Source organism: Equus caballus, chromosome 5, assembly GCF_041296265.1.
Source record: "Equus caballus isolate H_3958 breed thoroughbred chromosome 5, TB-T2T, whole genome shotgun sequence".
In the NCBI taxonomy this organism is placed as follows: domain Eukaryota; kingdom Metazoa; phylum Chordata; class Mammalia; order Perissodactyla; family Equidae; genus Equus; species Equus caballus.
In genome coordinates this window covers 89,949,324-90,021,412 of record NC_091688.1, presented here as the reverse complement: position 1 = coordinate 90,021,412, position 72,089 = coordinate 89,949,324, and the positions used below count along the sequence as shown (strand labels likewise).

Sequence of the window (72,089 nt, the reverse complement as noted above, 5' to 3'; positions counted from 1 at the left end):
GAGTTAAGACTTAACCTGCTGCCTTATAGTACCTGTGGGCTGGTCAGTTTGCTCTCTTGGATTCACTGGAAGACAAAAATCCTGATGGCTGCTGACTGGATTGACAGTGACTGAGCCCCTATTTGGTCTCATTTCATAGCTTAATTCCAGTGGTGCGTTGACAGCCTTGCCGTTAGGTGTTGACTGCACCTTAACAAATCTTAAAGCTCAGCAGGAAACAGTCTAATTAAGACAAAGGGGATAAATTTCTTTTCCTTCTATTTGTCTTACCTAAAAAGACTACAATTAAGGAATTATAAAATAGGTTCTTTGGAAGTAAGCTGATCGCCTAAACTGAACTGCTGAACAATTCAGCGTAGTAAGAAAATCCAACTGAGTTGTCATTATAAATGTCCCATTTGTTCTCAGGATGGAGGTTTGATTCTTAGTTTTCTCTTTTTTTTTTTTTTAAAAACAACTCTGATTTTTTTATTTCATTTTTTTTGCAGTAACATTGGATTATATAACATTATATAACCTTCAGGTGTCCATTGTAATATATTTCGAATTCTGTGTAGATTATATCATGTTCACCACCCAAAGACGAATTACACTCTATGATTGTTAGTTTTCAACTTAAGAGTATCATTAAAATTTTGCTCATCATGAGCACAAGCTAACTCCTATTACTGTTATATGGGCTATTGGTGTTACCCGGTACAGGGTCCTGCCAGTGGGGGATAAAATTCTTTTAGTTCCTGTCATCCATCTGGTATCAGGTGTATTTGATTAGACCAATAATAGCTCGTATCTCCTTGTGTTATGAGGAACTGCTTTCTTGTTTGTCTTTCCCATTTGATTGGCAGATCTTTGAGGGAAAGATCGACATCTTCGGCATTTTCCAGTTAATTTCAAATTGAACTTGAAATGCTTCATTGCAGCTGGGACTCTGTTGCTGGGTAACAGTGATGCCATGGGTCTGGGGACTGACCTATTTAGAGACACGGGGCTGCTCTGAGAGCAGTCTTTTCCCCGGCCCGTGTGCCCTAGCCTCAGGCCGTTGACACCATGGCTCTTGGACTTCTCTCAGAAGTGTTGGGGGTATCTTGACCTGCAGTGTCTTCATTTTCGTGATCTTTGTAACAGAAATAATTTGATGGAAGAAGGATGGAGGACCAGGAAGTCCCAAACTAGGGGTCCTTCCTTAGGATGGCAGGCTGGAATGGGCTGCTGGTGGGGTCTCTGGGTGACCAGGGACCAGTCCAAGGCTCCTGAGCACTGGGGAAGTACAGGTTATTATTGAAAGAAGGAGAACTAGACGGGAAAGGAGGGGGGTTGCCAAAGACCAGGCCCCGGCTGTAAGGTTTTGCATAGGGAGCCCTGTGTATCCTGCCCAGAGCAAAGCTTGTGTCTAATGAGATCATGAGTGGTGTGAAAATGAACTCACTAAATTCAGGGTCACTTGGTGGCTTATGAGAGTTCCAACTGCCTAACTCACTCCTGTCTTAGGAGTGCTTATAAAGCAGGATCAAGGTCATTTTGGAAATAATGAATTAAACAAAAAAATAAAACAGAAAATACCCCCAATAGCTAATTGTTAGCTCCCCAGGCACTCATGAACTAAAAGCTTGTCTGCTTTCCTGATTGTGGAGCAGAACTGATAAATAATAGTAAGAGCTTGCACATAGCACTTCGTGGTTTATGAAGCACCTTCATTTACATCTTTTCAGTACTCCAATAAAGCAGGTATTCAGTTGTTATCCCCCATTTATAGATAAGGACACTGATGCCTGGAGAAGTTACTTGACTTGCACATGTTTACGTGGCTGGTAAGAGGTGGAGGTCAAGATCAGACCGCAGGCCCTCCTGGCTTGAGATCCATGGGCTCTTCTGGGTTAACCTGCCTTGCACATTTCCCAGGAGAGCAGATCAGGCTTAATCGTTCAGGGCTTTCTCTTGCATGGCCATCCTAACCTAAACATTTCAGGATTACTTCCTGCATTCGCTTTTGACCTTGGTAAAGTTAGTTGTTTAAAGGTGGTGAAGGTTTGGGCTGATAGGGAGTCAGTAAATTATGGCTTCTATTTCTGGAATCTGGTGTTTATTAAGATTTTCCTGGCTGTCGCTGGGGTTCTGCTGTTTGCACAGTGTTTTAGTGCGGGGGCAGAAGCAGATTATAGTGCTGAGAGGTATTTATGCAGCTTGCAGAAATTTGAAGCCCTATTGTTGTCTTGACCAGGTTGTGCTTCTTGGGTCCCTGTGTTCTTAGAAAGAGAAGCTGCTCATGGAAGTATGTGGCACCCTTAGGTTGAAACTTGACTGTTTCCAACAGGTTCTCTAGGGTACTCCACAGATCATGGGGGTGGCCTTCACCACCGCTTCGGTATAGGGTCGGCTTGGCTTACTTCAAGTAATCATTACCATTATTAATTATTAACAATGGGTGCCACTTACTGAGCTCCATTCTGTGCCAGGCACAGTGCTACACACCATATATACATTATCTCCATTTCTGAAAACCAGCACATAAAAAAGGCATTGCTCCATTTTACTGGTAATGGGATCAGAGAGGTTAAATAACTTACACAGGTCCTAAAATTGTCACTTAAAACTCGGTTAGTTTCACTCTTGTATCTGAAATATTAGTAATGAATGTTCTATAAAAAGTTAAAAATGTGCAGAATTTTATGAGTTCTTCTTATGCACCGTGGTCAGTAAAGACCTTTCCTAGAGAACGTGCCTAAGTCTGGGACCTTTCTGAGCATGTTGCTATTCCTCAGGCCTTCTGCTCCAGGGGTGGCAGGTATGGGTGTGGCTATCCCTGAGATCCTTTCTTTGCTGGATGCTGACTGTGATGGGGGCAGGCAGAACAGTCCCGTGCAATTCTGACCTTATATAAGTCTCTTTGACCACGCCATTTTGATCGATTGAACTTATCATTTCCTACATCACTTCTGGATCAGTGAATTGAAAGTTTTCATAATTCTCCTAAAAGGTAGATTTTGACCCAAGGGATTTATTCACCTTCTAGAATGCCCTTCAGGGAGGCAGACTGGCTCTTTAAATTAGCATCTTAGAGTTTTTGCAATAACTGCTGCTCTGCTTTCCTATATGAGTAATTTCTCTCAGGAAGTGACTTGAGTCTTTGGGAACGTCTGGCTCAATACTCCATCGGCCCAGCTGGCTTAGGAAAAGTGGTGTTGGTGAGGCAGCTGTGGTGGAGTGGACTTGACCTGGAGGTAGAAGACTGGGCTTCAGCCCTAGCTTTACCAGGCAACCGGCTATATGGCTTTGGTAAGTTCACCTATCTTATTAGTGCCTCAATATCCTTAATCTAAATTCTCATATGTGACCCAAGTTTCAGCTGCTTGGATGATGGACCACAAATCCTCTAGCGCTCTGGAATGACCCTTAAAAAGCATCTACATCAAATATCTTGATTTCCTAACACATACAATGTGAGCATGTTGTTGCCAGTATTTTTATTTGAGTAATTTTCTTTTTTTGATCGAAAGAATGGGAGAGCTTAAGTTTCTCCTGATGCAGGTTACAATGAAGCCTGCTTCTCTCTTGCCCCTATTTCAGAATTTCCTAAAAACTACACCAACACAGAATGGTTGTGTGTAGCAGGTACATTTCATGAATGTTTGGGGGTAGTGAAGAGGGTTTGTGGGGTTGTTCCATCCCAACATAGAGAAGTAAACAACTTAAAGTTGAATCTTAGACATCATCATCTTAAATTCTCTGGCCGCCTCCACCCACTGGTGTCTCCTCAGGGCCCTGCCAGCAGCTCCGCTGCTCAGCCCACTTCTGTCTCCCAGCATTTTCCTCCTGTAGTCCACATCAGAGTAGCCCAAATCTGTGCCTACCCCTTCTTGCAGGGAAATACTGGAAATTTCTGTCCATGTATTATAAAGGCCAGTTTAACTCTTCTGTGTTTGAATTTCTACCTTCTAGGATCTGCTCAAGGTGAGAGTGGCGGCGCTTACTTTTAATAACCAGACAAGTTCATTAAGGTGTTTCTCAAACGAGAAAGAGTCTAGTGTGTGGAAGAAGTTTTTTTTTTTGTCCGTTTGTTTTGATAGCAATCGGTTTATTCTGTGAATATATTCATCTTCTCTCCCTACAGTCCACGCTCCACACAGCAGGCAGTGATTATTCCAAACACAGGTCAGACTGTCTCCTTTCCTTAAAACTTTTCACAGTTCAGAGTAAATTCAAAGTTCCTAACGTGTCCTTCAGGGCCCAAAGTGCTGCTACTCTGGGTTCCCTTTCTGACCTCTGACCTGCCGTGACCCTTCTCTCACTGTGCTCCAGCCACAAGGGCTTCTTGGGACCAGCCAAGCTCCTTAAAGCTCAAGGCCTCTGCAGTTTCCTCAGAGAGTCAGCCTGCCGCTCCCCTCACTCCTTTCAGTTCTCTGATCAAATGTCTGGGAGTCAGGGAGACCTTCTGCGACTGCTCTGTAAAATTGCACCCCTCCGCCCCTCCTTTACCCTAACATATTATTATTTAGTCCTTTGTATAATTACATGTTTCTCTTGTGTTTCCATGCACTAGGGGGAAAGCCCTAAGAGTAGAGTTTTGTTACTTTTTTCTGGCTTAGCTCTCTTTCCGCATCTCCTGCAACAGTGCCTTCACACAGTCGGCCCTGGATACATATATACAGAATGAATGAATGAATGAATGAATGAATGAATGAATTTGTTCAGCCAACAGATGTTTCTCGAGCACCTGCACGTGCCAGAGCCTGTGGTATCTATCTTTGCCGATTACGTTGTGAGAATTAGTTATGCAAGGATGTTTCCTTAAATGCAGTGTTCCTCAGATGGAAAGCCTTGTTACTTCGCGTTCCCCACCCCGCTTCCTTTTTCTCCTCACTTCTAGGTACCCAAGAGGCCTGTTGTTCTATGTTAGGAATTGGTCAGCTTTTTCTGTGGAGGGACGGATGGTAAATATTTTAGGTTTTGTGAGCCATACTATCTCTGTCTCGACTACCCGACTTGGCTATTGCAGCTCAAAAGTAGCCATAAGAGATAGGTATGGACGAATGTAACTGTGTCCCAACAACACTTTGGCCTGTAGTTAGCTAAAGTTATACTTTCCTACTGGAAAGATTAAAGCTCTTTCACAAGTCAACCCAAAATTCGTTAGAGCAGAGTGTGATACCTTTCCTACGGTAATTGACATTTTATCTGATCCTGGGGGAGAAGGCTTCATTTGACACGGACCAGTGGCTAGTAGCGGAATTTGAAGAATCAGCAAAATGTCAGTGGGAAGATCATTTTGGGGGAGAAGAAACTTTCCCAGCCAACTTCCAACGGTATTGCTTATGCCTGAGCAAGGCCCACCCTGTTCCTCAAGAAGAGAGAAGTCAATCTAAAGAGATTTCAATCAGAAAACAAATGGGACACTAACCAAATCATTCTAACTTCCGCTAAGTTCAAAGTGGTATGAAAAGTAAATGTTCTTTCATGATCGGATTTTAATACACTTACTAGTGATGATATGTGCCGTCTGACGGTTGCACAGGCCTTCATTTGCCAGGAGTCTTATATATCTCGTGGGAAGTGTGTCTCTCACTATCAGGCTGGATTACCACCCTGGTACTGGGCAGCTATATCTCAGGGTCAAGTTCCAAATTGTTTGTCTTATGGTTTATTTTTCATGGCTTTATTTGCTAGCAAAAGCAGTCTTTGTTGAGTGTTCTTGATAACACTCCTAAGTTTCTGGATCTGTAGACTGGCTCAAACTTTGTGGCCATAGGAGAAATTGTATTAATTTAATTGTTGGTTACAGGCAAGTCAATGGGTACCATATGTTCACTGTCTTATGCCAACTCTGGTAATTTGAAACATACCAATATTTGGCAGCACCAGAACAAACTTTTGGCTACTCAATATGTATGCGTATATGTGTAGTGTTTCTTTTACAAAAAACTAAGGGGAAAAAGAGGTGATGAGTCAAAGTATTTCATAAAACTGAGTTTCCACATATAGATTACAGAGAAAATGTGCCTCATTAGTAAGATGCTATTGTATTCTGGTAACCAAAATTGAAAACATATTTAGGAAATGTTCCACCACTTTTTTCAGGATTCCAAGTTCAGTCTGGACTGTGTGTTACTACTTTTTTTTAAGTTCTAGTGTTCATTCTTCTTGAGTGATAATCAGCTTTTAAGATTATGTTTCCCGATGGAACTTTGAACAGTAATATAATGCCACTGTAGAGATTTGGTTTCTTTGGTTTGATACAGAATGGATTTTCTTATCATGAGGCTGAGTGAAAACACATTCAGAAGCACACATTTGGTAAGAAGCAGAGAGACTAGAAAGGCTGTGCCAGAAAGGAAAATTTATTTTGGAACATTGTCCTGTCCAGTCAGAGGGAAAAACAGTGAAAGGTGGAGAGGGCAATTTATGGAGGAAAGTTCCTTTCTTAGCTTAAATAATCTTAGTAATAAGTTATTCCAGGGAGTTATAAGGTTATCTGTTGGTCTGGGCTTTTTCCTTTGGCCTGTCACATTAGTTTTTTATCAAGTGAAAAATATTTTCAATTGTATTGCCTGGGAAAGAAATTTCTATGTATGTCCAATAAGATTACAAATATATGCACTTTAAACAGGCGTTTATCCATCAGACGGAATACTCACCACATCTCAATTTTTAAAAATTTCTTCTTCCTCCTCTCTTTTTCCTTCTTCCTTTTCCCTTTTTCCTCTCTTTCTTCTCCTTCTATTTCCTTGAGTCTGTTATTAAAAATAGTAACATTGGACAGATATTTAGTTTTAAAATGAGATTTTATATAACTAGACCATTCACATAGTGTGGACATTAAGTGCAAAGCCAAATAGTTCAGTTAACATGAACATATGCCCTTCCTATTTCTAGAACAAGATGTATTACGTAAAACCCTGATTGTTTTTCCCCTTGACATCCAAGTTAGCTCTATTATGTTAGTATCAGCAGATGGGTTTAATCTGAGTAATTTTTCACTTTGGACCACCTCATGCTTTTTGCTGGGAGCCAAAAATGAGAGTCATCTCATAGAAAGGATTGCATAAATGGTACTCATTAGGGTTGTTTAAGAACTTGAGTGGATATGCCCAGTTGATAGTAAAATTAGAAAATAGGCAATAATTAAACATTATCAAAATCTCTACCAAAATGATTCCATGCCTCTGGATAGTATGATAAGAGCTAAATCAGATATTTAACTAATACGTTATTTGGAATTTAAATTTAGGGCAGTTTTCCTAGCCAAGTCTAACCGTTTAAATTATGCATATTTTACATAATATATTACTTTTCATTTTGATTTAGAGATTTGACAGCATTTTCGTCTTTATGATATAACTTGCTTGTCGTGTTAACTTTGTGAGATGGGCATATTGTCCCTGGTTTACTGGAATAGCAGCCCCCAAAGGTCAATCCAATCACTGGTTAGTGGGAGTGGAATTAGACCCGGGAACTAGACAGGAGTTGACACTCAAGTGTGACTCCTAGATTGTGACTTTTGGCATATGCTGTGTGAATTTGTGTATTTTATTTCAGAATGAACGTGAGTGGTGGCTTCTCCAATCTTGATTTAATCTAATGAAAACATTAGAAATAGCTAAAATGCTACATTCCTCTCATGGATGCTTACCTAACATAACATACTACAAAAAGTTACAATTAAAAAACCTGATGTATCATCTTCCTTACTTTAACAAAGAAAATTAGTTTCTGTTAAACTTTCCACATTGAAAACTATTTGTGGAATCATGTTGTTGGTATTAAGTTTTGATTTAGAGCTTTAGAGTCTCAAATTCTCTGTCCCTGTGAAGCTAGGTATGACCACTCGACCTGCTGCTGCCAAGGAAACGTGAAGAGGGGCCGTCGGGGTGGAGACATTGATGAGGCGGGCGTGCTGCTCCATGCTCTCGTCCTTTCGCTTTGGCAGTCATGGAGGCACATATTGGGATGCAGATGTCATTACACTGAGGCAGCCAGGAATGCCCAGCCAACACATGGAGGACAGCTGCCCTGGAGAGCATCCCGGACAGGCGAGGGACTCTGTCTGAACAAGGAGTGAACCTTTGTTGTTTTAAGTCACTGAAATTTTGGTTACTGCAGCAACCTAGTCTGTCCTGATCAATTAAAAGTGAAACTGAACGAACATAGCTTTTTTAATTTCCAAAAGGTTCCCACTGGGCCAGGAAGTGCTATTACCCCTTTTCAATACGCTCTTTTCCTCCCACAGCACCCCCAAAATCTGTGTTTTTGAGTAACAAGTGACCATAATATCACAGTTATGGAATAATAAATTTGTGGAGAGTCTAGAATCATGAGGGACAAGTTCAAAATCTCTTTTAAATTATTTTTTCAATGAGGTCAAGCCAATTAGTTTAGTTTTTGAGAACTGAAAAAATATCAAACCAACCCGTCAATCACATTTTATCCTTAGTTACCAATAACATCTTTTTTTTTTTTTATAGATTTTATTTTTTTCCTTTTTCTTCCCAAAGCCCCCCTGGTACATAGTTGTATATTCTTTGTTGTGGGTCCTTCTGGTTGTGGCATGTGGGACGCGGCCTCAGCGTGGCTCGATGAGTGGTGCCATGTCCGTGCCCAGGATTCCAACCAACGAAACACTGGGCTGCCTGCAGCAGAGCACTCGAACTTAACCACTCGGCCACGGGGCTGGCCCCCCAGCAACATCTCTTTTAAGGTCAAATATATATGTCAACGAACCAGCTCAAAGCTTATTGGCTATATATATATTTATCTATATTATATATAAAATTGTATATATTAACATTTATGTATATATACATACACATATATATTTAAATATTAAAAGTTATGGTGAATATTTTATAACTTTCTTTGTAAGTTATAAAAGAGTGCTATAGAAACAAATGACCATTCCAGGGGTTTGCTGCCTTTCAGAGGAGAGAGAGCCAACTAGATCCTAAGCTCCATGCTGGCAGTGACCAGACATATATATTTTTTCAGCTCTGTATCCCTGAAGTCTATAGTGCCAGGCAGGGACTTCATAAACATTTGTAGAATAAACAAGCCAGTGTCGAGAATTTGGGTAGTCATGCTCCCACAGAAAGTGAAAGGTGCAGTGCGGACGCCTTTAGGCGACTCTCGCCTTTCTAAAGGCTACTGGGAAGTGAGATGGCAGCTGAGACCCACCTGTGGGTGGATATAGGTTTGCGGAGAACTGAGATAACTCCGTGGAGCAAGGGGGGCGGGCAACGGGGACTTGGGGGACGGGGGTAGGAAAAGCATTGTGTTTGGAGTCAGAGGATCTGGGTTTGCATTTCCTTTTTTTTCTTTTTCTTTATTTATTGAGGTAACAATGGTTTATAACATCATATAAATGTCAGGTGTATGTCGTTATATTTCTATTTCTGTGTAGACTACCTCATATTCACCGCTCAAAGACCAATTACTATCCATCACCGTACACGTGTGCCCTTCCACTCTGCCTCTTTCCCCTCTGGTAACCACCAATCTAATCTCTGTATCTATTTTTTTGTTTGTTTGTTGTTGGTGTTATTTTTATATTTTACTTAAGTGAGATCATATGGTATTTGACTTTCTCCATCTGATTTATTTTGCCCGGCATAATACCTTCAAGGTCTATCCACGCTGTCGCAAATGGCAAGATTTCATTTTTTTTGTATAGCTGAGTAGTATTCCATTGTGTATATATACCACATCTTCTTTATCCATTCACCCACTGAAGGCACTTAGTTGCTTCCAAGTCTTGGCTATTGTGAATAATGCCCCAGTGAACATGGGGGTGCATATATGTTTATGCTTTCATGTTTTTGTGTTCTTTGGATAAATACCCAGAAGTGGAATAGCTGGATCATATGGTAGTTCTAGTCTTAATTTTTTGAGAAATCTCTGTATTATTTTCCAGTGTCTGCACCAGTTTACGTTCCCACCAGCAGTGCATGAGAGTTCCCTTTTCTCCACATCCTCTCCAACACTTGTTATTTCTTCTCTTGTTAATTATAGCTATTCTGACGGGCGTGAGGTGATATCTCATTGTAGTTTTGATTTGCCTTTTCCTAATCATTAGTGACGTTGAACATCTTTTCTTGCACCTGTTGGTCATCTGTGTATCTTCTTTGGAAATATGTCTGTTCAGATCCTTTGCCCATTTTTCAACTGGGTTGTTCGTTTCTTTGTTGTTGAATTATATGAGTTCTTATATATTTTGGATATCAGATATATGGTGCGCAAATATCTTCTCCTAATTGTTAGGTTGTCTTTTTGTTTTGTTGATGGTTTCCTTTGCTGCACAGAAGTTTTTAGTTTGATGTAGTCCCATTTGTTTATTTTTTCTTTTGTTTCCCTTGCCTGGTGAGACATGGTATTCGAAAAGATGCTGCTAAGACCCACATCAAAGGGCATACTGCTTATCTTTTCCTCTAGGATTTTTATGGTTTCAGGTCTTACATTCAACTTTTTAATCCATTTTGAGTTAATTTTTGTGTTTGGTATTAGATAATGGTCTAATTTCATTCTTTTGCGTGTGGCTGTCCCGTTTTCCCAGCACCATTTGTTGAAGAGACTTTCCTTTCTCCATTGTATGTCCTTGGCTCCCTTGTTGAAAATTAGCTGTCCATAGATGTGTGCATTTATTTTGGGCTCTCGATTCTGTTCCATTGTCTGTTTTAGAACCAGTGCCATCTGTGTGTCTCTTTTCATTACTATAGCTTTGTAGCATATTTTGAAATCAGAGAGTGTGATATCTCCAGCTTTGTTCTTTTTCCTCAGGATTACTTTGGCTATTTGTGGTCTTTTGTTGTTCCATATAAATTTTAGGATTCTTTGTTCTATTTCTGTGAAAAGTGTCATTAGGACTTTGACAGGGATTGCATTGAATCTGTAGATTACTTTAGGAAGTATGGATATTTTAACGATGTTAATTCTTCCAAACCATGAGCACAGAATATCTTTCCATGTCTTTTTGCCTTCTTTGATTTCTTTCAACATTGTTTTATGGTTTTCAATGTATAGGTCTTTTACCTCTTGGTTAAATTTATTCCTAGGTATTTTATTCTTTTTGTTGTGATTGTAAATGGGATTTTATTCTTAATTTCTCTTTCTGTTATTTTGTTGTTAGTGTATAGAAACACAATTGATTTTTGTATGGTGATTTTGTATCTTGAAACTTTACTGTATTCATTTATTGTTTCTAAAAGTTTTTTAGTGGACTCTTAGGGTTTTCTAGATATAAAATCATGTCGTCTGCAAAGAGTGACAGTTTCACTTCTTCTTTTCCAATGTGGATCCCTTTTATTTCTTTTTCTTGCCTGATTTCTCTGGCTAGGACTTCCAATACTACGTTAAATAAGAGTGGTGACAGTGGGCATCCTTGTCTGGTTCCTGTTCTTAGAGGGATAGCTTTCAGTTTTTCTCCATTGAGAATGATATTTGCTGTGGGTTTGTCATATATGGCCTTTATTATGTTGAGGCATTTTCCTCCTATACCCATTTTATTTAGAGTTTTTATCATAAATGGATGCTGTATCTTGTCAAATGTTTTCTCTGCATCTATTGAGATGATCATGTGATTTTTATTCTTCATTTTGTTAATGTGATGTATCATATTGATTTATTTTGCAGATGTTGAACCGTCACTGCATCCCTGGAATAAATCCCACTTGATCATGGTGTATGATTTTTTTTTTAAATGTATTGTTGTATTTGATTTGCTAGTATTTTGTTGAAGATTTTTGCATCGAAGTTCATCAGTGATATTGGCCTGTGATTTTCTTTTTTTGTGCTATCCTTGTCTGGTTTTGGTATCAGGGCAATATTGGCCTGGTAGAATGAGTTAGGAAGTGTACCCTCCTCTTCAATTTTTTGGAACATTTTGACAAGGATAGGTATTCTATCTTCTTTGAATGTTTGGTAGAATTCACTGGGGAAACCATCTGGTCCTGGACTTTTGTTTTTTGAGAGGTTTTTGATTACTGCTTTGATCTCCTTACTGGTGATTGGTCTATCAAATTCTCTGTCTCTTCTTGATTCAGTTTTGGGACATTGTATGATTCTAAGAATTTATCCATTTCATCTAGATTATCCAATTTGTTGTCACATAGCTTTTTGTAGTATTCTCTTATAATCTTTTGTATTTCTGTGGGGTCCATTGTAATTTCTCCTCTTTCATTTTTATTTTATTTGTTTGAGGCTTCTCTCTGTTTTTCTTGGTGAGTCTAGCCAAAGGTTCATCAATTTTATTTATCTTTTCAAAGAACCAGCTCTTGGTTTCATTAATTTTTTTTCTATATTTTTAGTCTATTCCATTTATTCCTGCTCTGATTTTTATTATTTCCTTCTTTCTACTGATTTTGGGCTTTCTTTGTTCTTGTTTTTCACTTCCCTTAGGTTCTCTGTTAGATTGTTTATTTGGGGTTTTTCTTGTCTGTTGAGGTAGGCCTGTATTGCTATAAACTTCCCTCTTAGAACTGCTTTTGCTGTATCCCATAAATTTTGGTTGTCATATTTTCATTTTCATTTGTCTCCAGGTATGTTTGTGTTTCTCTTTTGATTTCCTCATTGACCCAATCGTTGTTCAGTAACATTTTGTTTAATCTCCACATATTTGTGGCTTTTCCAGTTTTCTTCTTGTAGTTGATTTTGAGTTTCATACCATTGTGGTTGGAAAAGAGGCTTGGTATTATTTCAGTCCTCTTAAATTTATTGAGACTTGTTTTGTGGCCTAATATGTGATCTATTCTGGAGAATGTTCCATGTGCATTCAAAAATATTGTGTATTCTGTGGTTTTTGGATGGAATGTTCTGCACATATCGACTAGGTTTATCTGGTCTAATGTGTCAATTAAGGCCAATGTTTCCTTATTGATCTTCTGTGTGAAGAAATCCAATGGCATCTGCCAGCGTCTGTGGCAGTATGCCTGTAGTAGGTCACAGTAATGGCTCCTGCCAGTGTCTCAGTCTCTTGGGAGGTGGGCCTACCCACCTCCTGCATTTCTGAGATGCACTCAGAGCCTATGAAGTGAGTCACTTTTAACAAAGGCTATGCACTTTTCTTTCTGGTGATTTTATATTGGTTTCTGGAATTGTCAAATCTGTATGTGGGCCCTTTAAGAGCAGGCTTTTCTTTCTCTTATGTTCAATAGTTTTTTTTAGGGGCATTCCTCACTGATTTTAAAAGCTAGCACAGCCAGGTATAATGGCAGTCATCGTGATTATGCTCAATTCAAAGGCTACTTTTTGTGGCATGGGTCTTCCACTCAGATCCCTTGCTCTTCCAGGAAAAGCTTTGCATCTTAAGATTCCTCCAGGCTGTGAAGCACCATGGCTGGAATGTGTTTTCTTCCGCAGCAAAGGAGTGTTTCTGCCTCTTCCACTCCTGTCAGTGTTGTCCCTTGTTTTGGGGCTTCTTTTTATTCAGTATCTCAGAGGTGATTGTTTCACGCACACAAATGTCAAGTCTCTGGAGGGAGATGAGTTCTGAGTCCTCCTATACTGCCATCTTCCCAGAAATCTGGGTTCACATTTTTGTTAATCAATTCGCCACTTTGAGAAAATTAGTTGACTCCTTTGAGACTCAGTTTTCTCATATAAGAAGAGATCTAGTAAACTATCTCACAGGATTTTAAACTTGGAGTCTATCTGAATTCATTGGAATTATATGCAATTTTTAGGTGTGCATATGTATATATGCACTTTTCCAGGATTGAGAGTCAATAGCTGGCCTCATTCTCAGAGGAGATAATGAACCAAAAAGGTTAACAGTAACTAGTATAAGCCTGATATTATCAAGCTTCTAAACCCCAGAGTAGAGAGGTTGGGAGTGACGAGGTACTTTTATCTCCAAATGTCCATCTGTCTTATTTTGTATTCTTAATGGTAGTCCCAAGGACTAGTTGTAAATGTGGAACAGGAAAGTCAGCATAAATCACCAGTGCTTTGTAGCACACATGAGGTTTTCCAAGTCTTTGCCCATATCTTATTGTGGAGACAAGCAGTATAATTAGCCCCTTGAGTTGCTTTAGAGATCCGTTCAGAGCTGTGTGACCTGAATTAGCTGAACCAGGAGCTCACCCTTCCCTCAGTGACAGTGGCTGTTTCCGGCTTCAACTTCCCTCAGGACCAGACCCCCCAAGGTTTCCAGGTTGTGGGCAGCTCTTGTTTCCAAGCTGACATCTGTGCTTACACTGCTTGGTGCCTGAACCCAGGTGTTCATTTCCTCTATCAAGGATGTACTCATGCTTGTCCCTTGAAAAGGGAGAAGTGGGTAGGGTCCCACACCAGTAGCACAGCTCCAGGGCACACTCAGTTCTGCTCCAGCCCATGCGTGTCACAGGAGGCTGCAAAAAAGGGGAACCTGATGACCCCACTGACCCTATGACCAATGACTACCGGTCTGCTCCAAAGTGACATTTGCTGATGTTTGCCTTAGCCCATTGCCTAATACTTGTCTTATCTCAATTAAAAATGTAACCCTAGAAACCAGGCTATGAGGTGGATAACCTTCTCTCTTCTCCAGGAAAAGTGGATGAGGGCACTTAAATGACTTGTCACAGGTTGTAACTGCAGAGCCAGAAATCAAATGCCAGCTCTCCAACTCAAGTCTGGGGTTCTCTGCCCTGAAGCCTGGCTCCTTCCTCATTTAATAGTTTTGAACCTTTTTCTTCACGTGTAAAATAGTAATGATAATGTCCATATCACAAAGTGTTGTCAGGATTAAGTGTTATGCATATGAAAATGCTTTGTGAAAGGGAAGTTCCATAACTACATAAGGGATTAACCTGCTGTCTGTCCATATAATAGTTGGAGTTTATTCCAACAGCCATCTAGGAACAAGAATGGGAACCTGGAGGAATATGAACACTTGTGACAGAAATACAGATATTAGAAGGAAGGAAAAAGATGCTTTTAGGGGAGGGAGGGAAAGGTCTCCAACCTTTACCTAATTAACAATCTTACCCAGGCTTAGCACTGATAAGAAACAGGAAGAACCAGTTAATCGCTACTTTGAACTCCAGGCTAACTCTTCCTGCCCTGTGGGTATGGGCCTAAGCTCCACTGAAGCAGGAGGACCATGAGAACTCCTGACTTGGGTCTGCAAACATCACCTACATGCGGGGCTAATGTCAGGGATAGTGGACAGAGCTGATTTCTCCCAAAGCAGGCTTTTTAGTCCCTCCTGTTCCCATTGAGCAGGTATTTCTGCCACCCTCATTTGGGCCTAACCACACCTGCTCTTCCACTGGGGGTTAAATTTTCTAAAGATCCCAAACAATTTTTTCACTAATGTTTTTGCCTAGATCTTTGAGCAAAGCTAAGCCCACAGAGTGCCAACTGGACTTCAAAAGCGAACAGTAAGCCTCACTTGACCTCAAAAACACTCACTGTTTCCACTTGGATCTGTTTTGTAGCTGATGGATTTGTGCCCTACAAAGACAAAAATCCTTTTTCCTTTTTTTAAAGATTGGCACCTGAGCTAACATCTGTTACCAATCTTCTTTTTTTTTCTTCTTCTTCTCCCCAAAGCCCCCCAGTACATAGTTGTATATTTTAGTTGTAGATCCTTCTGGTTGTGCTATGTGGGATGCTGCCTCAGCACGCTTGATGAGTGGTGCTAGGTCCGTGCCCAGGATCCAAACTGGCGAAACTCTGGGCCACCGAAGTGGAGTGTGTGAACTTAACCACTTGGCCCCAAGACAGAAATTTGAATACATTTTGTTTTGATTGTATAGGTATGATTATGCATGCTGCCTTATTAAACAGATATTTGATGGAAGAGAATTAGGTGTTGCTGAGAACTGAATCCCCCATTTATAATTTTACTCAACTGACGATTACAAGTATTTTCCATAAAACTGCTTCTGGCTCTGTATGTTTCAAACCTTATTTTCCCTTCATCCCCCCGTACTTCTGGGGCTGGCAGTTATAGGACGTGTTCACATCACAATGTGACCTCAGGTCCTGTACTTTAGTGTCATGATGCTGGCACAGTGGGCAGTAGGAGGGTTTCTGCACTGCAATGATGAGCAATAACTTGTGATACATGAAAGTGATTTTGAACCACATATACACATCCCTTTAAAAATGTTCCCTGGATTCTAAAATGTGGGGAATGTATCTTATTTTTATAAGTTTTATAAAGATGGCTCTGAGAACGCATTGCTAGGGGCCTTGAAGTTTAAGTTTTCTTAGCTTAAATCATTTCCCTGGGCATCAGCAAAGGAGACTGAAAGGGAGTGGTTAGAAAAGAAGGGGACATAGCAGGAGAAATTGTGGTGAGAAATCAATGACGGAGAGAGTTTCAAGGAAGAAACAGCAATCAGTGGCCTATTCCACAGAGAATCTAAGCATATCTTGCTTAGATACGGACTGGAAAGAATCCTGGTAGATACAAGGTCATTGCTGACCTCATTGTATGTGGGCAATAGACTATTTGGTCTATTTGTTTCTCCTCTCTTGTTCCTCTAGAATGGCTCCTAAAACCTACAGGAATAAGAAAGGTGATGCCATAAGCTGGCAATATGATTAGATATCTTAAGACGAAAGAAGCTTCATGAATTCTAAGAATGTGTCCTAAGAAAGCGTGAGAAAGAATTCTATTACAAAGAAGATCATTGTGGTTTGATTAGAGAGCTGTGATAGCAGCTGTTTACCTAACAGCCCCACTGGTTAATGTGTGATGCTAGTGTTTTTGTGGATTTTGCCCCACAACAAATTTCCTTCAACATGCAGACATTTTTTTACCCTCAAGTCTTGTACTTTGCATCTCTGGAAGTCTCATTAGGGTCTTTAAAAAAAACTCTCATTTTTCTCCTCCTCGTGTTCATGTTTTCCTCTCTGTCTTAAACATAAGGATCATAGGATAACACTAATTTTAATGTCCTTTTCTGTTAATTCCATCATCTCTATAATTTCTGGATCTGTTTCTACTGTTTGATTTTTCTTCTGATTGTGGGTCAGATATTACGGTATTTTTTGATTGGCCATGACCTTGGGAATTTTGTGTTATTGGGTGCTAGATTTGGTCATATTCCTTTCAATGGCGTCAGACTTTGTTCTGGTATTGCAGTTAAGTTATGTAAAATCAATTTGATCCTTGTGATGTTTGTTTTTCAACTTTATTAGGGCAGATCCAGAGCAGTATTTAGTCTAGGGCTCATTTAGTCTCACTACTGAGGTGATACCCTTCTGAAGACTCTATCCAATACCTTAGGTATTAGGACATCTTTCCATGCTAGCTGGTGGGAACACAAAATATTCCCAGCCCTGTGTGAGTTCAGGGAATTTGGTCTGTTGGTTCTTTGCCTGGCCTGGGGCAGTTTCCTCTCATGCACGCCAAGATAGTCACACGGTAACTGTCAAGATTGAATGGGGCCCCCTCCTCTCTTTCTGTGCAGCTCTCTCTTTGTTATTCTTTCCCACATACTCTAGCTTCTTTGGCTTCCCCGCATTCTGATCTCTGTCTCCTCAACCCAGTGATACCATTGATCTCTGTTTGGGTCACCCATGCTCTGTGCTGCAGCCTGAAAATTCTCCTAGGCAATAAGTGGAACTCGTCTCCTCTGTTTCTATCCTCCCAGGGATCAAGTCTCTCGCTGTCAGTTGTCCAATGTCTGAAAATCACTTTTTTTCACATATTTTGTTTGGTTTTCTAGTTGTTCAAGGTGGAAGGGTAAACCGGTCCCTGTTACTCCATCTTGGCTGGAAGTGAAAGTTCTTGATGTGTTGATCTCTGATTGATGGCTAAGAGTAATGTGTTTCTCCACAAATATTCTTAGAATTTACTGTTGCTTAAACATATAAACAAAGGCCTGCCATGAAAATAACTTGTTTTCTACCTCTTTCCAGATCTAAATATCCCACAGTGGAACATTTTTCTTCTGATTATGTTGAGTAAATTTTTTTTTAAGAATGAGTTTTTAGGAAGATCTACAGAAAAGCATATTGAAAGAGTAAGGATTCAGTTGTGACAGTCCTTGGCTTCTTGAAAGAAATATCTTTAACCAATAATTAGTTTTCACTGCAGAGTAGTTTTTCCTGCAACATCTACATTGATTATAAAATATGTTGATGAACAAATGCAGGCCCCTCATATCCAGTTATTGCCCTCCTGTGTTATTATAATCTATTAAAAACAAACAATCCAATCAGTCAAATGTGAAATCATTTCATTTCATGTGTTCACTGACTATGAGAAAACTGAAATGAACTGTAAATGACAAACCAGCAGCTTTCTAATTACTGTAGCCCCATTGTAACAATTATTTGTGCAAGTAATTCCACTTCCTGTTGACTGTAGAGTAAGGAGCAATATTGTGAGAGGTTATGAAGCAGCAATTTCTGCCCAAAGTGCAAACATTGCAGATGTATGTTCTGAAACTGGAATGAAACATCACTAAAGATGGAAGCCTGAGGAATATCCTCATGAAACATTTCTTTTTATATTGAACCTTTTTAGAAACAAATTTCATGGAATCCAATCTTTCTGCCTTTTTACACAAAAATTTCAGAGTGAAAATTCACTTAGGATGTAGTTTTGAAGAAATTTCAGGTTAGAAAGAGATTATAATTTCACTGAGGTATCAGGATGAAGGAAAGGCTATATTGACGAGACACACAAAATTGTCCTTCATTTATTTGTCAAATGTGTACTGAGAGTCCACTCTGTGTGAGACACAGCTGACACTAGGAGACAAAACAGACAAATCTTACTTTCTCAGAGAGAAGTGATTATTTTGAATTTTATTGCCTTTTGAATTACTTACTAAATATTAAGCAGTGTATTTTTTCTCCCTTGATTTATAGAACAATGTGAGACAGAGGATAATTCTTTATCATATGATAAAAGTTGATCTTCAAGATTTTATTTTCATCTACCATGACTACATTAATTTTCGCTTTTTCTTTTGCCTCTCAAAAAAGAATTCTTTGCCATTAGCCGTGCTTGTTAAAAATTTAGTGCTACTTTTAGGTTCAAATAAAAGCTGCATTATGTCACAATACTTTTTAGACTTTAAAGGAACTAGGCGTCCTTGCCTATTGTTTGGCGTGGTTCTGCTGGGTGGGTTCAGTTCAGTTTCTATACTGGCCTTAACTTTTTTGTATCTTGATCTCCTCTCTGCTGCCCGGTTTTGACTTACACTCCTTTTCTCTGGCTTTCTGTCTGCTAGTTGTTCCAGTTTGAACCCTAGCTCAATTAAACTCTTTTGGCTCTAGAACCTTCTGCATCACTTCCCACTCGAAGATTTGCTCACTCCTGGAACAGAATTTTCTTTGGACGGCTGTCCTGGCAATGGTGACTTATTCCCCTACTCCACCCACCACTGGTCTTTGTTGCAAGCCTGAGAAAATGTAGCTGTGCACCTGGGAGTCTGCAGCCAGGACCAGGTAACTGCCTCTAGTTACTTTCTTCTAAAAGGGGTTTACTACTTACAATGCTTCTTGGATTGCTCATGCTTTTATTTTGCATTACTATTTATGAAAACCTTTGGGCCACATGTATATTGGATTTATCCAAGGACTCACAACTTGGCTGTGAAGAGTGAAGAATGGAATCTCAACTCACTATCAACAATCTCATAGTTTATTTTGGTCAGTGTAGCTTTACCACTTTCAAACCACTAGGTTCCATTTAAAGATCTGTCTTACTTGAAGCACATACTTTTAATATCATTCTTTTAATATCTTTTAATAGAGCATATTCTTTTAATATCTATTTAAGTATTTGACTAATTATAATAATGAAAGGATTTTCTAGTTTAGATATCTTATTCATTTTCTTAGAACCCTAACCAATAAAATAAATCTGGAGTATTGAATCAACAAGGACCTCATTAGGATAAGTTAATGTTGACTAGCAATTATTAATAGTTAAATGGAGTAAAATAAGTCAATATACATGTATTGAATATCCACTATGACCAGCACTATTAAGAGGCTGGGGACATAATAATACGTAAGAAAGACTTTGCCCTGTGGGTGGTCGTGGTCAAGTTGGGTAGGTAGACTCTCGACAGACAATCTCAAGAAGATGTACAAAGTGCAATGACAGTATTGGCGGTGCCCAGTGCACTACGGGAAAGGACAAGAGGGGCATCCAATGCAGTCTGGGGTTAGAGTGATTGGGACAGGTGAGCGAGAAAGATTTCCAGAAGAGATGATGATTGAATTGAGTCCTGAGGAGGAGTAACGTTATCTGGGTAAAGACAGCAGGGCAGGGAATTATAGGAAGAGGCGCAGATGACTTGCCCTGAGTAAGAAAGACTTGATCCCTCACCTTCTAGGGTAAAATGACTCTGTTGTAATTTTGAGTTTTATTGTAAAAATGTATTTGAATTTTGTGTAATCCTCTATAGTATATTCATGTCAGTGTGACACATGATAGTGTCACACATTTTAATTCTTTACAATTTTACTGCAATTATCATTCCAGGAAAATGCTCCATGTTCATCTTGTGATTTTTTTTTTAATGTAGACCTGGCATATCATTGAGTACTCTTGTGAACATTAGAATTTCAGTTTGAGAAGCTTTGGCAAACACTTAAGAATGTTGATTACCGATTTATACTGACCTAGTTTGAATCCTGACTCTATTTCTTCCTAAATGGACATGTTAATCTCTCTTAAACTTTAAATCATTTCCTTTTAGTAAAAAATAGAGATTCTGGGAGATGAAAATGAGAGTGTGTATATAAAGAAGTTGTTACAATATAGCACTCAGTTCACGGATGGAGATTATCTGGACTTCTTGTAGTCAGGGAACATGTCTGTCTTGTTCATCCTTGTGTGCTCAGTGTGATGCCTGGTACCCAAGAGGTTTACAATAGATAGTTATTAAATTAATAAAGCAAGAACTCGTTATTTAGTGATGCTAAGACAGCTCTTAATGCCAACTTAGAAAGAAACTTAGAACAGTGCCTAGCATACACTAGATCCTTATAAGTATTTCCTAATTGCCTGATTTGATGAATGACTTCACTTGGTGCCTGTCCTGAGAAAGTGAGGACTGAATGGAATGTGGGCTGTGTAAATCCAAGAATAATTCTATATCAAGACTATGGTACTTGTGCTCTGGTGTTTACTGTAAGGAATGCCTAAAAAAATGCTGATGAAGAAAAATCACATGAGCTAAATCAGTGAAGACCCTTGTAACCACCACTCAGGTCAAGAAATTGAACTTTGCCAGCCTCCTCAGAAGCATCTCTGTGCCAAGGAAGTTCCCTTCCTTCCCCTAAAGTAACCACTGACTCTTATGGGAATCATTTCCTTGTCATTCTGTTTATGGTACTATCATCCAAGGTGCATCCCTAGTTATAATAGTTTAGTCTTGACAAATAAAAGAAAAATTGATGTGTTTTTTGAGTCTTTCTTAATCTGCAAACTCTTCTTTCATTCCTATTTTTGCCTTATGAATTTTCTTTTGAAGAGTTTGAGCTGTTTTGTCTGATCTCTACAGTTTCCCACTATTTGGAGTTTACGTATTGAACAACTATGGTGCAGTTCAACGTGTTCCTTTGTTCTCTGTATTTCCTGCAAATTGATGGATCCAGAGAAATGGTCAGATGGGGTTCTAACTCTCTGACAAGACTATAGATGGAGCTGTTTCTCTCTCTCTCTCTTTTTTTCAATTGAGGTATAGTTGATATACAATGTTATATTAGTTTCAGGTGTATGACATAATAATTCGACATTTGTATATATTGTGAAATAATCACCGCAAGAAGTCTAGTAACATCCATCACCATGCATAGAGAATTTTTTTCTTGTGATGAGAACTTTTAGGATTTACTCTCTTAGCAACTTTTAAATATGCAATACAGTATTAATAACTATAGTTTCCATGTTGTACATTACATCCCCTTGACTGACTTATTTTGTAACTGGAAGTTTGTACCTTTTGACTCCCTTCACCCATTTCGTGCACCGCTGCGCCCCCAACCCTCCACCTCGGGCAACTACCAATCTGTTCTCTGTTTCTATGATCTTTCTTCCCCTTAGATTCCACATTATAAGTGAGATCAAATGGTATTTGTCTTTCTTCATCTGACTTACTTCACTTAGCATAATGCCCTCAAGGTCCATCCATGTTGTTACAAATAGCAAGTTTTCATTCTTTTTTATGGTTCAATAATATTCCATTGTGTGTACATACACCACAATTTCTTTATCCATTCATCTATGGATGGACACTTAGGTTGTTTCCATATCTTTCCATATCTTGGCTATTTTAAATAATACTGAAATGAACATGGGGATGCATATATCTTTTCAAATTAGTGTTCGCATTTTCTTCTAATAAATACCCAGAAGTGGGATTGCTGGATCATATGGTAGTTCTATTTTTAATTTTTTGAGGAACCTTCATACTGTTTTCCATAATAGCTGCAGCAATTTGCATTCCCACCAACAGTGCACGAGAGCTCCCTTTTCTCCTCACCAACACTTGATATTTCTGGTCTTTTTGATAATAGCTCTTCTAACAGATGTGAGGTGATACCTCATTGTGGTTTTGATTAGTATTTCCCTGATGGTTAGTGGCATTGAACATCTTTTCATGTACCTGTTGGCCATCTGTGTGTCTTCTTTGGAGAAATGTCTATTCAGATCTTCTGCCCATTTTTAAATCACGTTGTTTGTTGCGCTGTTTTCTTTCATCAGGAGGTATATCACGTCTTGATTTTGAAGTTTTGATTTTCTTTGATATGAGCAGCTATTGATACTCAAAGCCTTAATATGTTAATTCAATGGAGATATTCTAATTATATAATTTCTTTTTCATTTCATAATTGGCATACTTTTATAAAGAAATGCTTTCTCTCTTCAGCTGTTTGGTTGCCCATTATTTCACTTTATATAAGAAAGTCAGAATAAATCTTTTGACCCCTTGTTGAGGCTGGATCCCTCTTCCTCTTTTTTAACTATTATTTAAGATAAGAAATTTGTGCTCTATCATCTTTTGAATTTTAAAAATATTATAATACTCTCATGGATTTAAATGTATTTGATGAGTTTCAGCTGTTGCAATTCTTTTCTTTATTGAAGCTCAAATTGCCCCATTATTGACCAGTGGTATCCTCTTCAGGTTGGCTCTTGAGTCCTGTTGATAGTTTCCTCACTGTCTGGTGTGTCAAGACAGTCCTGGTTCTTCTCGTATATTTCCTGTCCCAGACTTGAAATCAACAATTTCTTCAAGAAATTCTGGCTTCTTTTAAAAGAAATTAGTTGTGTTAACAGGAATTTTGCTACTGTGTGGATCAGTTTCTAGGCTTCTTCAGTGGACAGTTAGGACATACACACTAATACATGTGTCTATATGTTTGCTTATGTATACACAGATATATGTTTTTTATTAAAATAAAATACCTCATGGAGCTGTTTCAAATTTAGTGTTTGTTTCCTGTACATAAGCATTTTTAATGTGGCAGAGTAGAGAGCCTGGTTAATAATGTGCCAGCTGGCTCTGGAACCACTTGATTAAATAAGGAATCCCCAAGGCTTTCAAATATTTGATATGACAATGCACAATTACCTCTAATATGTGCATAATGCTGTTAACAGGATATCATTTCTACATACTTTAAACTTCCAAATGTTGAAGTGGAAAATGTAGAAGGATTATGAGGATATTTATAGTAGGCTATGTTTCTGTTTTGCAATTCAAATTAATGTATTATATATGGTACAGTGATCAGTAAAAAGCAATTCTGTAAGCTCTCTGGGTGCTTGTTCATCATTTTATTCCCAGCACCTAGTATGGTGGGCTTGGTGGGCACATATTATGTGCTTAGCTAACTTTTGTGAAATGACTAAATATTACTGCTGGTACTATATCAGTGAGCAAGCTGGTGGCACAATTGTACTTCCTTCGCCCCGTCCTCAAAACATTTTTTGCAGGCATTAACATTAGTTTTACATGCGTTATTGAGTCTGTCTGACCTATGATAGCAAGTCAATTAAGAGCGTTTAAAGTTTATATGGGGGTCTTAACCTAAGAAACAATATTAAGAGGTTCTTAATATTATCATCAGTGTCTGGAAATTTCCTAAATGCAGTCTTTCTGTGATTTGTACCTTGTATTTTTTCATTACCTCATCAAGGTTAATATGGTAAAACAGATGATAGAAATGCATTTTAAGGCTAATACTAATTAAAATTAAAAGACAGAATGTTGATGAATAAATTCTGTAAATTGCGATGAAATTAGATCTGGAATTGGAGATAATGTTAACATCTTACACTTTTCCTTAAATGGCTTTTAATTAACTTCTAAAAGGGTAGTCGTTCTGCAAAGCTTTGTAAAATTAGACTATCTGTCATCAGGAATTTTTTCAGAAGTTATTTTATTCCGCTACGTTATCAGATAGAATTTGTTTTTTTTTTTTCAGCTTTATGACTAAATTATTAAATTGAAACGTGAGTTAAATTAACGATGTCCCATATCCCCTTTGGCTATGCGGATATTTCTTTGTTTTTATCTGGTAATTTCAAACCTTCTGGTAGAGTGGTCCCCCCTGTCCACGGGGGATATATTCCAAGACTCCCAGTGGATGCCCGAAACTGCAGAGTGCTGAACCCCATATACACTGTATATTTCCCTATATATTCATGTTTAGGTGTGAGAGCAAAATCAACATGAATGTCTTTTTCCTTCTTCACAACTTCACAGATAGAAAATTTATTCTCATTGAAGATCTTAGCAACCTCAGCATACAATTTCTTTCCTTATTAAGTCGAGAACTTTTACCCTTTCACGTAAAGGAAGCACTTTACGGCTTTTCTTTGACATATTGGAATTGCCAGCGTCACTACTCTTGTGCTTTGGGGCCATTATTAAGTAAAAGAAGAGTTACTTGCACACAAGCACTGTGATACCGAGACAGTGGACCTGATCACCGAGATGGCTGCTAAGTGACTAACGGGTGGGTAGTGTCTACCGCCTGGAGCCACTGGACAAATGGATGATTCACCTCCCGGGCAGAAGGGAGCAGGACAGCAGATTTTCTCTGGCTACTCAGAATGGTGTGCAACTTAAAACTTATGAATTGTTCATTTCTGGAATTTTCCATTTAATATTTTTGGACCTCGGTTGACTGTGGGTAACTGAAACCATGGATAAGAGGGAGCTACTGTACTTTTAAGATTGGGAAGCCATAAAATGGCTCGCCACTTTCAGATCTGATAGAGCAGAAAAGGAAGAGGAAAAGGGGAAGAATACTAGTCTCACTGCGTGTAAAGATTGAAGGGAAAAAGGTAACTTGACTCTTTCTATCTACCTTTCCACTTAAATCCTGCCCCAAGTGAACTTGAATTGACAGTGGACCAGAGGTCTGTTTACTAACTAGGAGCACAGGTATTTTTCTTCTGAGCTTTGGAACCCAGAATTTAATTATTGCCTCTGGAGTCCTGTGTTTCCTTGGGAGACTTTTAAGTTTAAATATCTTAAATTACCTTGGAATTTTAGAAGGTCATATCAACAACTGAAACACCAAAGTGTTTGTTGGAGTCTCAAATGGATCCCCTACAGGCTTTTCCTGGTCAGGAGTGTGTTTCATCTGAGCTATAGTATTAGAAAAAACTGAATTATTTGCCAACGTTAACAATTGTGAGTTTTTATTTTTAACCTCAATGTGTATTTCTGATACCTCTTGAAACATCAGCATATTTGACAATGATGGACCTGCATTTTCACATCACAACTATTGACTGGAGGTGAGCGCTGTAGTTGCTCCAGGCCCCACCTCTTCATGTGCTCTCCTTGATATTGAGACTGAGCATCAATCAACATTTATTTATTTATTTATTTTTAAAGATTGGCATCTGGGCTAACAACTGTTGCCAATCTTTTTTTTTTTTTTTTCCTGCTTTATCTCCCCATACCCTCCCTGTACACAGTTGTATATCTTAGTTGCACGTCCTTCTAGTTGTGGGATGTGGGACGCCACCTCAACGTGGCCTGACGAGCGGTGCGATGTCCGCGCGCAGGATCCGAACCCTGGGCCGCCGCAGCGGAGCGCGCGAACTTAACCACTCGGCCACGGAGCCGGCCCCCAATCAACATTTATTAAGAGAGAAGTGAAGCATTCTTTGTATCCTTGTTTCCAGAATCAGTGGCAAAGTAATAGACCAAGAAGGCTGTGTATGTCAAGAAAGATGGGAGAGAGCAACAGGGAATATTTTGTGTGTGTACACATAGGAGAAAAATATTCCATGCATTTATTTCAAGGCACATCTATTTTGAAAGAATATAACTTAAGAAGGTCAGAAGGAAACAACCATCCTAGGACTGTGACTGATATAAGCTAAAGATAACTGATAAAAAAGAAAAATGTAATGATCTGATAAAGGAACTGATGTATCGAGAGGGTTTGTTTTGGAATGTGAATAAAATTGGTGCAGATGCTGTAAAATGCAATTGTGTGTTAATTGAAAAAATTGGCCAGATATCAAAACTTTTTGCAGATGGTAAATTTGTAAGATTCTCTACCAAGTGTAGCAGAAATTCTGTCCTAAACAGAGGCAAGCATTTACAGATATAATCCTGTCTAGAAATCCTGCTTCTCAGTGTGTCGATGTTTATGTGTGAGAGCATTCACAGTGTTTTTAAATCGTAGCTGATGAGAACACAGCTATAGATAATACCATCATGTTATCTATATTTATCTTGGTATTGAGAAAAATTTAGATGTGACTGAAGAACTTTTAGATATGGTCCCTATGACAAGTGTAACATCAGGAAATGTTTATTTTCTATGTTGAGAATACTCTTCAAAGGTTTAATATGGAATTGTCAAAATAAGTTAAGTGATGCGCCTCTTCAAACGATCAGCATTAATTTATATTTATTATAATATTTTAAAATTTAGATCCAAGGTGGCAATATTTTACAAGGATGTGAGATTTAAGTCCATTCATTATAGCATCATTGGGAGTTGGTTGGTGGTAAAAAGTGAACCTCCATCTCATGCCATCGGCTGAAAACACTCATGATACAGGCATGGCCAGTTCAACCATAGTGACTTGGATCCCTAATCGATTGTTTACTGGAGGTTAGATGCCATAGTTGTGGCTCTGTGCTGAAAGATCTGTTTGTACTTTTGAAAGAAATCACTGTTCATGTTATCTGAGGAAAAATCCTCCTTTGACTCACCAAGAAAGAGTGGGATAAAGACTTGGCATTTTTGATTGTCATTATAACTTTTACAATCTCTTTGAATATTTTTTTGTAAGCATTTACTTGTAATTACAGTAGTGGGATTTGATCTGCTCATTCTTTGTGAAATTGCGTTTCTGAGAACTGATTTGACAAGATTAAGTATCAAAGCACCATTTTATTGCTCCCCCAATATAGGGCTTTCCACACTGTGTTGGAAAACAAGGCTTAGACTTGGGGCTGAACTGACGCTTATTACTTTCTGCTCCCAAATATAGCCCTTGGGGCTGCTCACTTGATGGTGCCACGTAGACTCTTGTCCCCTCAGCAGTGTGGGATATGCAGCATATTCTCAGTGGCCAGAGAAGCAGAGAAAACCATTGAGAGATAAGAGCCAAAACTTTGTTGCCATTTAAAATTGGGTAGTTTTATTATACATATGATAGATAGGAAATAATAATATACAAAGAATAATGGTAAAACAAACACCCATGCACTTACCATCCAGCTGAATAACTTGAACTTCTGTGCTCCTCTCTCATCCTCTCCTTCTCTCATGGCACCCAGCCATGATCACTAGCTTGATTTTGTGTATTTATTCTCTTGCTTTTGTCTACAGTTCTAGCACATACTCATATATACCTAAAAAATGTGTTGTTAACGGTTTACACTTTTGAACTTTATATAAAGGGAGTCATCCTGTATGTATTCTTTAGTCACTTGCTTTTTTCTCGGCAATCTGTCATTAAAATTGATTCATGTTGATGCATGTAGTTCATTCGTTGTCACTATTGCATAAGATGCTGTTGTGTGAATATGCCACATTTTATCCATTTCCATGTTGATGGACATTAGAGTTATTCCCTTTTTTTCTGCTAAAATAAACAAGACTATTGTTTCAGTGGAATGCCCACCATATGCCAGGCACTGTTCTAGATTCTGGGGATGCATCAGTGAACAAAAGAGACAAAAATCCCCACTCTTATTGAACTTATATTCTAGTAGGAAGAGACAGACAAAAAATTAAGTAAATTATATGATTTGTTAGAATGTGAGGAGTGTGATAGAGACAAGGTAGAAAAAATAATAATGAGTGCTTGGATTTGGGATCAAATTGAGATTTTAAACATGGTGATCAGAGATCTCACTAAGAATGTGAACAGTTGGAAACAGACTTGAAAATCAGAGAAGGGACCATGCACTGAGCTGAGGACAGAATGTTCCAGGCAGAGGGAACACTGCAAAGGCCTTGAGGGGTTGCTTCCCTTGCATTTTGTAAATATCCCCTGGTGCACACGTGCAAGAGGTTTTTGAAGGTATGTTACGCGCCATGGAACTCGTCAATCATGGGCTATGCAGTTACGTATGTCCTTAATTTTAGCGGTCTATCAGTCTGTGTGCGTTAACTGTTGAAACACCCAACCTTCTCTCTCTTTAGTTTCCTTTTCCTCTCATTTCATCTCCTCCTTCTCATATTAGTTTGGAAGTTATACATTCTATTTCTACTCATTTAGTGCTTACCTTGAACATTTTAACATTCACGCTTAAAAAGTCTAAAGTTGATCAATAAAATTACTATCTTTAAGAATAATCATGAACTCAATTATGCCCATTCCATTTTACATGCTATTCATGTGCAGTATTTTAGTTCTATCTTTTCAAAAAATCACAAGTTAGATACTGTTGCTATTGTTTTAGATATGTATACTGTTGTTTTATACAATCAATGTTATTCAGATTTCCTACATATTCTCCAATTTCCCTATTCATCATTCCATCTTACATCTCAAATTTCAACCTGGGATCATTTTCTTTCTTGTTACAACACATTCGGTAGAATTTCCTTGGTGGAGGTGTTGATCATAAACCCTCTCAGTTTTTGTTTGTTTCATTTTGGGAAAAAATTATGGGCTGGCTTGAGCAGTTGAGTTGTATTTGTATGATATGGTCAATGCACAAGTCACTTTCCTTGCATTAACCAGCCTAGATGTCAACTGTGGGGTATTATCTGAATTGTTTGTTTTAAATGAAGCCACAATAGAATCTTCTGGAAACTTATGCATGGGAGCAATTTAGTCAATATAGAAAGCCATCTGGTCCCACATGCTTCTCTTCCTGGGAGACAGGGACCCGAAAGCACATTTGTCCAGGTATAAACTCTGTGGACTGCAGCCAAGGTGGTTGGGGGAAGCATGACAGTTTGATCCCTGTATAATGAATTCCAAAATATTGCTCAGATACTTGATATATTCTGCTGCTTTGGAGATGAAAGGAGGATTTTTTTAAAACAACAACTTACCTTTAAAAGTAATTTAACATTTTTTTACTTTCTTCTTGACTAAAAACCAAACTAGTGCAATTTTAAACTTGGGTGTTTTTTTTTGTTACTACCTTAATTAAGGAAGAAGGGTGAGATGGGGCAATGCAAAATAACTGAATTCTATGAGTAGATGATGAATTCTGGCAAAATCTTCCTTTTTCTTGGATGATTACACCTCCTTTCTCAATCTCAAAATAAGCCATTTTTCACTTCTAACAGTTTAACGATTTTTCTACAGTGAGCATTCAAGTTCAGGGTCATTTTTATGTTTTACTTTTTTTTACAGCGAATGCTTGATGAAGCTGGCAGATATTCAAAACTGTAGTTGAACTACTTCAAAGCAGAAGATACTAATGATCTGTTCGTTCTATTTCTGTGTGTGTGTGTGTGTGTGAGGATGATTGCCCTGAGCTAACATCTATGGCCAATCTTCCTCTTTTTGCTTGAGGAAGACTGTTGCTGAGCTAACATCTGTGCCAATCTTCCTCTATTTTATGTGGGATGCTGCCACAGTGTGGCCCAATGAGCAGTGCCAGGTCTGCCCCTGGGATCCAAACCCGTGAACCCCAGGTCACCGATGCGTGTGTGCTAACCCAACCACTACGCCACCAGTAGCCCCTCTTGTTCTATTTCTTCCTGCCTCTGTGTATACATATTGTGTAGATGAGGTCAGTAGATAATGCTTGAAAACTAACAAAGTGTTAATTCATAGAATAAGATTAGACATAACTGTTTTTGGAAAACGAGGAAGTTAAGGGCAAGGTAGCTTATAGTCCTCTCATGAATCAAGGTTTGTAAGACGTTTATTTTCCTTTTCAGCACATTAGCTAGGTTGTTTTAATTGCCTTGGGACCAACTTTGCTCAATTTTCATAAATATTCTGGTAATAACTGTGTCAGCACCAGGAATTTCTAGTAAAAGAGCTACATTTTCTAACAAAGATTAAAACAGATTGATCTGTGTTTTATACTTTGTTTTTAATGATTCACTTCATTTGTCAGCTTAACATGTTGTCTGGCTTCTTTTGATACATCAGAGTCCAAATTACTGGGTGCCTCAGTTATTGACTATTTTTTAGTGCCAAATGGAAGAGAGAAGAGTACAGATTCATGTGTTTTGGACTTCGGAATTTTCAAGTATCCTTTCTCCCCTTCCTTCTAGAATCTTGGCTCTTCTGCTTGGGAACTTCTTCTGCTTCGCTTCTTCTACTTGTCCACGTGGATGTTGAGGTCAGTCAGGAGGATGGCAGGAGACGGATAGGAAGACTGAGTGGTTTGCCCGTGTCTTTGGTTAATCAGAGAGGTGTGGAAGGAGGCTGGTAAACAACAGTGATGAGAAACAAGAGAGGCATGATCCTTCAAGGAGCAGAGAGTTTTATCTGAAGGAGGAGGAGGAGAGATCTGGACAGCATTAGTAGGCAATAATGAAAAGGCTGATTCCGGCACCTCAGCCTGGTACATATGGGAGAATGGGCATTGGCCCCTGAGTGGGCTGTGGGGAAGGCTGTGTACTTGTGATGCAGCCAAGTTTCTGTTTAGGCAACAGTTGGAAGAAATTGAGGATGTTGTAAAGACATTTTTACTGTGAGAGGAGGTTCTGTGAGATGCGGTAAATAAGTTTTAGAGGGAGAGGAGCATTATGGTTGGTTTAGAGGAAGGAAGCCCAGAACAAATTGGGAATAAAACTGTGGGAGAGGAGAGCTGACTAGTGGGAATTGTATTTTGGATGATGATCAAGAATAACACGAGTGTGAAACACAAGGCATCCAGAAAGAATTATAACTGTTTTTCGCTTCTTGTCAAGATGGAGAAATCAACCCTGAAGAGACTATAATATGAGGGAGTGGGGCTAAGGCTGTCTGGAACTGGTGGGTGAAGTCCCAGGTGGCAGGCTGCCAAAGGCAGTGAGAGCATGGAGGGAAGTTTTCAAGTTCTGTTCTTACCTCTTCCCTATTTCCCTGGGACAATCAATGCCCATCTCTTCACCACAGAACTTGGCAGTAACTGCCTAGGGGTAACAACAGAGTAGCACCAAGGCTCTGCTGGGGTGAGACGTGGCTGAAAGCAGCTGCCCTTGGACCTTTGCTCTTCCATCCTTTCCCCTCCAAGGCCCAGGGACGATGCGACACAATGTAGGAAGACTGCATCCTTTCAATGGTGCTTCTTCCTGAGTATTTAAGGGTGAAACCCTAATCAGAGGATCTGCCTGTGGATTGGCAGCAGTGTCAGTAGGGGTTTTGTAGTGCTTAGGGTTCTCTACTTACCTCCTCTCCTCCCCTGTCCTCTCATTTAACTCGCTGGGACTAAGAAACTACAACCTGGCCTGCCAGCCATTCTCATTACACAATAATACCCAGAAATTTAATAGCAAAATTTAGGAACATTAAAGACAAAGAGAAAATTCTAAAAGCTGCCAGAAAGAGATTTCCCACCAAAGAAAATGAACCAGATTGACACTAAATGTCTCAACACCAACATTAGATACAAGAAAACAATGAAGTAATATTTTTTTAAAGTATTGGAGGAAAATAACTTAGAATTAGAATTTTTTTTATAATCCAGCTAAATTGTCTATTAGTTTATTAAACAATAAATAGATTGTTTATTATATTATAGCTAAAATGTAATAAAAAATACTCTTGGCCTGCAAGGCCTTGTTGCTCAACCCCTCACCAAATACTCTTGGAGAAAATCCTCAAATCAGAAGAGATCTGGGAGCTGAGTAATGAAATAGCATGTAAGTTTACCGTAAAAAATAAAAATCCAGCATCAAAGAAATAAAAAAGGGAAAGTAAAATACAATGAATTAGAACGAAATATCTAAATAATATGAGTGATGGACGGTGTGAGGGGAATTAAAGGGACATAAGAGTATGCTAAAGGACCTTTGTTGAAGGGAAAGCTATCAGTGTTGATAACTTTAAGAAATCAGCACAATAAATAGATGTCTTCTATTAAGAGCAACTACCACAGAAACAAGAATAGGATGTTTTCCTTTTAAACCAACAGAAGAAAACTAGTTCCATCCAAATGGAAATCATGGAAGAGGAAAAAAAGAAGGAAAGAACAATGTGGCAAGTATGAAATATATCTGAATATAAAATAAATACAAATGATTTTTTTATTGAGGTAACATTGTATAAATTTCAGGTGTACATCATTATATTTCAACTTCTGTATAGACTGCATTGTGCTCACCACAGAAGTCTAGTGACCATCCATCGCTGTACACATGCGCCCTATCACCCCCTTCACCTTCCCCTCTGGTAAACACCAATCTGTCCCCTGTATCTATGTGTTTATTTGTTGTTTTATTTTCCACATATGAGTGAAATCACATGAGATTTGTCTTTCTCTGTCTGACTTATTTCACTTAGCATAATATCCTCAAGGTCCATCCATGTTGTTGCTAATGGCAAGATTTCATCTTTTTTATGGCTGAGTACTATTCCATTGTGTATCTATATACCACATCTTCTTTATTCATTCATTCATCTTAAATAGAAATGATTTAAGCTCATCAATTAAAAACCTAGAATCTCAGATTGGATTAAGAAAACAAGATCCAAGGATATATGATCTTCATCAGACAGACTTAAAACAAAAGACACAGAAAGTTAGAATGATGGAAAAAACATAGACCAGCTAACCATAGGCCAGAATAAAACTGGGGTAAGTAACTTAATAACTGACAGAAAAGAATTTAAGGCAACAAAACACCATATTCCTAATAATGTTCTTTATATACAGGTAAAGGGAAATTAGAGCAAGAAACTATAACTATCATGAACACAGATGTACTTAAAATGCCGTCAGAATGCATAGCGCAATAAGTGGCAGAACTTTAGGGAGAAACATAAATCAGCAATTAGAGGTAGGGATTTTAACACACTCCTCTTAGAAACTAATAGATTACAGTCAAAAAGGAAAATCTTTGTGGATTAAAAATGCAATTACTAAGCTTATTCTATTAGATATATTGAAAACTATATGCTTGATAAGCAGACAGTATATGTTCTTTTTTGTTTTTTTTTTTTTAGGGAAGATTAGCCCTGAGCTAACATCTGCTGCCAATCCTTCTCTTTTTGCTTAGGAAGACTGGCCCTGAGCTGACATCTGTGCCCATCTTCCTCTACTTTATATATGGGACGCCTGCCACAGCATGGCTTGCCACTTGGTGCCATGTCTGCACCCGGGATCCTAAGTGGGAAATCCCGGGCTGCTGAAGTGGAATGTGTGCACTTAACTGCTGCACCACCAGGCCGGCCCCAGAGTACATATTGTTGAGCAATTAAGAAGTGTTACAAAAATGTACCTTGTAGGGGCTAGCTTGGTGGTGTAGTGGCCAAGTTTTCGTGCTTTGCTTCAGTGACCTGGGTTCATGGGTTTAGAACCTGGGCATGGACCTATACACTGCTCATCAAGTCATGCTGTGGCAGCATCCCAGATACAAAAAATAGAGGAAGATGGGTGCAACACGATGTTAGCTCAGGGACAATCTTCCTCAAGCAAAAAGAGGAAGATTGGCAACAGATGTTAGCTTAGGGCCAATCTTCCTCACCAAAAAAAAAAAAAAAAGATACCTTGTATTAGACCATAAAGGAAGTTTCAACAAATCTCAAATAAATAATAGCAGCTATGTTCTCTGATCTCAGTATAATAAAATTAGAAATTATTAATAAAAGGATATCTAAAGAAAAAATCCACCTTATGTTTGGAAACTATGTAGCATATTACAAAATAATATTGGATAAAAAAGGAAACTAAAGGATATTAAGAAATACTTAGAACTGAGTGATAATGAAAAATATGCATGTTAAGATTTTTGGAGCATAGTTGAAGGAGTACTAACTTTGAGAATAATTTATAGCTTAAATAGAGCCAGTAGGAAATAAAATGTTAGAAACAGACAATATTAGCATTCAGTTCAAGAAACTCAAAAAAGAGCAAACGCAGGGAAACAAACCAGAAGGAAATAATAAAATAGAAGCAGAAATAAATGAAGCGTGTATGAAATATAATAGAGGTTTTCTAAAACTAGAAGCTAATTTTTTGAAAAGGTTAACAATATAGTCATACTTCAGACACGACTGATCAAGAAAACAAATTCAAATGAGCGCAAAATAAAAAGGCTCATGAAAAACCTTCATTCCTTTTTTTCACGTGCCCGATGGAGACAAGAGATTGCCTAAGATCCACAGAACGGATCATCTTGCTCACCTAGTTATTGAGATTTTCCTCTGCTGAGGAGACACACACGTTCACACAGCCGGCACCCATTTAAAGGGATCCGTCTATCCTCCACTCTCCCCTGCCCTCCGTTTCACTGATTTTCCAGTAATGTTTCTTCCAAGATAGCACTGTGCTATAAAAGCATATTGCTGGCTCTGCCAACTGAATGAAAACTGCTTCTTTTTTTTTTGAGATGTAATTGACAGATGACGTTAGTTTCAGTGTACAACATAATGATTCAAAATTTGTATATGTTGTGAAATGACCACCACAATGTCTAGTTAACATCCATCACCACACATAGTTACAAATTTTTTTTCTTGTGGTGAGAACATTTAAGATTTATTCTCTTAGCAACTTTCAAATATATGACACAATATGATTAACTACAATCACCGTGCTGTACATTACATCTTCAGGACTTATTTATTTTATAAGTGGAAGTTTGTACCTTTTGACCACCTTCACCCATCACACCCATCCCCCAAAAACTGCTTCTGATCATCTTAACCAACAGGTGTAGAGAAAAAAAATTGATAGATCATAGCTGCATACCAGAGGAGGTATTGACTTGCTTTAGTAAAGAAACAATGTCTGAAACAGCAGTTCGATTTGGAGCCACCATCTGATTTAGTTTGTGAAAATCCACTGTCGTTTTCCAATATATGCGTGTCCTCTGTAGAAGCCAGATAGATGAGTTGGATTAAGGATGTAAAGGAAAGCACTACCGCTTTGTTCTTCAAGTCTTTTATGATATAATTAATCTGTAATTCCTCAAGAATTACAATATCGAAGATTAACATAGCAAATGCTAGTTTTTATTCCTAAGAGTTACCTATGTAATTCTGATGGACGATGCCTTAGATGCTGGATCTCAAAGTTTTTTTGGTGGTCATTTCTGATCATTCAGCATTCGTGTGTTGAATGCCTTCCATGTGTACAGTGTAATGACTTCTGCTTTGACCTGAAACTAGAAAGAGGAGAGAAAGCCCTGAGCAGGTTCTCACTACCTTCTTGTGGGTAGTGACCTCACAGCAATTTTCACATTGGTCCTGACAAAGGCAGGGAACCTAAGAAATTCCCACTACCAGATCCTCAACTTTCTGATGTGATTCAATTTGGTGGGTTATGGCAAGTTCTAAACAAATATACACTAAATGAAATGCGCACTAAAATCCCAAGCCAGAAATGTTTGTCAGCCGAGACAGCTACAGGGTGTAATCTATATCCAGACAGACTCTGAGACTTGAATACGAGTACAGACAAGAATGATGAGCACCAGGTTTGAAGAGTTCCTTTCCACCTCATGCCAGTCCAGGCCAGTCCAGTATGGCTTCCTTAAACATCCGTATTTACCTCTTTCTTCCCTACTCTTCAGATCTCACATAAAAAGGACAAGCTCTGTTCAAAGGAAAAAAATCCCAAATCACTTGAATCTATCATACTTTTCATTCTACCATTTTTTCCTTTTGATTATTCAGGACAACAACCTCATCCCTTGCCTCTCTTTTGAGGTAACCTATAATGCCATCTGCCCAAATAGGATTTTGGCTGCTTCTGACTATGAGCTCCTCTTGCATCTGGAAATCTACCCTCAGATCATCTCAAATGATGCCCCACTGGTCTCAGTCTCAGCCTCTTCTCCATGACCTACTTCTATGCATTTCCATCTGATTTTGTCCACCCTTTTAGGGGGGTAGACAGCTCTATCCAGGTCACCTTGAAATTGTACATGGGTCTGCTTTCAATAGAAAAGCGTCATTCATTCAATCAATCAACTTGTCTGTAGTTGAGCAGATGGCACCTGTCCACTAACACCCTTTAGCTGGATTGTTTCTCAATGTCCCGAATGCCAGAAAAATAGAAACCAACCCTATTCGTATCTTACTTTGGCTTCCTGAATGTCACAGGGCTGCTACAAGTCTCAAGAAGAGAAAGGAACTTTTAGCATATTGACGTATGAGGACATGAAGACTTCTATGACTCATGTCAGAGCTGTTTGTCTTAAAGATGTCAGGGTTTTCAGCTATCAATATTCATGGTTCAAAGTTCATGACATCATTTTTAAATAAGTGAGACAAAACCAGATAAGCACTCTAACAACTAATTAGTATTTATTCCAAGTCGTAAAAACCGTTACTGACTTGTGAATTAATTTAGAGACCTTCAGAAATGAGTTTGGATTTCAGTGCTTGAAAATGTCAAATATAAGATGTAATAAATTTATTACCATTGTCTCATTATTCATGTGATAGTGGCTTTGGTAGTTAAAATATGGCTCATAAAAATTTATATTTGTGTTAAGGCCAATTGACTTTTAAACTTTTTAGAGGGGCACCTTCAGAGAAGTGACACATTGGAGTTGATAAGTGTAGAATATTTAAACCAAGTGAATCAACCTAAGCCCCCAAAGATGGAATTCTAATGACAGGTCAATCAAATAGTACATCCACACTTACTTCATATGACATTTTAGACATGGAGATACTGGGAAAAAATGGATTTTCTCCCAAAATGTGATTGTGGATTGAGGGGGTATCTTCTTATGGAAGTGGAGGTAAATGTGATAACTTATAAATATGAGTCTTAAAATGTTTTCAAACATGCTAATGGAGCACAAAGCTGGAATAGCTGATTACAGCTACACAAAGATTCATCCCTCCCCCACCCAACATAATTCCTGGAATTACTTGTGAGCAATTAGTCTCTTGTGGCTAGAAACTGGATCGGTTAGCTTCAGCCAGGGTTCATCAGGGAAGCCAAACCACTATGAATATTATGGGAATAAGGGATTTATTTTAGTAATTAGACCTTACAAAAATATGGAAAAGTTAAGGAAGTGAAGGTCTGAAAGCAGGAGTTAGAGACCACAAAACAAGTCTCTGACCAGGCCTTCTGAAGCATTGGAGCGGATGGAGAAGTCACAGCTTGCAAAAAAATCCGAGGCCAAGTACATCCAGCTGTTGAAGTGGTACCTGAAAGTAGGAGCCTGTGGAAAGATCTCTTGGAAACAGTTGTCTCTGTAGGTCCACAGCCAAGATACTGGTGTTAGGCCTGGGCTGCTGTTGGTCAACACGGCCAGTAGTTTGGAAGACAAACTGAATGAGGAGCAGATGAGAGCGATTTATATTCTGGGCACCTTGACATATGTCCCTCACTGGGTCTGAATGTGATGAACTTCCAAGAGTAGTGATTCCTGCTTCACTCTGCCTTCCAATTCTTGTGCAAGTTCCCTTTCTCATACCCTCCTGGGAAGAAGATTCTGGGAGATGTAATTTGCATTTGAACAAATTGATGATAGCACAATTCAGCACAGTTCACCTCTTATTGACTTGACATTTATACACACCTCTTTTGACCATGTTTAACATCCAAAAAAATTCAATAGCAAAATCATTCTTCCAGTTAACATAATACAGTCATTCCCTGTACAGCCCAAAGAGTGCTAACCTTCTCCTCAGTGGAGTGCACACGAAGTCCCACTTTATCCATCTTTGGATGATGTTTACTTGTCTTCTGAGTCACACTTCCCCTTTGATAGCCTATATTTTAAATACTGAAATATAAAATTAATCACTATTAACACATTGTATGTTCAGTAGTAGGGGAACAGGAAAGGGAAAAATAGAAACAAAAGTAATTTATAACATTTCAGCTGGCCATACTTCTTTGTTGGGGTGACCCAAATCTTCCTAATTGAAGGGTCTGGGCCATGAGCAGTCCTGTTTGCACTGAGTTGTTTCAGTTTTCTACTGAGTTAAATCACAGATCTTGGAACTACTAAGACATTTTAGTAGTTCTCCAAGGGAACTGCTGCACTTTAGGCATACTCCTCCCTGCTCCCATTTTTTAGTAGCAAACCAATTTTGTTTTGATAAGCTAAGGTCAATCACTCTGATTATCTCCGTTCTCTCTTGATTTACTGACATGAGGAACCCAAAGTGGTCAGGTAGTGGTCTGAGCTTCCACTTTAGTGGAATCATTGATGTGTCACTTAGTAGAAGCACTCTTCTTCTGGGAATTCAGATCTCTAACCTAGCAAAGTTGCAAGAATGGGAAGCAAACTTTTGCTAGTGGATTACTAGAGGTAATAGTGAAAGGAGTCACTCCATTTCCATCTCTTGATTTTTCGTTTCCTGGGTCCTGGCTATAGGAGAAAGAAGGCCATATATTTCTTACTGATTCAGAGAAAATACTGCGTTCTGAATGATGTAACTCAAGAGTCACTAAGGTCTGCCACCTAGCTTTCACCATAACCAAGCCTTCAAAACACCATCCCACAGCTCTACCAGGCCAGCAGCTTCAGGGTGATGGGGAAAAGGGTAAGAACGTTGAGTTCCATGAGCATGAGCCTATTGCCACTCTTCATTTACCGTGAAATGAATTCCCTGCTAAGAAGCAATACAGTGTGGAATATGATGATAATGAATAAGGCATTCTGTAAGTCCATGGATTGGCAAAATCCTTGAGAACTGGAAAGGCAAATTCATATCCAGAGTGTCTGTTCTAGTGAGAACAATGTTCTACCCTTTCTTTGATGGAATTAGTCCAAAGTAATCAATCTGCCACCAGGTGGCTGGCTAGTTCCCTTGGGGGATGATATCATACTGGGGCTCAGTGTTGGTCTTTGCTGTTGAGGGGTTTGGCATTTCTCTGGCTGCTAAATAAGCCTTGGTGAGTGAAAGTCCAAGTTGAGCTCATGTAAAACCTCCAACCCTTTGTTTACGTGCTCATTGTGGGAAAGAGAATGCCTAAGATCCACAGAATGAGCTGTTTTGCTCACCTAATTATTATTTATACACCCTGTGCCCATTTGGAGAGATCTGTTGACACACCCCTCTTTCCCAGGACACACCTTTATTTTAACAACTTTTCAATTGTGTTTCTTCCAAGATAGGACTGTACAGGTATATTGCTGGTCCTACCAACTGAAAGAAAACTGCTTCTGATGGTCTTCACCATGGAGAAAAAAAAAATTGACGGATCAATAGCTGCATACTGGAGGATGTGTTAATTTGCTTCAGTAAAGAAACAATAGCTGAAATAGCAGCTGGATTTGGAGTCACTACGTGATTAAGTTTATGAAAATCCACTATAATTTTCCAAGATACATCTGTCTTCTGTAGAGGCCAAATAGGTGAGCTGAATGGGGATATGAAGGGAATCATATCTGTATCCTTGAAGTCCTTTACAGTGTAATTAATCTGCAGTTCTTCCAAAAATATCATGTTGCTTTTTAGGGTACTACTTGAGTTTTCCTACCGTAATAACCCTCACTCCATGGCCAGAGAACTGAAAGTGGGATTTTGCCAGCTGCTGATGATATCTATTCCAGCTATGCATTCCAGAAACAGGAAATAACCACAGTGTGGGTTGGAAACCCATGGGGCTCACTATATATTCTGAATGACAAATCCCAAGCCCAAACTCTGTTGGTCACCTGATCTACATAAGCCCTTCCTCTGACTGGTGGACCATAGGACCATACTGGCATTTGGAATCTGCAGGAATTGGTGCTGATACAGAGCTGCTGTCTAGTAATCCCTCAAAAGTTTAATTATTTTTCCTTCCCCAATTGCACAGTCGCCTATAAGTCCCTTTGGGGAAGAATAAGAGGAAGATTTACAGTATGAATTCTGGAAGTGTATTAGGGTACTTCCTTAAGGGGTTCTGGCTTACCTTTCATATATGTGAAGATTGTACATGAGTTTTTTAAAAAACAGCATTTTTGAGATATAATTTACATATCATAAAGTTCATCTGTTTAGAGTGTACAATTCAATGGTTTTAGTGTATTTACAGAGTTGTGAAACTATCACCATAATATAATTTTAGAACATTTCATCCTCCCCCAAAGAAACCTTGTGTCCCTTGGCAGCCACTCCACATTCCCCCTTTTCATCCCTCACCTTTACCTCCCTAGCCCTAGGCAACCCTTAATATATTTTTTGTCTTGATAGAATTGACTATTCTGGACATTTTAAATATGATGATACAATATGTGGTCTTTTGTGACGGTTTCTTTCACTAAGCATAATGTTTTTGAGATTCATCCGTGTTGCAGCTATCAGTACCTCATTGTTTTTTATTGCCAAATACGATTCCACTGTATGGATGTACCACATTTTGTTTTTTCTTTCAATGGGTAAAGGACATTTGAGTTCTTTTCTTTTTTTGGCTATTATGAATAATATTGCTTTGAACATTCATTTACGTATTTTGTGTGTGTATGTGCGTGTGTGGGGGCATATGTTTTATCGTGCTTCAAACGATACCATCAAGAAAGTGAAAATATAACCCAAGATAGGGAGACAATTTTTGAAAAGCATATATCTGATAAGGAACCTGTATATGGAATATAAAAATAACTTACAATTCATAATAAAAAGATAGATAATCCAATTTAAAAATGTGCAAATGATTTGAATAGACATTTTTCTCAAGAACATATGTGAATGACTAATAAGCACATGAAAAAATGCTCAAAATCATTAGTCCTTAGGGAAATGCAAATTAAAACCACAATGAGATATTGCTTCACATCTACTATAATGGTTATAATAGAAAAGATAGAGAGTAACAAGTGTTGGTGAGGAGGGTATGGAGAAATTGGAACCATAACATATTACTGGTGGGAATGTAAAATGGTGCAGCCACTTTAGAAAACAGATTGACATTTCCTCAAAATGGTAAACATAGAGTTACCATTTGATCCAGAGATTTCACTCTTCAGTATTTAATCATGACGACAATAGCTCTTTAAGTGACCTATTTAAAGTCTTTGTTCAAAGCCTTTTGGGGATTAGTTGGGTTCAACAAAAACTGGTTTCAGTCCTGGAGTCTCATTTTAAATTTCCATTATATGAAGACTGAAAAATTTGGAAATTTGTAAAGTTATGGCAAAATATTAATCCAAAAGATGAAGACATCTTTGGAAAAACAGTTGTTTACCATCTTCACTCCAAAGACAAATGGGATAATATGATGTGGATATTCACTGGCACCAGAATCTAACATAGAAGTCAAAAGCACCACAACAGCAAGTCGCCTCAGTGATGTCAATGTGAGTGATTATGGAAACCAGTCAGTGTCTTTGGGGGAGAAAAAACCTCTGAAAAGAGAAATGAAGTTCATGATTTCTTTATGGGCTTGCCAGTGTTTTCTTTGACATCGCTGATATTTATTTCTATGGTTGTCATAACTCTCTCTGTTGTTGGAGGTAGGATTTCATAACATCATTAAATATTTTTCACGTCAAAAATAAAAAAATTAGAGTCAAATAGTTATAATTATTTCATTCTTTTGAAGGAAACGCCAATTTAATGTAAAATAATCATATTTAGAGAGTCATCTTTTTAAATCAGGGTTTCTATTTCACGCCCCCAGATTTCCTTTGAAATAGAGTATAAAGGTAAATTGTTTCTGAATTAGCAAAAATCATTATCTGATTCAACAAAATTTTTTATGTTGCAATATTTAGTTTTTTGATGATGATTTGGTAGTAGGACTGAACATTTGTGTTCTTATTGAATTGAACTGAGGTTTTTAAAACTTTTTTAAACTTGTAATGTTAAACAAATTCTCTAGTTTTAGGTCCTAGATGCTTATAAGTGAAGCTGTGCTTTTGCTTGGAGGTAGATTTTAAGTGAGATATAGCAGAATGTCTTAGATTTTACATTAATTATCTTTGGAGAATATTTCTCTGTACTGATTTAATAAAGCAACATATTTTGCAATGAAATGTTAGCTCATTATAATCTCTTTAGATTGCTTGCTGATAGGAATTTGTTAATAATAAATAACCACACATACCAAAAAGACCAGCCACGTCAGTGTGTAGGCTATCTGAGCAGAATGCTCCAAAAAAAGTTAAAGTTTTATACTTTATACATTCCCGTGAACAACCTGAGAAACTGTTGAAACAAGATGCAAGAAGAACAAACCTATTCCAAAGTTAGTCTATGACAAATGGTTTTTTCTATGAAATTCTTTGGAATGGAAAACTGGAAATCTTGCTTTTAAAGAAGGGCACAAATAGAAAATGTAAGCCAGTGGAAAGGTTAACGTATGCTACCGAATATGTTAGCAGTAAGAACACATTTTCAATTTTAAAGTTTACTAAAAATAATGCCCAAAGTCAATAGGTATTTATTTTTCTTAACAAATGAATCCCAAAGTTGTCTAAATTCTGTTAAACTTAAATTGTTCACATAAATCTTATGAACAGAAACATCCATTTATTCCAAAGGTAGATCTCCCAGTCCTCATCGGGTCAACTCCTAACTGTCTTTGTTTCTCTCCCTATCTCCCTTCTCTCTTCCTCTTTCTTTTTCTTTCACTTGTTACCTCTTTCTCTTTTCCTTTCTCCCTTTATCTCTCCTTTTCCATTCCCCTCCCCACCTTCTTCCCTCCTTCACTTCCCTCTTTCTTTCTCGCCACACTCTCTTTTCCCCTATCTTTCCTTCTTTTTCCTCCCCTCCTCTTCATGTCTGGGTTAGGTGTGCTGATAACATTGCTAGGACTCTACTGCATAAGGAAACAGGTGACCCTGATGTACCCATTGGTAGAGGCTTCACTGGAGAACCTACAGGGTGGTCCCAGTAGGGATTTACTTTCCTGAGGGATGAAGGTACCTTCTTAGAAAAAACCTTTTCCCAAGGAAATTGCACACTGACTTAGTTCAGTATATATAACTCAAGCTTAGGGAGGGCTGGATGATTCTTAGTAAACTTAGAAAATGAAAATTCAGAATCTTTACATAGACATTAGTAATGGGATGACATGAAATATATCAGGACAGTGGGGGCAAACAGCAAAAAGTGATTTATCATTCCCAACGTTCTTTCCATCCTCTTTCCCCAATAAAGAAGGAAGCCCTAATCCTCTGCATCCGTTAGTGAGCTAGCATTGCTCCTAATCCATCAAATCTTTCAGATCTCTTGTTTGTGTTTTTCCATTACATGGCTGCCCCCTGCCCTTCTGATCTTTTTCTTACCCTTCATTGCTCAGCTCTAAATTCATCTCTTGAAGCCCACACTAACCCCACCAAATAATTGAATTTCTCCTGGCTTTATGATTCTATAACTATTTGTATACTTTTTTTTTTTTACAGTGCTAATTGTAATTAGTCTTTCAAAGATGGGGATTGGTTTTTATTCAATTTTTCCAGAGTTGACAAAACATAAAGAAAGAGCTCAATCTTCATCCATTCACATGTATTTATGGAGCACTTACTGTGTGGTAGGATCTGGGTAGGTGCTGTGTATATATCTGTACAAGGAAGTCAAAGGAAATTTTTCCCTCAAAATTGACTTCAGTGGTGTGACTTTTACCTCAAAATATCCCTTTGAGATTTCAGTGGAATAGCTCTTTTAAGTGTTAATTGCTCTTTTCTTACAGCCTCCTTTCCCCTGAAATTTAGGTTTTAGCTATACGATCGGGGCCAGAAGATAAGCTCAACTTTAAATTCAAAATCACATCTCCTGCAACCCTGAATCAATATTCCTGGACCATGGGCCTTGAGGGCATTATGCTGAGTGAAATAAGTCAGATAGAGAAAGACACATACTGTGTGATCTCACTTATATGTGGAATCTAAAAACTACAATAAACAACAACAAAGCCCCCCAAAAACCAAACTCATAGAAGAAGAGATCAGATATGTGGTTACCAGAGATGGGGATTGGGGGGAGGGAATTGGAGGAAGGTGGTCAAAAGACACAAACTTCCAGTTATGGGATGAATAAATACTAGGGAGTTAGTGCACAACATGATGACCATGGTTAGCACTGCCATGTGATGTATGTGAAAGTTTTTCAGAGAGTGGATCCTAAGAGTTCTCATCACGAGGAGGAAGACATTTCTTTTCCTTTTCTTTTTATTTTATCTATATGGGATGATGGATGTTCACTAAACTTACTGTGGTAAGCATTTCACAATACATGTAAGTCAAATCACTATGCTGTACGCCTTAAACTTATACAGCAATGTGTGTGAATTAGAATAAAATTGGAAAAAAATCCTTGGACCAGGTTTGGTGGCAATTTAGATTCTTTTTCCTCTGGAAGGCTCCTTGATCTCTAGTGTAAATAAGACTTCTGCTGCGTCCACTTAGTCCTCCATATGCAACCAAATCCTAAATACATCTGAGTCCTAAAGTCAACATAACTCGAGTTCCCAAGTTGAGACTCCTGACACAGGTATTAAAAACATACTTGTATCAGTAAGAACGCTACAGTGATTTTCTTAAGCTCTTTTTGAGAGCAAAACTATGTCTTTTATTCTCAGTGCTAAGTAGTCTCTGGCACATAGTAGAAAATTACATGAACACTTGTAGATTCAATGAATCAATTTATAAACTTTTCCTCATAAAGATGCATTTTTTCCTTATTGTCAAATCTATTTTGTTTCCCAACATTTTAATCTGTTGTGTAATTGAAAAGTATTTCCCTTGACAGTCCACTAGAGGCAGCACTGCCTATGTAGGAGCTTTGCCTGGTCGTATTCCAGACATACCCTTTATGAGATCTGTCAATCCTTTGTGTGTAAACCTTCATGCTCATAGAGGCAATTTTATTAATTATTCACTTTAAATATTATTTTAAATTTTAACTATTTAAAATATTTTATTATATATTTATTAATTATATTACATCATTAAATTTTAATTATTAATTTATTAATTAATTTTATTACCTCCTTCATGAAAGATTGGGGAGAGAACAAATATTTATTTCCTGGTACTTGGTAGACTTTTTAGAATATGTATTACCTATGTTAATCCTTATCACCACACTGTTAAGGAAAGAAAATCTCCCCCTCTCCCCTTTAATGAATAGGAAAACTGAAGCTCTGACAAGTAAGGAAAGTTATCCAAGATCTCACCAGCACCAGGAAGAAGCTGGACTAAGATTTGGAGTCAGGGCTGCCTCAATCCAGGGTTCATGCTTCATCAAGGACACGAGGCACTGCCCACACAGCTGTGAGGGGTGATGGAGGACCCCTAAATGTACTACTAGGCACGTACTTCTCCCCTTCTGAGTCCAGCACAGATCACAAAGCTCTGAACTTGATGAGCACCAGTTTTAAGGAATCAATTAACTTCAAGCTTAAAATAGTCCTGAATTGGAAAACATTTTGTAAATATTGATTAGTAAATGCCTATAATTCTGGATAAGAACTATATAACATAAAGAATGAAGAGGAAGTTGAAAGAAAGCAAAACCGATTCAAATGAAATAATTGAAAAATAAATACAGACTCATTGGGTATGGTGCTTACATTGACACCTAGTTTAGTCAACTTTAAGACTAGGGATTGTCTTACATATTGCTGTGTGGATCATTATTCTATTTTAGGACTACTCATACCCTGAAGATGGAGGTGTTGAGCAGCTAATAGTTTCTGTTGTATTTTGAAGATTATTTCCCTGTCTGGTTGTTGAAACTATGAAGTTGGTGTTAAAGACGTGCAGCCCTTTGGTTTAAAAATGCCTTATTTTAGCAAATATTCAGGAAAGTCAGTTTCCAATTATGGTAAAGCTAGAGAACTAGCTTGGAAATTTCTGTAATTTATTTTCATCATGGAATAAAAAGAAGAAATGAAGCATAGAATATTAGGTCATTAATTACAATTTTTTTCTTCAAATAAGAAAACTGAGATGCAACATGGTTGACATAATTGATTACATAGTTCACTATGTAACTATGTCATCAGAGCTGGGCTAATTCCACATCTCTTGATTCCTGAACTAGTGTACTTAGTAATTAACATATATACCTGTTTTTTAGCTAAAGGGTAAAATGTAAGGTAACTTTCAACTAAAGGATAAAATTGCTTTATATAATTAAAGATTTAAAATAAAATGGTTAAGATAAGTTTTCAAAGTTTCTACATACTGAAAAGAAAGTCCATTTCATTCTTACTATTCAACTCAACAAACCTTCGTTGGCTTTACTTCCCTTCCAGTTTGGCCTGGACCTAATAATCCATTATTCCAACAATTCTCATCATCATCCTCAATTCCCTTGAGACGTTTACTGTCCATCTCACCTCTTTTCCAGGCCCCTTGCTATGGATCAATGATCTGTCTTCTTGGTTCCTGTCTCTGGGTTTCTGAGAAGTGCTCAAGAAGGTTGCATAACCTTGCTGATGGTGCCGTTACCAGCATAAGTGTTCCAAACTCAGCTGGGCCTCTGATGATGCCTACCAATTCTTTTATTAATCCACAGCAAGGTCCTTTTTCCAGCCTTAGATGAATTTTGTAAACCACTACTCCTCTTCTCAATCCCCAGCCTCATCCTTGTCCCCTACCTGACCAGATGGTGCTTCCACCTTTACTCAGATCATCGGGGCCATCAGATGAGCATTTCCTCAATATTCCTCTGATTCACTTCTGAAATTAAGTGTGTTTTCTTCATCTTTCTTTCTTTCATTAGAGGAAGAATGGGAGTGGCCAAGAGAAGGGGCTCTGGAATCAGACTGAGCATCTCACTTCTTCAATCTATTAGGTGTCTGACTTTAGGCAGATTACCTACTCACTCTGTGGTTAAGTTTCCTTTTCTATATAATGGGGGAAGTAATAGTATCTACCACATAGGCTTGATATAAGGAGTAATGATGTAATGTACATAAAGTGCATGGTGCGTGGGACAAAGTAAGTGCACAAGTTAGCAGGACTAGTTTTGTTGTTGTTGTTGTTATTTTTATTATTATTGTGATTGCCTTGAAAAGAATTTTTTCCACTCTTTCCAAGTTAACCCTATCCATCTCCCCTAGGATTTTGAGCTATATTTTATATCTCATCTCTCTTCAACACATCTCTCCCTAATGCCAGCTACTCTTCAGTTTAAAAGCATGCTGAAGCATTCTATTTCCTAAAAATATCTAATGAGACTCTGATTATTTCTTTAGTTGATACCTACCACTAACCCTTATCCTGACCTTTAACCTTGCCTTATTCTTGCCCTTCCATCATCACATAATGCTGGTAACTCTAAGAAGCTTCTGAACTGCCATGGGAACTCAAGCCTACAATTCATGGTTGAGTGAGATGGTAATAAAAATCTAACTCCCTAATCAAAAGACATAGAGTGGCTGAATGGAAAAAAAGCATGATCCAACTATATGCTGTCTACAAGAAACTCACTATAGATTTAGGGACACACATAGGCTTAAAGTAAAGGGATGCAAAAAATATTTCCTGCAAGTGGTAACCAAAAGAAAGTAGAGATGGCTATCCTTCTATTAGATAAAATAGACTTTAAGTCGAAAGTGTCGTGAAAGACAAGGAAGGACATTATATAATGATAAAATGGTCAATTTATCAGGAAGCTATAAAAATTATAAATGTATATTCACTAAAAATCAGAGTACCTAAACATATAAAGCTCATATTGATAGAACTGACGATGAAATAGATAGCAATATATGAAGAGTAGGAGACTTCAATACCCTACTTTCAATAATGGATAGAATATCCAGAAAGAAGATCAATAAGGAAATAGAGGATGTGAACAACACTATAGAACAAATGGACCTAACAGACATATACCAAACATTCTATCCAACAGCAGCAGAACACACATTCTTCTCAAGTGAACGCAGAACATTCTCCAGGAGAGATCATATGTTAGGTCACAAAACAGGTCTTAACAAACATAAGAAGATTGAAATCATAACAAGTATCTTTTTTGACTACAATGGAATGAAACTAGAAATCAATAGCAGAAGGAAAACTGAAAAATTCCCAAATATGTGGAAATTAAACAGCATACTCTTGAACAAGCGGTGGGTCAAAGAAGAAATCAAAAGAGAAATCAGAAAGTATCTTGAGACCAAGAAAAATGAAAACCCAACATACTAAAACTTATGAGATGTACCAAAAGCTGTACTGAGAGGGAAGTTCATAGCAATAAATGCTTACATTAAAAAAAATAAAGGGGGCTGGCTCAGTGGTGCAGCAGTTTAATTCACCCATTCTGCTTCGGTGGCCTTGGGTTTGCTGGTTCGGATCCCAGGTGTGGACCTACGCACTGCTTATCAAGCCATGCTGTGGTAGGCATCCCACACATAAAGTGGAGGAAGATGGGCACAGATATCAGCTCAGGGCCAGTCTTCCTCAGCAAAAAAAAAAGAGGAAGACTGGCAGCCGATATTAGCTCAGGGCTAATCTTCCTCAAAAAAAAAAAAGAAGAAAGATCTCAAGTAAACAACCTAACTTTACATTCAAGGAACTGGAAAAGAAAAAGAAACTAAGCCCAAAGTTAGCAGAAGGATGGAAATAATGAAGATTAGAGCAGAAATATATGATATAGAGAATAAAAAAATAGAAAAAAATCAATGAAACTGAGTTGGTTTTTTAAAATTGAAAAATCTATAACTAGACTAAGAAAAAAAGGGAGATGACTCAAATAAATAAAATAAGAAATGAAAGAGAAGAAATTACAACTGATGTTACAGAAATAAAAAAGATCATGAGACCACCACAAACAATAATATACCCACAAACTGGATAACCTAGAAGAAATGTATAGATTCCTAGAAACATACAACCTACCAATGAATCATGAAGGAGTAGAAAGTCTGAAAAGATCTATAACTAGCATGGAGATTGAATCGGTGATCAAAAATCTCCCAACAAAGAAAAGCCCAAGATCAGATGGCTCCACGGCTGAATTCCATCAAACCAATCCTTCTCAAACCCTTCCAAAATATTGAAGAGGAGGGAACACTTCCAAACTCACATTAGGAGGCCAGCATTAAGCTGACACGAAAGCCAAAGATACCGCAAGAAAAGAAAACTGCGGGCCAGCATCTCTAATGAACATAGATGCAAAAATCCTCAACAAAAATACTAGCAAACTGAATTCAACAGCACATTAAAAGGATCATACACCATGACCAAGTGGGATTTATCCCTGGAATGTGAGAATGGTTCAACATACACGAATCAATAAATGTGCTTGATATATTAACAGAACAAAGGATAAAAATCACGTAGTCGTCTCATAGATGCATCTCATGGATAAGATTGCATAGATGCAATTTCAAAATTGAAAAAGCATTTGACAAAGTTCAACACCATATTATGACAAAAACTCTCAACAAACTAGCAATAGAAGAAAACTACCTCAATATAATAAGTTCATATATCAAAGTCCATAGCAAACATCACACTTAGTGAAAAACTGAAAGATTCTCCTCTAAGACCAGGAACAAGGCAAGATTGTCCACTCTTGTCACTTCTACTTAATATGCTACTAGAAGTCCTAACCAGAGCAAATAAGCAAGAAAAAAAGTAACAAGAAGAATCCAAGTCAGAAAGGAAGAAATAAAATGATTTCTGTTCTCGGGTGACATGATATTTAATGTAGAAGACCCTAAAGAGTACACACACACACAAAACTGATTGGAACTAATAAATGAACTCAGTAAAGTTGCAGGATACAAAATCAACATACAGAAATCAATTGCATTTCCATATGCTAACAATACACTATCTGCAAAGGTAATTAGGAAAAGAATCCTATTTACAATGGCATCAAAAATAATAAAATATTGGGGCTGGTCCCGTGGCTGAGTGGTTAAGTTCGTGCGCTCCACTGCAGGCGGCCCAGTGTTTCGTTGGTTTGAATCCTGGGTGTGGACATGGCACTGCTCATCAAACCACGTTGAGGGGACGTCCCACATGCCACAACTACAAAGACCCACAACGAAGAATATACAACTATGCACTGGGGGGCTTTGGGGAGAAAAAGGAATAAGATAAAATCTTTAAAAAAAATATTTAGAAGTAAACTTAACCAAGGAGGCAAAAGACCTTCATACCGAAAATGACAAAACATTGCTGAAAGAAATTAATGAAGACAAAAACACAGGAAAGACATCCAGTGTTCCTTTTAGTGAAGAATAGTATTTAAAAGCCAAGATCTGGGCATTAGGTATACTCATTGCTATTGCAGTATTGTTGCACCCAGTCGCTCTTAGTGGACAGAGCTAGGTGATATATATATATGTCTGTATATATATACTCCCATTCACATATCTGCACCCACACCCATACACCTATACATACACACCTGCACTCACATCCACTCACCTACACTCCTGTATATACACAAACACATACAATGCACATATGCATATATAAATACACATGTATAGCCATATTTTGATATGTATCTGTATAATGAAAATCATGAATTGATGCATGTATCTCCAATGCCAACCCAATATCACATGATTTCATTCCACTTTTCTCCCTTCCATATTTGTACCTCCATTCTCTGACAGTGAGATACCTGGCTCCCTTTAATCTTAATATTTTTACTTATTTGAGAGATTTCCCTGAATATAACTAATCTCCCACTTCACTCCTTCCCCTGCCTGGATGCCTCTTGGCCCACTCAGACTCTGACACTGCATGTCAGGCTGCCCTTCTACCTCTCCATGGGCTCCAATAACCCATGCCAGGCTGTCCTTCCCCATAATCCCTTTCGCATGGATACCCTCTGCACACTGCTCAAGCTTTGACTCCCCACACTGGGTCACCTTCAGTTCACATGCTTTCCTTATCTCATCTCCTCTCCACAAGGTTGCCCTCCTTAATATGTTCAGATAACAATACCCAATGGCAGTCCACCCCTCTGAGTAGATGCCTTCCTCACCTTGGCTAGGCTTTAACACCCTGCCCAGAGTCACCACAACTTCCAGCAGAAATAACCATATTGTTATGCCCCCATTAATGGCTTTGGAACAGAGTTGGCCAGGAAGGGAAGGGAGGGGAAAGGGAAATGGACAATTGTACCCACTGAAATTTATCCCTAATCCCAGCTTCTACTTCCAGTGCTGGGCAACCTTAACCCATGTTGGGTGCTCATTGAACTATTTGTCTTGGCAGTTCATCATGATTTCTAACTAATTCCTTGTGGTTTGCTTGGCCGCTATCTCTGCCCGCAAAACATGTCCCCGGCTTAGACTTTTGCAGTGCCACATTGCCCATCTCACCTCCAGGCTGCTAGACAGCAGTTTAGGGTCAAGTCTCTTCTGACTCAGCTGGTGTCTGTAGCAGTCTAAACAGTTCTCAGGAGGAAGAGATCAGATGAGTGATACCAAACCAAGAATCCCCTCTGAAAGGTGGTTGTTGAAACTACGGGAGTGGAGGAGGTCGAAAGTGAAGAAAGAGAAGAAGAAACTACATAATACCTTGGAAAGAGTGCTTGTGTTTATATTTAGAGGACAGAGAGAGGAGCAAAAAAGGGAATTAGAGAACCGAGACCTTGGGCTAATCTACAGCCTGGAAAAAATGGAAGTAATTGCTCTAGGTGACTAACTTCTTGAGAAGAATTTGGCTCAATGCTGTGTCCTTGAACAATTTAAATTGGAAGAGTGGTGGTATTGTTATAGACCTGGAGTAGACTAAGAAATATGACGTTATAGAATGACTTGTTACAGTAAAAATGACTCAGTAGATTGAGTCAAACCAAGTGACTCATCTACACAGCCTGTCAGACCATCTGACAACCATTTGCCTGAATTTGGAGTTCAGGGTCAGTCAAAGGGAGGCTTGCCTCTTCTGTTTTAGTTAACTTTTGGGTGGAGGCTAGTTTGTTCTGACAATAGGAGTCTTGTGAATTTATTACAAAAAACCTTGTAGGAGAGACCTTTGGAAAGCATAGAGCTGTCTGTCGGTCTGCTTGGCTGAAGTTAGTTTCTGGAACTTTTTGGTCTAGGTGACCTTGTTCAGATTGGCAAATTCTCTGGGAACATGGGTAGCGTGTACATTCATTTTATTCCCCACTGTATCCCCAGCACCTAACACAGTGCCTGGCATGTTGTAGATTTTCAATAGTACTTGTGAAATGGATGAATGAAGGGAGATTGTTCTACATTTCTTGGAGAAGTCATCATCTGATGGTGAGAGAAGCCATTGCAGAAGTTTTTTGGCATACCTGTAGAAGGGTGGTCGTAGCTCAAAAATTTTCCAGGACAATCCTCAAGGAACATCAATATGTAATGTAGTAAATATTTTTATCTGCAACTACACTTTATTTACTGTGCATTGCCTTCATAGAAATAGGTACTGGTTTTTTTTTTTTTTTTTTTTAATTGTGCTTATAATTTAAACCTTCCCTAGACTGTCAAATAGTAAATCACTAAGGGGCTGGCCCCGTGGCCGAGTGGTTAAGTTCGCGCGCTCTGATGCAGGCAGCCCAGTGTTTCATTGGTTCGAATCCTGGGCGCGGACATGGCACTGCTCATCAGACCACGCTGAGGCAGTGTCCCACATGCCACAACTAGAAGAACCCACAACGAAGAATATACAACTATGTATCGGGGGGCTTTGGGGAGAAAAAGGAAATAATAAAATCTTTAAAAAAAAAAAAGTAAATCACTAAGAAACAGGTAGCTGGATGACAATACAACATTTTAAAGTCCGTTTTAAAAGCAAGTAGATGCAAGTGGATGCGCACCATCCAGAAAGACAATTGTGCTGATTGGCCCTCCCCCCACCCCCACACATAGTGAAATTTCAAATAACTATGGTGATGAAACTGCAACCATTTATAAGAAAATTGTTGCCGTAATTAAGTGATTCAGTAATAACATCTTCCAGAGAGCTTAACAACAATTACTGTAAGGTGGTCTTTTCCATGACAGTTTTGTTTGTACCCCAGGTAACCACATTTTCAGTAGTTTGGGACTTAGCTTTTTAAGAAAACAGCACTTGGGGGCTGGCCCCGTGGCCGAGTGGTTGGGTTCGCGCGCTCTGCTGCAGGCGACCCAGTGTTTCGTCAGTTCGAATCCTGGGCGTGGACATGGCACTGCTCATCAGGCCACGCTGAGGCGGCGTCCCACATGCCACAACTGGAAGTACCCACAACTAAGAATATACAACTATGTACTGGGGGGCTTTGGGAAGAAAAAGGAAAAAAATAAAAGCTTAAGAAAACAGCACTTGTACAAATCTTTCCCAAATGGGATAAAGGAACTAGCATTTATTTTGCGTATACTCTATTCCTAGCAGTATGCTATTTAATCTTAAAGGATTTATCTTTTGTCAAGTGAAGCATAAATAGTAATTAGTGGGTGTGTTTCATTAAAGAAAATCAGTTTTAAAAAATCCTAATGATTAAGACCTAGGGCTCAAAAGTGGACAGATCTGGATTTAACTTCTGGCTTCTCTCTTTTCTAGTTGGGCTTTTGGGCAAGTTATCTAATGTTTCTTAGCCTAAATTTCCCCATTAACAAACAAGATTTAATCATATTGCTGACTTCATTGAGATGTTTGGAGCATTCAAGGAGAAAGTGCATGTAAATGCACTTAGCTTAATATCTGGCACGTAGTAAGTGCTCAATAAATATTAATATTCTTTATTATAGGAGGATTGGCCACAGATTTCCTTCAAATGCTGTGCTCCATTTAGATGAATCAATTTACATGGAACTTTCTAGGAATTTACGTATTAGATAAGGCAAGCAATGTGTATGTAAGAATTATATTTTTTATTAAATTTAACCCATGGACATGTGGTTCTCAATGTGAATAGAATAGGGAAGAGGTACTGCTTCCCAGGGGGATGACTTTTGGAAATGTGTGGGCTGTTTCTGGTCCTCACATACTAGAGAAAGATCTCTGGGTGAGTGACGTCTAAGTTCCACAATGTAAAGAACAGTCCTATTTTGCATTGCCTTTATCAAATGTGTAGAATGACAACCAATTTCATAAATGACAGCAATGCTCATTTCCACTTAGGCATTTAGAATTAAACTTTAATCAGATTTGGGATATATATTCTTATGCAATTACTATTTTATTCAACATAACAATTTGGAATGATGTCTAATGAAATAAATGTTGACCAGAAGATTAATAATGTGTTGGTTTCCCAACAGAGAAGGAGAAAAACATGCTTCCAAAATTCTTACCTCTAATTCAGTTTGTTCACTTATTCATCATTCATCTATTCAACCAACATTTATAGAATGTCTGTTATATTTATTTTGCTTTGTTTAGCCAGCACCTAATCTAATGATTGGCACACACTGGATGCTTAAAAAAGGTAGTCTGGAGGATGGATTGAGGAATGAGTGGTAGGTCCATAGTCAATACATGGTCTATGACTTTTGGCAGCTTATACGCCAGTGGGTCAGATAGACAGTTTGGAAGACAGAAAAAAAGTCTCTCTGAGGACATCTTGTATGACTTTTGCTCCTGCTTCCATCTTTAGCATGTAACAGGATGACCTGTGAAGTAGAGCAAATATGCAGATTCTGGAATCTGATATACAGAGATCTCATTAATGGGCCTGGGACAAAGCCCTGAAATCTACATTATTAGTAAACATCCCAGGCAACTCCTGGGCTATGTATTCCAATACAATATTATGCATGTACCGGGGTTTGAGACATAATATCTTAGCCTTTGTATTAGATCCAGAGAAAAGTATCAAAATTATTTTCAAATTACCTTTACATTTCCTTTTCATTGTTGCTACCAACAGCAAGAACGACAAAGCAAAGCAAAACGTGACACCCTTAGATTGTCCCAGGGAAGGGGGAGAGGGAAGAAAGAGGAAGAGCAATTTGGTTGACATGTGGGGGTCTTTCTGAGTCCAGAAGAGTACGGCTCTTAATCCTTTGTTGAATCCTCTGGTGGATGAGCACGGTGACATATGGGCAAGCCTCATGCCCAGCCATTTCTGCCCCTTTGCTGTATTATTTTCTCCATCTTTTTGGAGGAGAAGTTGTTGGTCATACAAATTTTTACACAACTGAGGACAAAGGGTACAAAATGTACTGAAGTCTTATTTTATCTATTCCTGACTTTCTGTTTCTCTTGCTGTTGTTAACATTAAGATTAACCTTGACCTTGGTGGTTGTAGATGCCACAAAGCAGTCCACGTAGGCTGTGGTGTTTTCATAAACAGCTTCTGCAAAAGGAAAGAGGATGAAATCCAAAAATTCAGTTTGTCCAGGGACCTCTTTTGCTTTTGAGTATCTTGGAGGAGAGACTGAGTTTTGCTCTTTTAAATTTTGATTTGTAGACTTCAGCAGAGGGATTGCAGCAACTGAGCAGAAGCTGGCCTTCGTGAATCCTAGTCTACAGTGGAGTCAGCCATGAGTGCTAGAGCATTCACCCTGCAGTAGCTAAAATTTTGGAGTACAGGCTTCTTACATTCTCAATTTTATGTTGGGTAAAGAGAAGAGAGCTTTGGTTGGAGTGGCCATTGGTGCTGGGCACCACTTTCTGGGCAGACTAGAAACATGGTGGTAAAGAAATCTCTCCAGTGGAACACACCAGGTTATTCAGGGTGGTGCTGGCAGTTGAGTCTCTCCAGCAGATAGGAGCTGAGGAAGACTGCTCCTGAAGCCACATATAAAGTTGGGACCAGGAGCACAATCGCAAAGATTAGGTCCTTGTTCTAACTGCCACCATGAGTACTGGATGGGGGCCAGTGAGAAAAGATATTCCCTCAGTATTACGCTTTGCTGTGAGCCCCTCATTCTCTATCAGGCCTCAGCCCAGGGTAGTAGAGCCCTTCCCATGAGCTTTTTCAGTTCAAATTCACAACCACTTCCTTGGGCAAGCTGCTCCTGGAGTGCTGGCCTGGGGCTGTTTTTAGAAACTACCACACCAGGGACCCAGAACCATTGTCTTCCCTGTCTTTTCAGCATTAGCTTTCTAAGGGATGAGGCAAATTTTCTAAATTTTTATTTTTTACTTTTATTTTTATTGGGTAAAATTCACATAGCATAAATCTCACTGTTTTCGTTATTTTAAAATATACATTTCAGTGGTATTTGGGACACTCACAATGTTGTGCAACAATCACCACTATCTAGTTCCAGAACATTTTCTTCATTCCAAAAGGAAACCCCAAACCCATTAAACAGTCATTCCATTCTTCCCTCTTTCCCCAGTGCCTGGAAACCACTAAGCTGCTGTCTGTCTCTATGGACTTATCTATTCTGGATATTTCATATAAATGGAATAATATAACACGTGGCCTTTTCTGTCTGGCTTCTTTCACTTAGTATAGTGTTTTTGAGGTTCATCCCATGTTGTAGGGTGTATCAGTACTTCACTCCTTTTTATGATTGAATAATATGCTTTTGTATGAATATACCACATTTTGTTTATTCATTCATCAGGTGATTGACATCAGGTGATTCCCCCTTTTGGTGACTGTGAATAGTGTGGCTATGAACATTTGTGTACAAGTTTTTGCCTGAATACCTGTTTTCAGTTCTTTTGGATGTATGCCTAGGAGTGGAATTGCTGGATCCTGGTAATTCTGTGTCTAATTTTTTTGAGAACTACAACCTGTTTTCCACAGGGGCTGCACCATTTTGCATTTCTACCAGAGATGTATGAGAGTTCCAACTTTTCCACATCCTCACCAAAACTTACTATTTTCTGTTTTTTAAAATGATAGCCATCCTAGTGGTCTGCAGTAGTATCTCATAGAAGTTTTGATTTGCATTCACCTAATGACTAATGATGTTGAGCATCTTTTCATGTACTTTTTGGCTATTTGTATATCTTTTTTGGAGAAATGTCTATTTAAGTCCTTTGCCCAATTTTTAATTGGATTATTTGCTTTTTGTTGTTGAGTTGTAAGAATCCTTTATATAGTCTGGTTACTAGGTCCTTATCAGCGTATTATTTCCTCCCATTCTGTGGGTTGTCTTTTAATTTTCTTGATAATATTCTTTGATGAACACAAGTTTTAAATTTTGATGATGTTCTATGTATTTGTTTTTCTTGTTTTGTTGTATGTGGTTTTGGTGCTTAGAGGAACCATTGCCAAATTTGAGGTGATGAAGATTTATCCTTATGTTTTCTTCTAAGAGTTTTATGGTTTTTCACACTTACATTTAGGTCCGATTCATTTTGAGTGAATTTTTGTGTATGGTGTGAGGTAAGGGCCTTAACGTCATTCTTTTGCGTGTGCATATACAGTTCTGCCAGAACCATTCACTGAAGAGACTATTCTCTCACTATTCAAAGATCTTGGAATCCTACGGAAAATCAATTAACTATAGATGTATGGGTTAATTTCTGGATTCTCAATTTTATTTCATTGATCTGTATGTTTATTCGTATGTTAATATGCTATCTCCTTTAATTACTATAGTTTTGTAGTAAGTTTTGAAATTGGGAAGTCTTTTAACTTTGTTCTTCTTTATCAAGATTGTTTTGGCCATTTGGGGTCCCTTACCATTCCATATAAATTTTAGGATCAGCTTTTCCATTTATGCAAAAAAAGCTGTTGGCATTTGGTAGGCATTGTGTTGAATCTATAGATTGCTTTGGGAATTATTGCCATCACAACAATATTAAGCCTTCTAATCCATAAACGCACATGCCTTTTCATTTATTTAGGTCTTTTAAAATAATGTTTTGTAATTTTCAGTATAAATCCTTGCACCTACTTGGTTAAATTTATTCCTTTGTATCATTTTATTTCTGGTGCCATTGTTAAAGGATGACTTTGTTAATTTCCTTCACAAATTATTTACTAATATGAATAGAAACATAGCTTTTTGTTGTTGTTAATCTTGTATCTTGCAAGTTTGACGAATTTGTTTATTAATTCCAGTAGTTTTTTTGTGTGGATTATTTGGGATTTTCTATAGATAATATCATGTCATCTGTAAATAGAGATAATTTTTTTTCTTTCCAATTTGGAAGTATTTTATTTCTTTTTTCTTGACTCGTCTTTCTGGCTAGAACTTCTGGTAAAATGTTGACTAGAAGTGGTGGAAGAGGACATCCTTTCTTATTTCTGAACTTAGGGGGAAAGCTTTCAGTTTTTCAGTATGATATTAGCTGTGGGCTTTTCACAAATTCTCTTTATCATGTGAGGAAGTTCTCTTCTAGATCCTTACTATTTTGAGCATTTTTATTATGAAAGGGTGTTGGAGTTTGTCAAATGCTTCAACTGAGATAATGATATATTTTCCCCTTTATTTGTGTGATGTATTACATTAATTGATTTTCATGTATGGAACCACTCTTGCATTTCTGGGATAAATCCCAGTTGGTCATGGTGTATAATCTTTTTAACATACTGCTGGATTTGGTTTGCTAGCCTTTTGCTGAAGATTTTTGCATCCATATTCATCAGTGATATTGTTCTGTTCCCAGGGATGTTGGTTTTGGAAGAATTTGAGAAGAGTTAGTGCTAATTGTTCTTTAAATGTTTGGTAGAATTCACTAGTGAAGGCATCTAGTCCTGAGTTTTTCTTTGTTGGGTTGGTTTGGGTTACTGATACAATCTAGTGATCTTTCATATCAACCTGAAGGACCTCATTAGCATTTCTTGTAGGGAAATTCTAGTATTCATGACTTTCCTCAGTTTTTGTTTATCTGGGAATGTTTTAAATTTCTCCTTCATTTTTAAAGGATAGTTTTGCTGTATATAGAATTCTTAGGTGACAGGTTGTTTTTCTTTCAGCACTTAAAAATGTCATCCTACTCCCTTCTGGCCTCCATGATTTCTAATGAAAAATTAGTTGTTAATCTTATTGAGGATTCATCATGTGTGATTAATTCCTTCTCTCTTGCTGTTTTCAAGATTCTTTTTTTGACATTTTCTTTGGTAGTTTGATTATAATGTCTGGGTGTGGATCTCTTTGAATTTACCCTGCTTGGAATTCATTGAGTTTCTTGGATGTGTAGATTCATGTCTTTCATCAAATTTGGGAAGTTTCAACCATTATTTCTTCAAATATTCCTCCTGTCCCTTTGTCTTCCTCCACTCCTTCTGGGACTATCATTATGTGTACGTTGGTGTGCTCAATGCTGTCCTACATGTCTCTTAGGCTCTGTTTATTTTTCTTCATTTATTTTTCTTTCTGCTTCTCAGACTGGATAATCTCAGTTGACCGACCTTCAAGTTTACTGATTCTTTCTTCTGCCTGATCAAATCTACTGTTGAACCCCTCTAGAGAATATTTTATTTCAATTATACTTTTCAGATCTAGAATTTCTTTTTGATTCCTTTTTATAATTTCTATCTTTTTATTGATATTCTCTATTTGGTGAGACATTGTTCACTTGGTTTCCTTTATCTCTTTGACTATATTTAAGACAGTTGATTTTAAAGACTTTGTCTAGTAAGTCCAATGTCTGAGCTTCCTCAGGAAGAGTTTCTATTAATTTATTTTTTCTTGTGAATGAACCATGCTTTCTTGTTTCTTTGCATGTCTTGAAATTTTTCTTTTGAAAAAGAGACACTTTAATATTATAATGTGGCAACTATCAAAATAAAATTCTACCCTCTTCCCTTGTGTGCTGCCTTTTGTGGGCTGTTGATGTTTGGCGACTTTTCTAAGCTATTTTTGTAAAGTCTGTGTTCTTTGTTGAGTGTGGCCATTGAAGTCTTTGTTTCATCAGCTAGTGATTTTACAGAGATTTCTTAAATACTTAAATTTAACAGCTTCTTTCTTCATTAATGATTCCTCTGGTTGTTGTGAATTTTCATTAGTTTCCAGAGTTCCAAACAAGGTTTGGATGACAGTTTTTGTGAACTTATTCAGTACTTTGTGGAAGGATGGAATTTTGGACTTTTTCTACTCTGCCTTTTTGTTAACATCTGTTCCTGCTTTTCTCTTTAATCAGGAAAAGTTTTTTTTTTTTTTTTTTTAGCATCCTTAGATTAAGCTCAATAAAGGCCACCAAAGATATCAGATCCAAATTCCTGGAACCTTTAACTGTTACCTTATAAGGAAAAAAGGTCTTTGCAGATGTGAATAAATTGAGGATTTTGACAAAGGAGGATAATCCTGGATTATCAAGGATTACATTACATGTATCCTTATAAGAAGAAAAGAGAGAGGGATTTCAAAGATACACACAGAAAAGAAGGCAATCTGACCACAGCAGCAATGATTGGAGTGATGGAGCCACAAGGCAAGAATACCAGTGGCCACCAGAAGCTGGAAGAGGCAAAAGACAGATTCTTCCCTAGATCCTTTGGAGAGAGTTCTGCTCTGCTAACAGCTTGATTTTGGCTCAGTGAAACTGATTTCAGACCTCTGGCCTCCAGAACGGTGAGAGAATAAATTTCAGTTAAGTCACTAAGTTTGTGGTATTTTCTTTTACAGAAGTCCTTGAAAACAAATACATACCCCTTCTCCCAGATTACTGAACTATTCCCTCTATGTCTACCCTTCAAAAGAAGTTGCCTTTAGTGGTTCCAAGGTGATTTTTTGACTGATATATAATTTTACTTCACACACACACACACACACATGCAGACACACACACACACACACTCACACACACACACTCTGTAGCTGTAACTGGCACTTCCCTTGCTAAAGAAAAGAAAAAAAATACAAATTTAATTGCTGGCTTGGCATTCTTCCACTAGGGCATCCCATTACGTACTCTATGTATTTTGCACAAACCAGGAAGAAGACATAAAATAATTATTTGGTATTTAACCCCAATGAAAAGGAGCTCAGTTCAAGCCAGGGGTTTTCTCTGTGTTTCATTAAGACAATATGTAAAAGGATAATTATAACTCAATGTGATAACCATTATAACAGTATTGGCAAAAACCTGTGGAATCACAGAGAAGAGATATGATCCTTAGGGAAACTAGAGATGACCTCTCAAAGATGTCCTAGTTGAGTCAACTCTAAAAGGATGTCAGGAGTTTACCAGGCAGGGGATGCATGAATATGGAACACTATGTGCAGAGCCACCAAAGTGTGAAAGGATGTAACTTATCTGAGGGATCTAATGGAATTTTATTTGTCTGGAGGGTAGGAGGTAGGAAAAAATAGATTATGCTGCTGGAAAAGAAGGTTGGCATCAAATTGTGTATGTATGTTTTGATAAAGGATTTGATTATTAATCTGTAGGAAGCTGGTAGCCAATAGAAATTTCAAAGCAGAGAAGGAAAATGATTTTGGAGGTCATTTGGGCAATGGACTGGATCAGAAGTTTAGAGGTAAGAGAAAAGAACGACTCGAACTAAAACATTAGTAATGGACTAGGGGATTAGATTTGAGAAACAGTGCTGACATAAAATTGACAGTGACTGGATTTGGGATGGAGATAGAATAGAGAGGGTGACATTGAGGAAGAAGTTGATAATGCTGTTGGCTAGTATGTTGCTATGGTTTGAATGTTTATACCCCCCCAAATTCGCATGTTGGAATCCTAATGCGCAATGTGATGATATTAGAAGGTGGGGCCTTTGGAGGGTGATTAGGTGATGAGGGTGGAGCTTTCATGAATGGGATTAGTACTTTTGTAAAAGAGATACCACAGAGCTCCCTAGCCCCTTCTGCCGTGTAAGTATACTACAAGAAGTCTGCAAACCAGAAGACGGCCCTCATCTGAGCATGCTGACTCCCTGATCTTGGACTTCCAGCCTCCAGAACTGTGAGAAATAAATCTCTGTTTTTTATAAGCTCCCCAGTCTGTGGTTCTTACTATAGCGGCTCAAACAGACTAAGACGTATGCGCAACTTAAATGCCAAATGTTAGTGGCCTTTTCATACTTGGAAGATGAAGGTTGAGTATGAATGGGTTTTTTTTGATCAGCATATCTTGAACTTGAGAATCCAGAGCATGGAAATCAAAGTAATTACCATTATTGACTGGTCAGCTTCAGAGACTGACGGATGAATGTGTCCTGTCAGGACTCAATTATTCTTATCATTCACAATCTCAAATAATTATGTACTTGGATGTGGACCAAGAGCTATGAAGTTGATTGAGGAGCCAAGGCCAAAACTTTCCTGTTGAAGGACAACTAATCATGTATGCATTTGTCAATTAAAAGAAATAATAGAAGGTCATTTTAACAGGATGACTACATATTCTCAAAAAGTTTTGGGGACTATTCTTACAACACTGGCCATGGAAGAAGAAATGTATATTGTAGTTACTGGAGTGGTTTGGGTTGTCTCTTTGGTATGTAGAAATATGAAAAAATCTATGAAAATTATCAGAGTAACTCACATTGGAACACGGTTTCTTTCTTTATAGAATAAAATACCTATGATTAATAAAAAAAATGATCTTATATAGCACTCCTTTTACTGCCCAATCTTCAGACCTCATAATTATTCCTAAAAATTCTTTCCCTTTCTATATCTCTGCAAAGATTTAGCACTGGAGTGCCTGATCATTTCTTAGTAATACCTGATACCACTGACGTTCTGTTAGTTTTATAAGCTAACCCTCATTAGAGAAATCAGGTGCATTGCCACAAATAAGTAAAATTGAATTGAAATTGATAAATATATTTCCCCCAAAAAAGAAAAAAAGACGAAGTATCTCAGTGATTTGTGAAATGTGGTCATCTAAAAGGTGCTGGCTACCTTTATTCGGTTCTGGAGGTATACCTGTAGATATGATTGCATTCCCATGACTAGAGTCTCACTGTATAATTTCCTATTGCTGCAGTAACAAATACAACAAACTTAATGGCTTAAGCAACACAAATCTATTATCCTACTGCTCAAAGTCCGAAATGGGTCTTGCTGAGAAAAAATCAAGGTGTTGGCAGGGCAGCATTCCTTCTAGAGGCTCTAGGGGAGAATTCATTTCCTTGTCACTTCCAGCTTCTAGAAGTTTACCACAGTCTTTGTCTCAGGGCCCCACTCCTCCATTTTCAAAACTAGCTGATTGAGTCTTTCTCATGATGCCATCTCTCTGGTTCTGACTCTTCCTCATTTAAGGGCCCTTCTGTTTACATTGAGCTCATTCAGATAATCCAGGTAATCTTTCCATGTTAAGGTCAGTCAATTAGCAGCTTAATTTCACCTGCAACCTTAATTCCCTCTTGCCATGTAACGTAACATATTCATAAGTCTGGGGATTAGGATAGGTACATCTTTGGGAGTCATTTTTGTGCCTACCACATTCACCAAAATAGTTTTTAATGTAAATTTGTGACAAAAATTATGCAAACGTGAACAGACATATGTGTATGCTACTGCTCAAATTCATGTCCTGTTTAAGAATATCATTGGCTAGCTAATTTAAAATATAGTTGAGTCAGCCTTGATGGCCTAGTGGTTAACGTTCAGTGCATTCTGCTTTGGGGGCCTGAGTTTTCTTCCTGAGTGCAGAATCACACCTCTCATCTGTCAGTAGCCATGCTGTGGCTCACATGGAAGAACCAGAAGAACTTACAGCTATATACGACTATGTACTGGGGCTTTGGAGGGGAAAAAGGAAGAAAAGAAAAAAAGAAAAGGAGGAAGTTTGGCAACAGATGTTAGCTTACAGCAAATCTTCCTCTGCAAATAAAAAAGTAAATAAATAAGGAGTAATCTAAGAAAAAAAACAATAGTCACCAAGTACCAAGTTCTGGTGCTAAAGTATGAAAATAATGGGAGAAAATTAAATGAGGAGAAAAGATTTTGAAATTAACTAATTTTGTAGAGTTTTATAATTTTAACACCAATGTTACATGCATTTGTGGCTGTTTACTTATGGCCACTAGACTATGAGCTTCTGTGCAAGAGATTCTACATCTTATTACCTTCTCTTGCATGATGCATGATAAATGAATTTTATTTATTTATTTTTTTTTGCATTTTAAACATTGGTGATTGTTATAATGATATTAAAATGTGTCTTTGTCTCAGAGATTTAACTTACTTTTTGAGCTGTGTTATATAATCAGCAGTGTGCTAGGTGCTAGGGAAGAAAGTAGAGGGTGGGCAGAAAACAAATGGTTAGTAACAATCCCAGGCTTTAAGGAATTTGTGACTGAGTGAGAGATGCAGATGAGTGAAGCTGTTTAAAACCTGGATAAGGAACAAGATAGAAGGATGTGTAGAGCACAAAATAAGTACAGAGGGAGCATGGTTGGCCAACTCTTCCTGGGGCCCTCAGAGAAGGCTTCGCAGGGGACTGACAAGTGACCTGGGAGGGGAGATGGCCAGGCAGAGAAATGGGCCAATGACATTCCAGGCAGATGGAAAATCATAGGCAAAGGAGGCAAGTGGAAAAGAGCATGTTGCATGCAGCATTTGAATAGAAGTAAAAGCATGTATCAAAAATGAAAATGCTGGGGCTGGCCCCATGGTGTAGTGGTTAAGTCCTGCTTGCTCTGCTTTGGTGGCCCGGGTTCACGGGTTCGGATCCTGGGCATGGACCTACACCACTCATCAAGCCATGCTGTGGTGGCAACTCATATACAAAAAATAGAGGGAGATCAGCACAGATGTTAGCTCAGGGCTCATCTTCCTCAAGCAAAAACAGAGGAAGATTGGCAACAGATGTTAGCTCAGAGTGAATCTTCCTCACCAACAAAAACAAAAGAAAGAAAGAAAATTGTATTTATTGTTTATTTAAATAGTCAACAAAGAAATAAGTATTATGTAGACTGCTGTCAGAGGTGCTATCAGACTTATGTAAATTAATAAAAAATACAAATATGTCAGATATGATAGAACAACGATGGCATAGAATGATCACTTCATTTTGGCACTAACTGCCTATGTGACCTTGGGCAAGTTAATTACACAGTAAAACAAAAGAGCTGGAATAGATGGATTTTAAGATTCTTTCTAGTCTAACATTGTATGAAGGGAAACAAACAAGCAACTGACTCCACAGTTCCTCTTTTTGACTGAGAAGTTTGGTAAACTTAATCAAATCATTTAGACTGGTTCATGTGTGTGAAAGCAAACACAGACAGACTGTTCATCATTTCCATATGGCCTATTGGTAGCCATCATGGGGCATTTTGCCTGGAAACTTCCCCTCAAAATATTGCAGAGAATGATAATTGAAACAGCATGTTGCAATGAAACATTTGTAGGGTGGTTTCACGTGTGTGTGAGAATCCGACTTATCGTGTCCTCTATCATCTTCTCTACTTTCATCCGTTCTTAAAGATCAGTACGTCTTCACACAGGTGAAAGCTCTGTCAAATATATTTTATCCTAGTTGGACTAGATTCCCGATATTTTGTTCCAAAAGTACATGAGACAAGTAGAACAAGTGGTTCCTTTGAAATCTGGCATATCTTCACATGTGTCAAATTTCCCTATATCTTAGCTCGTAGCCTTTTTTCCTCAGCCTCCCTGATGGCTTCTTGACAAATTTTTTGGCTTTTTGAATTTCATGCTTGTAAACTAGACAGAAATTTTCCACTGAGAACGTTGGACAAAGGCGGATGGCCCCAATGCTGCCTGTAATAGAAGGTTGTACCTCAAACAGTCATGGTGATGGCTTGGGGATGCTTTCAGAGGAGTATGGTCTGTCATGAAGATCAATTTTCTTCCACTGAAACACCGAAAATATAATTTAGTGAAAGAAAGCCCAGAAATCTACTTGTTATTAACAAACAACAGTTTATTACCATAGCAGATCTCGTTAGTAACAAAACATGTCTTTACTACTGCAAATGAACAGGGAGGCTCAGTTTTATGTTTTCCAAACATATATGGTTCCTATAAATTGATTACTCTTGCAAACAGACCTTGGCTAATTTAATTATGCCCTGTTTTTAGGTTTCTTTGTAATTAATGACAGCTGTTGAAAATTTTCAGGTGGGTAAGGGTAAATTACTTCCCCACAGCCTTGCCATGAGGTTGTAATGAAATATGTCTTAGACCAAACTGGGCCACACAAACAGACGTTTGTTAAACAAACATTTCTCCTTCATAGATCCTCTGCTGATGAAGTCTCAGGTTTCTGATCTTTCCAGTGCTCTGACACCATCTTGCAAGAATGGTTCTCTCAAGGCAGACACAATGACGCTTCAGAAGCAGGATTCTGCTTCTCTTGTGGTTGTTATCAGGTAGGCAAAAATCCTCCAATAACCTGACCCAGCACCATTTAGAGATCAAGCCACAGGCACCATGCTAAAGGGCTGAGGCTAACCGTCTCACTAGATTCTTATACTCTGCTCATTCAAGGGTAGTGAATATTTCCAAAATATTTTAGCCAATCCCTGTATCTTAAATCCTTTGAATTCACCAAATGTGAATACCTTCTAACATCCACTTTGCTAACGAGCCCAATTTTACCAAAGAGATCCCATTTTTGATATGAAGTGTGCTAACTAATAAAACATCTGTTGATGATCAGTGAAGCTGGTAGCAGGAGGATTTGTAACAGCCCCTCTGGAGGATGGCCTTAGAGGGATAAAGCGAGCTGACCTCCTCTAGGGTACAGTTCTGGACTAGAGCATCTAATTGTACCGAACTTGTAACTCAACCTAATAATGTGATATCACACTGTCTATTCTGATGTCCTTTAAAGAAAATGACAGACCCCCCGTTAACGGCACCCTGTGTGTTAGTTTCCTATTGCTGTTGTAACAAATTACCACAGCTGAGTGGCTTAAACAATACAAATGTATTAGCTTCCAGTTCTGGAGGTCAGAAGGCTAAAATTATCCTGCCAGGCTAAAATCAAGATATTGGCAGGGCTCTGTTCTGTCCAGAGGCTCTAAGGGAGAATCTGTCCACTTGCCTTTTCCAGCTTCTAGAGGCTGCCCTCATTCTTTGGCTTGTGGCTCCATTCCGCCATCTTCAAATCCAGCCACGGCTGGTCAAGTCTTTCTCATGCTGCATTCTTCTGGTTCTCCGCTCTCGTCATCACATTTCCTTCTCTGACTCTTCTGCCCCACTCTTCCCTTATAGGGACCCTTTTGATAATTACGCCCACCTTGACAATCTAGAATAATCTCCCGTCTCCAGTTCCTTAACTTAACCACGTGTGTGAAGATCCTTTCACAAGGTCTGGGGATTAGGAGATGGGTATTTTTTGGGAGTTGTTCTGCCTATCCCACCCTGGGAATATTCCAAGTAGTTTCCTTAAAGACCATTTTAACCCAACCTCGATTATGGAACCCTATAGCGAGTATAGGAAAGACAAGGGCTTTGAACCTAACGGATCGTGTGTAAATCCTGCCTCCTCACCTAACAAATTGTAAGCCATGGGAAAGGAAAGTGGAATAATAATTATATACCTTGCAGAGTTATAGTGAGGATTAAATAAAATAATGGATGAAAAGGACCTGGCCCAGTGCCTGGCACATAGAAGACACTAAATAAATGGTAGCAAAAAGTAGCTATTATGACATTAATAGAATTTTGGAGCTGGAAAGAACCCCAGAGATCATTGCATACAGTGATTTTCTACCTCTTTCAGCAGCATAACAAGCTTTTTATAGTCCCAGATAAAATCTTATATAGAATCTCATGAAGAGCTTCAATCCAGAAAAAAACTGAGAGCAATAGATGGGTCCCTTGGGTGGGATAAGGTCCCTGCTCCTCCTTGTCCTTCTCCCCCTCTTCCCTTTGCTTCCTCCTCTTCCTTTCTTCTGCTTTATGGCAGAGAATCCTCTGCTGTGTCCAGAGACTTGGTCTCTGTAGTCCAAGGAGAACAGCTTGAAAGCCATGGATCTAGTCTGACCTCTCATTTTGCGCTGGAAGAAAAGAGGCACAGAGAGGTTAAGCAATTTCCAAGTTTGCACAGCTACTCAATGGAAGGAGAGGTATCAGAATTCAGTACTCTTGATTCTTAATCCAACGCTCTCTCTGTATCATGTTGAAGGTGGGGTACCGTAGAGTGACCGGAAAGCTGTTAGAGAAACGAAAAACTTCAGGAAATCTAGTTAAGACAAAACATCCTAAATATGGTAAAAATAAAAGAAGTCTTTCTCCTGCCACAGAATCTGATTTTATATTTGCAAAAACAGTGCTCAGAAGTACAGAGTTTGGCACTTCTTCAGCACCACATGACAGGAATGTTGTTTGTGAGATGTGCTGGATTAGAAACAGCTTCTCTTCAGCATAACAGCGTTAGAAATTTTGTTTGAAGCTTGGGGTTCTCCACAAAGATTTAGAGCTTTGCATTTAGGTTCCAGAGGGCTGGCGCCCTGGTGAAAATCTCAGAACACATTGGTAGGACAAGGCAAATGCTCACAAAGCAGAATGTGCTGTCTGCTGCTGCCCAGCCAGGCTTGGGGAGACCAGATGTTTTTGTTTTCAACTTCCCTTTCAACACTGGGGTCAGAATTCTCTCTCTAGCAGGTGCTCTGGGGTATTACAAAAGAGACAGGATAAACTGCCTGCCAAATTGTGCTATAAAGACGATTTTAGTTTAGCCCATCCCTGAAGCACAAAATTTCATTCCTGGCAGACTTAAAAATCAACAGTCCAATGGAACAGTGTGGCCCTTGTCTGAAATTAGTGCAGAACTAACAGCGCTAGTCTTAAAATCAATGGCATTTAACTCCAGGGTAAACAATATTTAATTATTTCATGAATGAGCATAAAAGTGAACACTGAATTATATGTTTTTTGTGGTCATACTCAATGTGATATCTTGGCTTTATCCCTCAGGTGTATAAACGAAAGTGTGTCTATTATCCAAACAAGAAATTCAGTCCACAGTAAAGACTCACTCACAGCAAAAGTGCGGAGCTTAGATTATCCAAAGGCACAAATATTATAGGTGACTGTTGGAACTTCCAGCAGGAAAACTAATGGTGAGTCAATGTTCTCGCCAAAAGAACCGGTTCATTTAGTAAAAAATGAAAACAAACAAAATCATGTATCCATAACCTATCCTCATGATCGTTCAAGTCTACTTTTTATTCTGACTGATTGCATTGTCTATGTCCCCTACTACCGACGAGTTGCCTGGGAGAGGTGGCTGATGAGAAACTCGAGACTAGGTTTTTCTTTTTAATATCAGTTTATCAGTATTGCTATCTCTCAAGGGGCAGTCTGGTATAGTAATATAACAGCGTAAGCGTAGGATTTAGTTTAGCTAGGCTTGGGTGAGAGTTCTAGCTTTGGCACTTACTAGCCTTAGCAACCCAACAACTTTGGGAAAGTTCTCTTATCTGCAAGACAATATGTGCCTTGCCTGGTTTTTGAGAGGATTAAGTTAAATATTGATGTGAAAGTGTTTTGTGAAATAGTTTTGACGTCAGCTTTTGTTTCTCTGATATCTGTCAGATAGCTCTTCTAGTAAGACTTTTTCCAGTAGGAAGTTAGCAGTTTACCATGACCTGTCACATCCATTTTGGCATGATGACAGGATGTTTCCCCTATTCCTTAGTGTGTGGTCTGCCTCCTGTTTCCTGCAGAACTGTGTTGCTTCTTCTTTGGAAGGTCTGAATTAGTCTTCTGTGGGTAACATTTTACTCTTATTCAATTGTTCCAATGCTACAGAGTTTCTTCATTTCTTTTAACTTGCTATGAAAATTTCTACTCACTTTGACTTTAACTTTTGAATCTTTTCTGTCTCCTTGGAATCATTTTCTCTTGGCTGGTTTTCTTCAGTGATTTCCTTCATCCTAAGTAAGAACAATTCCAGGTGTATGTGGAACAGGAGGGAGAAAGCTATCCATGTTTTATTCTGGAAATAAAAACAGCAGTGGGGATTGTTTGCAGTAATTCACCTAAGAAAATCGATAAGAAAGTCGTAAACATAGGTATGTCTCTGATATGTCTAAAGGCATAGATAATATACAAAATGCATTTGACATTATAATACACGGCAATAATAGGAGAAAATGATACCCAGTGGGATGGAACCTAAAATGAAGAATCTGTGTAATGGTTCTGTACCCAATTCCAATGTGTGGGAGTGGCTTTCTCACACCACCAAGCAATTCTCAGACACCAGCTGCGTATCCGACAATTTAACTCAATTCTGATACTTTCTACCTGGAGAGAGCATCAGATGCCACAGGTTAAGGGCTCAGTCCCACAAGACTGCCCCGCCCCCTTCAGACACCAATTGCAAGTGCAGGTTGCCGCTGTGCTTCTGACTGACTGGTTAGGGATTGGAGGTCCAACAACTCTCCCCATCAGATTCAATTAATTTGCTAGAGGGGCTCACAGAACTCAGAGAAACATTTTAGTTACTAGATTACCTGTTTATTATAAAAGGTAATAACTCGGGAACAGCCAGGTGGAAGAGATGCATAGGGCAAGGTACGGAGAAAGGGTGCTGGGATTCCATGTCACAGTCCCAGATTTCCATGTGTTCACCAACCTGGAAGCAATCAGAATCCTGTCCTTCTGAGTTTTTGTGGAGTCTTCATTACAGAGGCATGATTGATTAAATCATTTGCCATTGGTGACTGAACTCAATCTGCAGCCCCTCTGAAGTGAGGGAGTAAGGAGGGGACAACTGAAATTCTAACCCTCTAATCATGTAGTAGTTGGGTCCTCCGGTGACCTGTCTTCATCCTTAGATGCTTTCCAAAAGTCACCTTGTTAACATAACAAAAGTCGCCTTTATTGCTCTCATCACAGGAAACACCGACGGTTTTAGGAGCTCTGTGCCAGAAACGGGAATAAAGACCAAATATATATTTCTTATTATAAACCACAATATCACACTATGTTATAAAAGACACAGATTTGCTGAAGAGGAGAGAAGAGATACCCTATATATGAAGTACCTAGGTGGAAATCCACTCTATAGTTGACATATGCTACCAAAAATTATAATTAAGATAAAAATGAGAGGATCATAGAAGAACTACCATTTTGAAATTATATTAAGGGACTATCTGAGCAGACAGAAAAAAAGTGATTAATATGCCTCTAATTCAAAATATGATTGACACTAGCTTGGATGTCATAAGTTATGAGTGCTTTAACTGTCAACACATAGTCTGGAAGTCTTCTTAGGCTAACCAGCAAACATCTAATGAAGAATGTTTGACTTGCGTTGCTGACAGTTTCATTTCCCGATAGGTATGAGAATTGACCAGGTTAATGAAGTGCTAATAACAAGAACAGTATGACGAACTGGCCCTGTCATCTTTGGTCTTTGGGTGCCTGGATCTCTGGGTTCATAAGATAAGCTTTAGCTTCAGGAGAACCGAATGTTTGAAAACACATTCAACAAGTAAATGCATGTAAAACACTTAGTATAAGGTTTTGGATAGGTATTAACAAATTACTCCTCAGAGTTCTGATGTAGCGCAGTGTACGTGAGAATATCAGTGTTTCTAGATCTTTGACTTTCAAGAAAGTTAAAGTATTTTGTATTTAACAAAACAAAATACTTTTCTAATTTGTTGAATATAAAATATTTTGCTTAAATTTTAATTTATTTCATTATTAATAAGGATGGACATCTTTCTACAAATTTATTGGCTCCTTCTTTCCTTCTATCAATTTCCTTTTCTTCAACTTTATGTATTTTTCTACGGTTGTGTGTGTATTTTCCAGCTGCATTTTAGAAACCCTTATAAGGCTATCAAATATTTATGAAAATATTAGTTTCCAAACATCTTGAAAGTTTATAATTTTCTTGAAAATTTTGTTTATATGATATTTTCTGATGTACAGAGGTTTTGACTTTTAAGCGTGCAATTTACTTTCTTCATGATTTCTGTCTTTGGGGCCACGCTTAGGAAAGTCTGCCTCGCC

General features: G+C 38.3%; 1 long non-coding RNA gene across 1 annotated transcript; it reads left to right on the top strand.

Moving 5' to 3' along the window:
- Nucleotides 1–19,203: 19,203 nt before the first annotated feature.
- On the top strand, nucleotides 19,204–60,776 carry LOC111773615 (uncharacterized). Its single transcript, XR_011438874.1, has 3 exons — nucleotides 19,204–19,374; nucleotides 39,582–39,825; nucleotides 60,346–60,776. It is a non-coding gene; the product is annotated as an uncharacterized lncRNA (long non-coding RNA).
- The last annotated feature ends 11,313 nt before the right edge of the window (nucleotides 60,777–72,089 follow it).